Raw genomic sequence first — 72,089 nt, forward strand, 5'->3', positions numbered from 1 at the left:
ACCAGGGTTGCGCCAACACCTGTTGGAATATGGGTTGACTGATCCAGACACCCTCGCAGAGGAAGCAGAGCGCTGGGACAGTGCGAGAGGTTCTTTAGAGTCACTAGTGAGTGATTCCAACAATAGTGGGTCAGGTGTCTTCCAGCCCAGTGTGGTGGAGGAGGGTGAGAGTAGCCCAGCTAGGTCCCAGGTTAGTGAGGAGGGTGTAGGGGCTTACTGCCTGTCTCAGTGGAGCAGGAGTGAGTGTGTGACCGAGAGTCCCCAGACGCCCGAAGCCCTGTCACAGAGCCTGGATGGTTTCTTTAGGGAACACCAGGATGGGAACCTAGACTTGCCTGTTAGTTCACTTGAGGGAGATCTCCTAGTGTGTAGAGGACCTGGAGCATCTGTAAGCGGAGCTACTATGGTTCTAGAGTCTGCTAGTACCGCTCCAGTGGGGAGGGTACATGAGTCCAGCGAAAGGAGTGATTGGGGAATAGTATGTGAGTCCCCAGAAGTCCTGGAGTGCCAGGCATTGGTTCCACCAAAGGTTCTAGACCGGAGGTTGGAAGGCCAGGTTCAGGATCAGCCTGACCGGAAGGGTGGGACTATTGTAATCAGTGTCCTGACCAGTGCTTTTTCCAGAAGTACCGCCCCGGTTGGGAGGGAGCAGGACTCTGGAAGGGGGTGCAGGGGGTGGGAGAGCCCACCTCTGACCCCGGTGCAACCTGAGGGGTTAAACCCTAGGTTGGGAGGACGGTGTTTAGAGGGTACCCCTCGCAGGAGGAGGAGGAACCCTAGAAGAAGAGGTAGGGGGAGGAGAGCCTTCCCTGAGACTCCTGGTCCGCCTGAGGTTGTAGACCCAGTGGCAGTCTAGCCCTGTCTTGCAGACAGGAAGGGTGGAGAGTGGCTATTATGTGCCAGGGGTTACTACCCCCCACTTTGTGAGTAGGCAGGATCCAGTGGTACCTGGATGGCCTAGGGCCTGGTCCTGGCCGAGGGCAGCTGGAGAGTACAAGTGGGGTACCCCAGTTAGTCCCTACAGTAGTTTTAGAAGGAACCCTAGGGGTTCACCGTGGCGCAAAACAGGAGGGTGTCCCTGCAGTTGCGGGCCCGCGTCCGTGTTTTATCGCCCCAAGCAGGGAAGCCCATCACGGTGGTGATAGGTCTGCCCTGCGTTTTGGCTGGAAGGGGGTTGTGTTGGACTTGGGCCTTAGGGCAGGTTCACCCCTAACCTTTTTGCTTTTATTTTTGACCCTGTGTAGTGATTTTTGGGTCTCTGCGCACTTTTTCCCTGTGTCCCAGAGTAAAGTGCGTGCGTGTAGTATGGCTGGCCTGCCCTCCCATAGGAATGCATGGGGAATGTGTGTGTCCATGTTAGTTCCTGATGCGTTGGGAGTGCAGGCTCGAGTTTAGTATGTATGAACTCGTGAGAATGAATGCTGCGCAATGGTATGTGCGGCTTGTATGTGTCTAGAAGGGAAGTGCTACTTCTGGACATTGATGTATGTGTACAGTGAGGGTGCTGGAGCGTGATTGGCTGGAGCTGGCTGGCATGCCAGGCTCCAGGAAGTCTGGATGGGTCTGCCCGGTGGTGAGTGGGAGATCAGCATGAGTGATGTATGGGAGGAGTGCACCTGGGTGGGTCCTGGATGGGCTGGGTTTTTCCCCACACAATGCTGGCTCCGCCCCCCTGTGGTTTGTCTAATGACCCAAGCCTCCCCAGTGAATGAAAGGGGTGGTTGGGCCATCAAGGGTACTCCCAAGCCAGCTGCAACTGGTTTCCCCCCACCCTGCACCCTGAAACAAAGGATTTCACAGTATAAGAAGGGGCTGTGTCCTCTTACAATTTGTTCTGCTTTTGGATCCTTGCCAGAGGGGGCTGTTGCTGCTGCTGGGGCCAGGAGGACCGCCACTTGGCTTGTCTCCCTGCCTGGAGACCCAGTGTGCTGGCTCTGGCCCTGCTCTTGCCCCCCCTGCCTGCCTCCAGACCTTACTGGGGCTATACTTTTGCCAAAGCGCCTGGAAGCGCTTTCATTTGACTTATAGCGCTAGGAGCGCTTTATCTTCCTCCCTGGCACTGGGAGCGCTGGATTTTGCCTTGAGAGCGCTTTGGAGCGCTTTATTTTCCTGCCGGCGCTTAAGTGCGCTCTGAGTGCCTTGCTGGTGCTTCAGCCGGTGCCCACCCGGCGTTTGACCCCAGCGCTAGTTGCCGATTGGTTTTTGGCGCGGTTGCCCAAGCCGCTTATTGCCCTTTTCTTGGGCTGCGCCCTTTATTGAAGTTACGAGGGAGCCTACCCCTCGGATACTGAGACCCCGCCTGCCTGCCTGGAACGAGCCGCAACGCTGCCCGCGGCGACCCGGAAGTGATTGGTGGGCCGGCCAATCCCTGCGCGGCCCGACCGAGAGAACCGGAAGTCCTGCCCTGCAGCCGCAGAGCGAGAGAGAGCCGGGCAACGAGGAGAGAAGCGCCGCCGGCGAGGCCCCGAGTGTGGAGAGAGGAGCCCCGCAAGAAGACCGGCAGCGAGTGCTTCCCTGCCCCAGCAGACCCGGTGAGTGAGGGACCAGGTCTTGGTTCGTGTCTGAGCCCCGAGAGGCTCCAGGCATTCCCTATTTGGTTAAGAGCCGGTCGAGGCTCTGGGGGCATTACTTGAGCCTGAGTCCCCCGTGAGGGGCTCCAACGAAGCCCACAGTGGTTTGAAAGCCCCGAGAGGCTCCCGCCCCCCCCCTTATTGTTGGAGAGCCCTGAGAGAGGCTCTTGAGTGCCCCATTTGTTTTAGAGTCCTGCGAGAGGCTCACAGCGGGCACACTTAGTATTGAGAGCCAGAGAAGGCTCGAGGGGGCATTTGTTTATTGAGCCCTGAGAGGCTCTTGGCCCCCAGTTGTTCGTTGAGCCAGAGAAGGCTCACAGCGCCCACATTTGTTCTAGAGCCCCAGAGAGGCTCTTGGGTGCCAATCATTGTTCTTGAGCCCACGAGGCTCCAACGTTGCCCAGCTGTATTTACAACTGTCCAGCACTTAGTGGACAGTTGCTACGTTTAGGCTTTGTGTTCTTGGCTGCCTGCGCAGCCTTCCCTGACATTGAGACTCAGGGCATTCCAGCCCTTGCGAGGCCAGTTGGCCTGGGGGACAATTCTAGTGTTGTGCTTCATGCACCCTGCGCAATTTATGATTTACTTACTTATGTGAGTTCTGCGCAAATGTTCTACTTGCACCTCTGAATGTGTTTTATTACCTCATGTACCATGTTCTCTATGTTTTATCCCCTTTGCTAAAAGTGACCTGCTTAGAGGATTGGTTGATATTACCTTTGCTAAAAGTGACCTGCTTAGGTGATTCTTTATGTGTTATTCCCCTTTGCTAAAAGTGACCTGCTTAGAGGAATGTTTGTTGTTACCTTTGCTAAAAGTGACCTGCTTAGGTAATTGTTTGTTTTATCCCCTTTGCTAAAAGTGACCTGCTTAGAGGATTGTTTATGGTTTATTCCCCTTTGCTAAAAGTGACCTGCTTAGAGGAATGTTGATGTTTTATTGCCTTTGCTAAATGTGACTTGCTTAGGTGATTATTTTAGGTTTCCTTCCCTTTGCTAAATGTGACTTGCTTAGGTGATAGGTTTACCTTCCATAGGTCCTGATGACAAGGTCCTAGTTCCCTGCGTGATTTCCCTACAGTGTTTAGGGTGGCGTAGGAGGTATTTACCCTTTACCAGTAGTTACTGGTTGTATGCTACATTTACTATTTCTGTGTTACAGTCATTATATGTTTATGTGCTAAGTGTTATACCTACAAGTGCTATTTCTAAAAGTGCATTCCCCTGACAGTGGTCCAGGTGGCCCTGTCTTGTACATAATCCCTTGTAAATCTTGCCCGTGCCTGTTGGCACATTGTAAAGTGTGTGTCTTATCTAATGTGTTTTTATTATAATACAAAGGCTATTTTTATATAACCTTGTGTGGAGTTTCCTTTGTGGTGGGCCTAGGGTGTTGTCGCTGGGGTGCGCACGCAAACGCTTTACACATCGCCTCCGAGATTAGCCTTGCTGCTCGCGTCACGTTACCTAGAGGGTGAGCAGGGGTTATCTTGGTGTGTAACTCCCTTGCCCTGACTTAGAAATGGTGATCCCTGACTGACCTTGGCGTGAGCGTTGGCCGGCCGGGGGTCCCGTTTCTAACATTGGTGGCAAGCGGTGCGGATTGGACTTGCATTTGCGCTGTACCACAGTGGCGACAGGCCACACTACAAAACTCTGCAATTTTAGATAACCACATTTTGGGGATTATTGTTTTTTAGGGAAGTTCAGTTTTGCTTCCCCTGAAAGGTGTCATTTTGTAATTTCTGTCCAGTACATTTGTTCCCCGCCCTGCTTCCAGAGTTTGGTACCTGTGTCACTTATGGTCAGGTTGAGAAGTCAGGGGTGGTAGAAACTGCCTTACCGGTCCGAGGGGAGGGTGTGTGTGAATGAGTGGTGTGTTACACTGGACAGAGGAGTGCAAGTTCTCTGAGATAGGAATCTTGCTGAATTTTGTAATTGTGTACTCCTGTGTAAGCTCAGACCCCCAGGTTCCCTGTGTCAAACTCTTCTTGAGAACGTCCGCCAAAATGGAGCCTACTTTTGATTTCTGTGATCTGTTTAGATACAGTATGTTGGAGTTGGTCAGATTCTGTGAAGAGAGAGACATAGGGGTGGATGAGTCAGATACTCAGTCCGAACGGGGAGCAGCCTGATCCTATGGCAAAAGGGTCAATGGGATCTTGAGCGCAGTGAGAGAGAGAGGGCCCGGGCCGCACGCCATGAGGGTGGTGAGTCTGTGGAGAGCCCTGAAGGATGTGAGTTGTATGATGATGACAGTGGATGGATATCAGCAGATAGTGAGGACCCCATAGATAGGGAGTCCCTTGCTGGGTCCAGTGTCAGTACCAGTGCCCCATCCCTTGTCCTGTCCCCAGAGGAGTGGTTGGATAGGAGGGAAGAGCGGGAGCATCAGCTAGCAATGGAACAGCTCAGGTTGGAGCACGCCAAGCTAGAGGCTGAAAGGGCCTTGTTCAGGGAGAAGGTAACCCTAGAGGGTAGGTTATCCCCTGAGTGCAATTTTGATTTTCTGGATTCCCCAGGGAGGGTTGAGTCCAGTCGTGGCAGCTATTTAAGTGTTAGTGTAGACAGTCCCACTTCCAGTTTCCCGAGTGTGGTGCCTGTTTCCCCAGAAGAGGAGTTAAGGTTGAGATTCAGGAACCTTAGGAAACTGTCTCACCAGTCTTGGGAAGAGTTTGTGGATGAATGTCAAGGTGCACTGTCTGATTGGCTAGAGGTTCACATGGGAACTGAGTTTGCCAAGCTATTTGATCTGGTTCTAAGAGAGCAGGTGCTCAATAGTTGTTTACCAGGGTTGCGCCAACACCTGTTGGAATATGGGTTGACTGATCCAGACACCCTCGCAGAGGAAGCAGAGCGCTGGGACAGTGCGAGAGGTTCTTTAGAGTCACTAGTGAGTGATTCCAACAATAGTGGGTCAGGTGTCTTCCAGCCCAGTGTGGTGGAGGAGGGTGAGAGTAGCCCAGCTAGGTCCCAGGTTAGTGAGGAGGGTGTAGGGGCTTACTGCCTGTCTCAGTGGAGCAGGAGTGAGTGTGTGACCGAGAGTCCCCAGACGCCCGAAGCCCTGTCACAGAGCCTGGATGGTTTCTTTAGGGAACACCAGGATGGGAACCTAGACTTGCCTGTTAGTTCACTTGAGGGAGATCTCCTAGTGTGTAGAGGACCTGGAGCATCTGTAAGCGGAGCTACTATGGTTCTAGAGTCTGCTAGTACCGCTCCAGTGGGGAGGGTACAGGAGTCCAGCGAAAGGAGTGATTGGGGAATAGTATGTGAGTCCCCAGAAGTCCTGGAGTGCCAGGCATTGGTTCCACCAAAGGTTCTAGACCGGAGGTTGGAAGGCCAGGTTCAGGATCAGCCTGACCGGAAGGGTGGGACTATTGTAATCAGTGTCCTGACCAGTGCTTTTTCCAGAAGTACCGCCCCGGTTGGGAGGGAGCAGGACTCTGGAAGGGGGTGCAGGGGGTGGGAGAGCCCACCTCTGACCCCGGTGCAACCTGAGGGGTTAAACCCTAGGTTGGGAGGACGGTGTTTAGAGGGTACCCCTCGCAGGAGGAGGAGGAACCCTAGAAGAAGAGGTAGGGGGAGGAGAGCCTTCCCTGAGACTCCTGGTCCGCCTGAGGTTGTAGACCCAGTGGCAGTCTAGCCCTGTCTTGCAGACAGGAAGGGTGGAGAGTGGCTATTATGTGCCAGGGGTTACTACCCCCCACTTTGTGAGTAGGCAGGATCCAGTGGTACCTGGATGGCCTAGGGCCTGGTCCTGGCCGAGGGCAGCTGGAGAGTACAAGTGGGGTACCCCAGTTAGTCCCTACAGTAGTTTTAGAAGGAACCCTAGGGGTTCACCGTGGCGCAAAACAGGAGGGTGTCCCTGTAGTTGCGGGCCCGCGTCCGTGTTTTATCGCCCCAAGCAGGGAAGCCCATCACGGTGGTGATAGGTCTGCCCTGCGTTTTGGCTGGAAGGGGGTTGTGTTGGACTTGGGCCTTAGGGCAGGTTCACCCCTAACCTTTTTGCTTTTATTTTTGACCCTGTGTAGTGATTTTTGGGTCTCTGCGCACTTTTTCCCTGTGTCCCAGAGTAAAGTGCGTGCGTGTAGTATGGCTGGCCTGCCCTCCCATAGGAATGCATGGGGAATGTGTGTGTCCATGTTAGTTCCTGATGCGTTGGGAGTGCAGGCTCGAGTTTAGTATGTATGAACTCGTGAGAATGAATGCTGCGCAATGGTATGTGCGGCTTGTATGTGTCTAGAAGGGAAGTGCTACTTCTGGACATTGATGTATGTGTACAGTGAGGGTGCTGGAGCGTGATTGGCTGGAGCTGGCTGGCATGCCAGGCTCCAGGAAGTCTGGATGGGTCTGCCCGGTGGTGAGTGGGAGATCAGCATGAGTGATGTATGGGAGGAGTGCACCTGGGTGGGTCCTGGATGGGCTGGGTTTTTCCCCACACAATGCTGGCTCCGCCCCCCTGTGGTTTGTCTAATGACCCAAGCCTCCCCAGTGAATGAAAGGGGTGGTTGGGCCATCAAGGGTACTCCGAAGCCAGCTGCAACTGGTTACCCCCCACCCTGCACCCTGAAACAAAGGATTTCACAGTATAAGAAGGGGCTGTGTCCCCTTACAATTTGTTCTGCTTTTGGATCCTTGCCAGAGGGGGCTGTTGCTGCTGCTGGGGCCAGGAGGACCGCCACTTGGCTTGTCTCCCTGCCTGGAGACCCAGTGTGCTGGCTCTGGCCCTGCTCTTGCCCCCCCTGCCTGCCTCCAGACCTTACTGGGGCTATACTTTTGCCAAAGCGCCTGGAAGCGCTTTCATTTGACTTATAGCGCTAGGAGCGCTTTAGCTTCCTGCCTGGCACTGGGAGCGCTGGATTTTGCCTTGAGAGCGCTTTGGAGCGCTTTATTTTCCTCCCGGCGCTTAAGTGCGCTCTGAGTGCCTTGCTGGTGCTTCAGCCGGTGCCCACCCGGCGTTTGACCCCAGCGCTAGTTGCCGATTGGTTTTTGGCGCGGTTGCCCAAGCCGCTTATTGCCCTTTTCTTGGGCTGCGCCCTTTATTGAAGTTACGAGGGAGCCTACCCCTCGGATACTGAGACCCCGCCTGCCTGCCTGGAACGAGCCGCCACGCTGCCCGCGGCGACCCGGAAGTGATTGGTGGGCCGGCCAATCCCTGCGCGGCCCGACCGAGAGAACCGGAAGTCCTGCCCTGCAGCCGCAGAGCGAGAGAGAGCCGGGCAACGAGGAGAGAAGCGCTGCCGGCGAGGCCCCGAGTGTGGAGAGAGGAGCCCCGCAAGAAGACCGGCAGCGAGTGCTTCCCCGCCCCAGCAGACCCGGTGAGTGAGGGACCAGGTCTTGGTTCGTGTCTGAGCCCCGAGAGGCTCCAGGCATTCCCTATTTGGTTAAGAGCCGGTCAAGGCTCTGGGGGCATTACTTGAGCCCGAGTCCCCCGTGAGGGGCTCCAACGAAGCCCACAGTGGTTTGAAAGCCCCGAGAGGCTCCCGCCCCCCCCCCCCTTATTGTTGGAGAGCCCTGAGAGAGGCTCTTGAGTGCCCCATTTGTTTTAGAGTCCTGCGAGAGGCTCACAGCGGGCACACTTAGTATTGAGAGCCAGAGAAGGCTCGAGGGGGCATTTGTTTATTGAGCCCTGAGAGGCTCTTGGCCCCCAGTTGTTCGTTGAGCCAGAGAAGGCTCACAGCGCCCACATTTGTTCTAGAGCCCCAGAGAGGCTCTTGGGTGCCAATCATTGTTCTTGAGCCCACGAGGCTCCAACGTTGCCCAGCTGTATTTACAACTGTCCAGCACTTAGTGGACAGTTGCTACGTTTAGGCTTTGTGTTCTTGGCTGCCTGCGCAGCCTTCCCTGACATTGAGACTCAGGGCATTCCAGCCCTTGCGAGGCCAGTTGGCCTGGGGGACAATTCTAGTGTTGTGCTTCATGCACCCTGCGCAATTTATGATTTACTTACTTATGTGAGTTCTGCGCAAATGTTCTACTTGCACCTCTGAATGTGTTTTAATACCTCATGTACCATGTTCTCTATGTTTTATCCCCTTTGCTAAAAGTGACCTGCTTAGAGGATTGGTTGATATTACCTTTGCTAAAAGTGACCTGCTTAGGTGATTCTTTATGTGTTATTCCCCTTTGCTAAAAGTGACCTGCTTAGAGGAATGTTTGTTGTTACCTTTGCTAAAAGTGACCTGCTTAGGTAATTGTTTGTTTTATCCCCTTTGCTAAAAGTGACCTGCTTAGAGGATTGTTTATGGTTTATTCCCCTTTGCTAAAAGTGACCTGCTTAGAGGAATGTTGATGTTTTATTGCCTTTGCTAAATGTGACTTGCTTAGGTGATTATTTTAGGTTTCCTTCCCTTTGCTAAATGTGACTTGCTTAGGTGATAGGTTTTCCTTCCATAGGTCCTGATGACAAGGTCCTAGTTCCCTGCGTGATTTCCCTACAGTGTTTAGGGTGGCGTAGGAGGTATTTACCCTTTACCAGTAGTTACTGGTTGTATGCTACATTTACTATTTCTGTGTTACAGTCATTATATGTTTATGTGCTAAGTGTTATACCTACAAGTGCTATTTCTAAAAGTGCATTCCCCTGACAGTGGTCCAGGTGGCCCTGTCTTGTACATAATCCCTTGTAAATCTTGTTCGTGCCTGTTGGCACATTGTAAAGTGTGTGTCTTATCTAATGTGTTTTTATTATAATACAAAGGCTATTTTTATATAACCTTGTGTGGAGTTTCCTTTGTGGTGGGCCTAGGGTGTTGTCGCTGGGGTGCGCACGCAAACGCTTTACACATCGCCTCCGAGATTAGCCTTGCTGCTCGCGTCACGTTACCTAGAGGGTGAGCAGGGGTTATCTTGGTGTGTAACTCCCTTGCCCTGACTTAGAAATGGTGATCCCTGACTGACCTTGGCGTGAGCGTTGGCCGGGCGGGGGTCCCGTTTCTAACATTGGTGGCAAGCGGTGCGGATTGGACTTGCGTTTGCGCTGTACCACAGTGGCGATAGGCCACACTACAAAACTCTGCAATTTTAGATAACCACATTTTGGGGATTATTGTTTTTTAGGGAAGTTCAGTTTTGCTTCTCCTGAAAGGTGTCATTTTGTAATTTCTGTCCAGTACATTTGTTCCCCGCCCTGCTTCCAGAGTTTGGTACCTGTGTCACTTATGGTCAGGTTGAGAAGTCAGGGGTGGTAGAAACTGCCTTACCGGTCCGAGGGGAGGGTGTGTGTGAATGAGTGGTGTGTTACACTGGACAGAGGAGTGCAAGTTCTCTGAGATAGGAATCTTGCTGAATTTTGTAATTGTGTACTCCTGTGTAAGCTCAGACCCCCAGGTTCCCTGTGTCAAACTCTTCTTGAGAACGTCCGCCAAAATGGAGCCTACTTTTGATTTCTGTGATCTGTTTAGATACAGTATGTTGGAGTTGGTCAGATTCTGTGAAGAGAGAGACATAGGGGTGGATGAGTCAGATACTCAGTCCGAACGGGGAGCAGCCTGATCCTATGGCAAAAGGGTCAATGGGATCTTGAGCGCAGTGAGAGAGAGAGGGCCCGGGCCGCACGCCATGAGGGTGGTGAGTCTGTGGAGAGCCCTGAAGGATGTGAGTTGTATGATGATGACAGTGGATGGATATCAGCAGATATTGAGGACCCCATAGATAGGGAGTCCCTTGCTGGGTCCAGTGTCAGTACCAGTGCCCCATCCCTTGTCCTGTCCCCAGAGGAGTGGTTGGATAGGAAGGACGAGCGGGAGCATCAGCTAGCGATGGAACAGCTCAGGTTGGAGCACGCCAAGCTAGAGGCTGAAAGGGCCTTGTTCAGGGAGAAGGTAACCCTAGAGGGTAGGTTATCCCCTGAGTGCAATTTTGATTTTCTGGATTCCCCAGGGAGGGTTGAGTCCAGTCGTGGCAGCTATTTAAGTGTTAGTGTAGACAGTCCCACTTCCAGTTTCCCGAGTGTGGTGCCTGTTTCCCCAGAAGAGGAGTTAAGGTTGAGATTCAGGAACCTTAGGAAACTGTCTCACCAGTCTTGGGAAGAGTTTGTGGATGAATGTCAAGGTGCACTGTCTGATTGGCTAGAGGTTCACATGGGAACTGAGTTTGCCAAGCTATTTGATCTGGTTCTAAGAGAGCAGGTGCTCAATAGTTGTTTACCAGGGTTGCGCCAACACCTGTTGGAATATGGGTTGACTGATCCAGACACCCTCACAGAGGAAGCAGAGCGCTGGGACAGTGCGAGAGGTTCTTTAGAGTCACTAGTGAGTGATTCCAACAATAGTGGGTCAGGTGTCTTCCAGCCCAGTGTGGTGGAGGAGGGTGAGAGTAGCCCAGCTAGGTCCCAGGTTAGTGAGGAGGGTGTAGGGGCTGACTGCCTGTCTCAGTGGAGCAGGAGTGAGTGTGTGACCGAGAGTCCCCAGACGCCCGAAGCCCTGTCACAGAGCCTGGATGGTTTCTTTAGGGAACACCAGGATGGGAACCTAGACTTGCCTGTTAGTTCACTTGAGGGAGATCTCCTAGTGTGTAGAGGACCTGGAGCATCTGTAAGCGGAGCTTCTATGGTTCTAGAGTCTGGCAGTACCGCTCCAGTGGGGAGGGTACAGGAGTCCAGCGAAAGGAGTGATTGGGGAATAGTATGTGAGTCCCCAGAAGTCCTGGAGTGCCAGGCATTGGTTCCACCAAAGGTTCTAGACCGGAGGTTGGAAGGCCAGGTTCAGGATCAGCCTGACCTGAAGGGTGGGACTACTGTAATCAGTGTCCTGACCAGTGCTTTTTCCAGAAGTACCGCCCCGGTTGGGAGGGAGCAGGACTCTGGAAGGGGGTGCAGGGGGTGGGAGAGCCCACCTCTGACCCCGGTGCAACCTGAGGGGTTAAACCCTAGGTTGGGAGGACGGTGTTTAGAGGGTACCCCTCGCAGGAGGAGGAGGAACCCTAGAAGAAGAGGTAGGGGGAGGAGAGCCTTCCCTGAGACTCCTGGTCCGCCTGAGGTTGTAGACCCTAGGTTGGAGAACCAGTGGCAGTCTAGCCCTGTCTTGCAGACAGGAAGGGTGGAGAGTGGCTATTATGTGCCAGGGGTTACTACCCCCCACTTTGTGAGTAGGCAGGATCCAGTGGTACCTGGATGGCCTAGGGCCTGGTCCTGGCCGAAGGCAGCTGGAGAGTACCAGTGGGGTACCCCAGTTAGTCCCTACAGTAGTTTTAGAAGGAACCCTAGGGGTTCACCGTGGCGCAAAACAGGAGGGTGTCCCTGCAGTTGCGGGCCCGCGTCCGTGTTTTATCGCCCCAAGCAGGGAAGCCCATCACGGTGGTGATTGGTCTGCCCTGCGTTTTGGCTGGAAGGAGGTTGTGTTGGACTTGGGCCTTAGGGCAGTTTCACCCCTAATCTATTTGCTTTTATTTGTGACCCAGTGTTAGTGATTCTTGGGTCTTTGCGCACTTTTTCCCTGTGTCCCAGAGTAAAGTGCGTGCGTGTTGTATGGCTGGCCTGCCCTCCCATAGGAATGCATGGGGAATGTGTTTTTTTATTATAATACAAAGGCTATTTTTGATATAACCTTGTGTGGAGTTTCCTTTGTGGTGGGCCTAGGGTGTTGTCGCTGGGGTGCGCGCGCAAACGCTTTACACATCGCCTCCGAGATTAGCCTTGCTGCTCGCGTCACGTTACCTAGAGGGTGAGCAGGGGTTATCTTGGTGTGTAACTCCCTTGCCCTGACTTAGAAATGGTGATCCCTGACTGACCTTGGCGTGAGCGTTGGCCGGCCGGGGGTCCCGTTTCTAACACTCCCCTTAACTTATATGTTTTGTCTACCAGGAGATGGAGTCCTCGGTTCCTGAAGGGCAACCCTATGTTGTGCATGCCAAAAGCTGAGAACAGTGTGAGGTTGGCAGCCTGGTGGAGGTTTTACCCTAGTGCTTGGCGGATGTCAAAGCCCAGTGACCAACCCCTCCACTGCACACAGGCAAAATCAGTACGCAGCATGGCTGCCTACTGAAAATTGGAAGCAGGGCCTGGCTGCAACACAGGTTGTGCATGCGGTGGAGTTGACTGCCTCCGGGTGGCAGTCTGCCTGGAGTTGGACTCAGGGCCTTGCGGCCAACCCCATGCTGCAAGTGACAAAAGGCCATTTGCAGCTTGCACTTCAGCGTAGGTTGGCCACAGGACCTGGCTGCGGGCCAGGCCTTGTGGCCAACCTCCTGCTGTGCACGGGCAAAGGCTATGCACAGTGTGGGGTTGGCTGCCTGTGGGGAGTTTACTGAAGGGCCTGGCCCCTTGCCTGCCAAAGGCTCTGCCCATCAGGGAGTTAGCCTTACGTATGGCAGTAACATCTAAATGTGCATTAAAAAACTAGAAATTATCAGAAAAAAGTAACTTTATAGTTGAATGTGATACAAAATATCTGTTATTGTTATAACAAAAACATTAGAAATTCACTGAAGAAAAAAAAGATTAAAGTAACGTTAGAGTTAGGAGAATATGTTAGTGATAGAGCTAACTATTATCTGTGCCCCCACCATGCACTGCTGATGACCTCACACATTATATCACTCATGACATGCTCTTTGAAGTCATTTATGACATCACTGTTGACATCTCAAATTACATAATTGATGACATCACTGATGAAATAATCCCAGCTTCTTTTTTACACATTGCTTTATAGACTAGTATAGCATTAGAGGCCTGGAAATAGGTACAAAATAGCTCTGAATATGAAGCATCATTAATGCCATCACAGATAGAACTCTCTCAGTTGTTGCAAGCTTCTGTTATGTGCAGCATTGACCCTATGCCATACACCTCATTGGAAGCCTTGTTTTCATGAACAATCAACCACAAATATATGGGCAACCCTCATTACACTAGGTGTTCAATATGTATTCAAGTGTTCAGCAAAAGCATGGCTCCTCGTGTTACTCAACGTCTGTTCCAAAATTAATGCCCTACTATGGACAGTTTTTATTTGTATCAAAGCCCTCAAACTAACTGAACCTACATTGAAAAATGAGGTTGATGTGAGTAGAAAATTGGGTACTGTAAACAGTGTTTACTCCATGGAGAGAGTTTACTCTGTACCACACTGTTTGCTGACAGTGAAAGTCTCGTAAGAAATACACCATAGAGTATTAAAAAAGTGTCTATTTAGAACAGTGTACACTCTATGCAACACTTGTCAAAAAGACACCATTCACTTATAACCAAGATCTGATGGTACTAAAGATCATACTACCTGTAGCCTTTATACTATGGTGAAAACTTTACAAGATAGACCATCTTTTGAAAGTAAACAAGTACATATACAATGGTTAGTACCTGCTGCACACAGTCTTCTATGATATGTAAAAATTGTCATTCTACGACAATTCTCTCTAATAATTCTAGGCTGTTTACAATACTTAGGGGGTCATTTGGATAGCGGGCGGATCGCCACTGCTGGTATGGCGGTGGCGATCCACCAGATAAAAACCTCCGCCCGCTTAGGATTTCCCCCTGCCACATTACCATGGTGGGGGACCACGGCAGCCGGAAGGAGCGTCCGATGGTTTTGGGCGGAAAAGCTGCTAACATGGTGGCGGTGTCTGGGAGACACTGCCATCCATATTAGCATATATGCGGGTTGTGCCTCCGTTGCCGCCACGGAAAGGCAGACGGTTTTCGCCATTGGGGGACCGCAGCGGGCCTTCAGGGATTCTGGGGGGTGCACATGGGGGGTACCTATGGTACCCCCCTGCAGTTCCATGGATAACATGGCTGGCACCGTGCGGTGCCTGCCACGTTGTGAATGGAAGTTCACGACATGCCTTCTTGGCATTGCGGCAGGTGGTGCTGAAAGCACCGCCCGCCGCAAAAATGCAGGATGCGCCCACCAGTGTGACGGGCGCATCCTAATGTGAGCAACGGGACCCCTGCACCAATGGTGGGCGATCCCATTCCACAAAAGGTGCCGCCCGCCATCCTAATGACCCTCCTAGTAACTACTACGTAGAATCTTTACCCTGTTGGAAACTTTTTATGCAGCACCAAAAAACTTGTGTGGAATGTACTGGATGCAAGTCGTCAACTGTCATCTGCACACAGAATTACTCTTCAATACAAAGATGTATAACGTGTTCAATACCACTACACACCTTTGATAAATTAGAAGTACCTGTGATTTGTAAACATTTACACCCATTAGCTGAACACAGGCTGCATAAAATAAGATAGAAAAGAAATGTGGTACATATTGGTTAATGCATTCAAAACTCAAGAAAGTAGGTTTCAAAGGAAATTAACCTAACTAAATATACATTTCCCTAACTAGACTAATTATAATTAATCGTAGTTGTCCAAAGATACAAGAAGCATGAAGCATGTAGATTCCATCTAATCACAAGTCTGAATAACCTTCAAACTTCACACACAATAAGAACATGAATCTCGGGCATGTAGACATTATAAGGTATGGGAAAACTGGGCTATTGCCCAGGTACCCATATTTAAAGGGGTCTAATGAAAGAATGCCCCCTTTCCCTCAACTTTGTCTACTTCTTCTGCCCCTCTACACTGGGAAACATCCTTTACAACGTAACTGGTACAACGCGGTACCGTTACGACGCACCTTTAACAACGAAAGTGGTTACAATTACTTTCGCTGGAGCGCGCTCTAGGATAGGGGATAGTTTAATTTACTATCCAACACCTTCCCTACTATCCACGGGGACTGGTGTTGGAATAGTAAATTAAACTATTCACTATCAGCGCCCCCCAACACAAGTCGTTGTAACGACTTGCGTTGTTAAAACTGCGTCGTAAAGGTACGCATTGTACCGTCATACATCCCTCTAGAATGTCATCTTTAGGATGATTGGGGTCGCAGGCAAGGCATATTTCCGCTGTTTTATGGGATACAGTTAATACTTCTAGGCACTGTGCGGGCTTCATTTAGCATAAAATGGGTAATAAAACTAAATTCAATAGTATTTAAAACAAGGGCCCTCTAAAAATGTAATGACTGGGTCTCTTAAACTCCTTAATTTTACAATAAGTCATACAATCCAAAGGCTGAGTATAGCAAAGAAAAAAGGACCTGCTCAGAGGTGCAAACACAGGCTTCAAGATGTTTAGCATAGACAGTTCATGGACTGGATGGTGTATGTGACTTCACCTGCACTAGTGTGCATGCACCTTGGAAGCTGCAGTTTCTTCAAAACCCAATACACAAACTCAGGAGTTTATTAGTCAAGTCAAGTCAAGTCAAGAGATTTATATAGCGCGCTACATACCCATAGGGTCTCAAGGCGCTTGAGGACGGGTGGGGAATTACTTGTCGAATATCCAAGTTTTAAGTTGCTTTCTGAATGCTAGGTGGTTCTGAGTAAGGCGAAGGTGAGTGGGAAGTGAGTTCCAAGTTTTAGCTGCCAGGTAGGAGAAGGATCTACCTCCCATGGTGGTTTTGTTGATGCGAGGTATAGTGGCAAGGGCTTGGTTGGAGGATCGTAGCTGACGGGAGGGGGTGTAGAAGGACAGTCGTGTGTTGAGGCATTCGGGTCCAAGTTCATAAAGTGCTTTGTGTGCGTGGGTTAGGAGGCGGAAAGTAATCCTCTTGTTTACGGGAAGCCAGTGGAGGTTTTTCAGGTGACCAGAGATGTGTTCTTTACGCGGGATGTCTAGTATGAGCCTGGCTGAAGCGTTCTGGATGCGTTGGAGTTTTTTCTGGAGTTTTGCGGTGGTACCGGCGTAAAGGGTGTCTCCGTAGTCCAGGCGGCTCGTGACCAGTGCGTGGGTGACCGTTTTTCTAGTTTCGGTGGGGATCCAGCGAAATGTTTTTTTGAGCATGCGAAGAATGTTGAAGCAAGATGATGAAACGGCGTTGACTTGTCTGGTCATCGAGAGTGAGGAGTCCAGGATGACGCCCAGGTTTCGTGCGTGGTTCGTCGGGATGGGTGCTTTTCCAAGGGCCTCTGGCCACCAAGAGTCATCCCAGGCGGAGGGGGAGGTGCCTAAGATGAGGACTTCTGTTTTGTCTGAGTTCAGTTTCAGACGGCTGTGCTTCATCCACTCGGCTACTTCTTTCATTCCTTCGTGTAAGTTGGTTTTGGCGGTGTTAGGGTCTTTGGTGAGAGAGAGTGTCGTCAGCGTAGGAGATGATGTTGAGATTGTGTTGGCGAGCGATGGCCGCAAGGGGGCTCATGTATACGTTGAAGAGGGTGGGGCTGAGTGATGATCCTTGTGGCACGCCGCAGATGACTTCAGAGGCCTCTGACTTGAATGGTGGGAGGCGGACTCTCTGGGTTATTCCGGTGAGGAACGAGGTGATCCATTCCAGTGCTTTTCCTTGGATTCCGACGTTTCTGAGGCGCTGTAGAAGGGTGCTATGACAGACTGTGTCGAAGGCAGCGGAGAGGTCGAGGAGGATGAGGGCGACTGTGTCACCATTGTCCAGTAGAGTTCGAATGTCGTCTGTTGCTGCGATGAGTGCGGTCTCAGTGCTGTGTTTGGCTCGGAAGCCGGACTGTGAGGGGTCGAGGGATTTGTTGGTTTCGAGGAAGGTGGCGAGCTGGTTGTTGACAGCTTTCTCGATGACTTTGGCCGGGAATGGAAGAAGCGAGATGGGGCGGTAGTTTTTGAGTTCGGTGGGGTCAGCTGTGGGTTTTTTCAGAAGGGCGCTGAGTTCTGCGTGTTTCCAGCTTTCCGGGAAGGTGGCGGAGTTGAGAGAGCAGTTGATGACGTCTCGGAGGTGTGGTGCTATGATGGAGTCTGCTTTGTTGAAGATGTGGTGAGGGCATGGGTCTGTGGGGGATCCTGAGTGGATGGAGTTCATCAGGCGGATGGTGTCCTCAGTGGTGATTGAGTTCCAGTCGTTAAGGATGTTCAAGGGGGGTGAAGGTCCTGCAGAAGGTTGGGTGGGATGGTCTCCGGGTTGGTTGTCGAAGCTGTTGTGGATGTCGGCGATTTTGTTGTGGAAGAAGGAAGCTAGGGAGTCGCAGAGGGCTTGGGAGGGGGTGATGTCGTTGGAGTTGGCTGATGGGTTGGTAAATTCTTTGACGATGTTGAATAATTCCTTGCTGTTGTGGGCGTTGTTATCTAGTCGGTCTTTGAATGCGGCTTTCTTGGCAGACCGGATTAGTTGGTGGTGTATGCGGGTGGCGTTTTTGAAGGCGTCCCTGGTGCTGGAGTTAGGGTCTTTTTTCCAGGCCTTCTCGAGGGAGCGACAGAGTTTCTTCGATTTCTTAAGATCATCGTTGAACCAGGAGGCGTTTTTGCTGCCTAGTTTGATTTGACGTTTTTTCAACGGAGATAGGATGTCGGCGCTGTTGGATAGCCATTGGGTGAGGTTGATGGCTGCTTGGTCGGGGTTTAAGGAGTGGCCGGGGGGTTTAGAAGAAGCGATGAGGAGATCTGGTCGATGGAGATTTTTTTCCAGTTTCTTCGCAGGGTGGGTTGAGGATGGTTGTGGATTGTGGTCTTATTGTAGGTAAAGTGAACGCAGCTGTGGTCCGTCCAGTGAAGGGCTGTGGTGTGACTGAATGAGACATGTTTGCTGGAGGTGAAGATGGGGTCGAGTGTGTGACCTGCAATGTGGGTGGGGGTATTAACAAGTTGTTTGAGTCCGAGGTTGGCGAGATTGTCCAGAAGGGTGGTGGCGCTGTTGTCATTGCTCTTTTCCAGGTGAAAATTGAGGTCTCCCAATAGGATGTAGTCCTCGGAGGGGAGGGCGTGTGGGGTGATAAAGTCAGTGATGTCGTCACTGAATTGTGCACGGGGTCCTGGAGGCCGGTAGAGGAGGGTGCCTCCGAGTGTGGTCTTGGGGTCGGTGTGGATCTGGAAGTGGAGGTGTTCGGCGCTGGCACGGTTGACGTCTGAGCTGGTTGAGATGCGGATGGAGTTCTTATGGACGATAGCGATGCCTCCTCCTGTTTGCTCGATGCGGTCCTTACGGATGATCTTGTATCCTTCCGGGATGGCAATGGCGATGTCTGGGGCTGAAGAGGCATTCATCCATGTTTCTGTTAAAGGTTAAAGGTTAACAAGGTAAACACATGGCACTACAGTGTACCACTAATGCAGAATGATGTGAACACCCTGTAAAATGTAATGTGGGCCCATAAAATGCTTATATCTCACATATAGCCATATTTTTTAGACTGAATGGGGGCCCCTGTTGGGAGGACGCCCATCTGCATTACAAGGACTCGAGGGGCCCCAGTTACACTCCTGGTCTGCAGTGTCCACCTTTTCTGATGCACATGTAACTGCTTGGTGGCCTTGAATACTCATGGAGACACAAATTAACAACCTACAAGTATCAAAGTCCAAAACATAAACTGTCAAACCTAAACATTTGCAACATTTGCCATACATTGATAGGCATTTGTGCAATACTGAAAGATGTGATGATGTGCAGCAAGGGTTAGAAGGTGATGCACATCTCTGGTGCACATGGCAGTGTGATACAGTGGGGCTGGTGGTGGTATGCATTGGTGGGCACATGATGACATGCAGCAAGGGGCTTAAGGTGAAGTGTGGCACACGAGTAAACCATTGAGCAGTAATTATTTTGCAGTATGTTGAGAGTGATAGAAACTCAAGCAGTTGTCAGAATAAGAAGCGCTTATCATCCACTGGTCAAATTGCACGTGATGCCATCACCTTGAGCATTATGTTGACTTGGGACGTATGCATGGTGCATGATTTGAAGCATATCAAAGGATAGTATGAGCACTTTTACACCTTTGATACTCTTCCAAAATAGTGATCATATTTGTCATACAGCCAGATTCATCAAACTAAAATCGTCTCGCAAAGGGCCAGATTCTGAGAATCTGGCCCTTTGCGAGCGCTATTTTTGCATTTGGGATTCATCATCCCAAATGCAAAAATCGCAATTCTAGAAATCGCTAAATTGCGATTAATTGCATTTAAGGAATCTCAATTTGAGATTCCTTAAATGCAATTCATGAACCATTTTAAAATTGCGATTTCGCAATCTGGGGCCGCTATTTACCGCGACGTCTAACTACGTGGTAAATAGCAAAAAATTTGAAAGTTTCATGCCCTAACAGCACTTGTGTGCGCAACACATGTGCACACACCAATTTCAGGGGTGCAACAGGGTGTCCTTTGGACACCCCTGCACCCTTGAAATCGCAATCTCAATTAGCGAATCGCTATTTGCGATTAGCAAACTGAGATTGTCTTCTCATTCATTCCTATGGGCCTCTAGGCCCATAGGAATGAATGGGGAGATATTCCTTAATTGCGACTCGCAATTTGCGAGTCGCTATTAAGGAATTATTAGAAATCGCTATTTTTTAAGTGATTTCTTGAATAGCATTTTGCTATTCCTTAATAGCGATTCAGTATTTTTCGCTATTAAGGAATAGCAAAATGTGTTCTTGATGAATCTGGGGGTAAGTCATTAACCACTTAACGTTTGTACAGCAAACAGCAAGTTTCAATGTTGAAACATCTGCAAAGCAATTAAAATGAATGCCACTCACCACTTTGGTGCTGCTTGTGCTTCAGCATTAGACCATGTAGCTGAGAAAAGTCAGTCTCAAATCCTCTGCAGCAGGGAGGTGAGACATGATTTCAGCTTCCCCTTCACCAAGTTGGACCTGGATGGACCTCACCAGGATATCTAGAGTGTTCAGTTGGGACCGGGTCAGATGTTTTTCCACCACTTCATCACATTTAGGGCTTTGTGAGTGGTAATCCACAACCACAGTGCAGCACATGGCAATGTCTTTTCAGATAGCCGCTTATGCCTCTGGGATTATCTGCTCATCAGCTGAAACGTATGGCACAGGCACTTTTGAGGACTTCATCCCTCATTGTCTCGATCTCTGGCACCCCAACGTTTGAGTAGACTGCACAATCATCTTCGAGTCTGCAGATCAACACAAAGCAGTTGGAAGAATGTGGATTTTCTCACTTTCTTTTGGATTACATAGGAATTGCCATTTTTTTAACTTTTACATTGTTCTTTTCTGGTTGAACTTGCAGAATGTTACACCATATTAATGTCATTGTATGTTATTTTAAAAAAAGGCTTAAATCGTGATACAAAGATAACATATTGTAACACATGAGTTAGATAGATATGAATTTAATAATCAATAAAAAAAAGTCCTTGGTAGTTTACTGATAATTTTGGAAGTGAGAGGAAACACAGCTTTTACCATAACATAACGCATTGCAAACATATTACTATAAAATGGGGGGGTTGAGGAAAAACAACAAAACAATGTTATTTCATGTAGTAGTAGGTAGTTATGCACCTACGTTTATGCACTAGTTTAGGGCATGAATTGCGAAATGATTTACCGATTATTTATCTTTACGTTGAAATGTAACATGATGTGTACATTGATTGGCTCAGGCATCGGGCAGAAACTATTTATATGTGAAGTGTCAAAAACAAGGTCTACCTCTTTGTACTGAAACCAAGACATAGAACAGTAATCTGCTTAGTTTAAGGAGGACTCCTCTGACAATACATATGTTTAACCTGGTATAGGTATACTACAACATGCTGAAAATGGCCTCTTGGATGGATACTGTGGGTTGATGGACAAACCATACATATTATTATCGTATACCTGAGACTGCTCTTTTAGTGTAGCAGACACTTAAACATTGGGGACTCAGATAAAGTACTATCCAGACCCATTTGCCCTGCCACAAATAGGGAACAAAGATTGGGACATAGGAATGAGTTCAGGTGACAAAGAATGGTCTGACCACTGTGAAACTATGCAACACGCAGCAGAACAGAATACTCATGCACAGAAATGTCTAGATAGCAGAGTTGCATAGACCCAGTGTGATCTAGATAGCTGAAACAAGATTTCAGAAGAAATAAAGACTTCTATAAAAAGCTGTGTTTTTGCCAGTGTGCTCTCCCAAGCCTCCCTAAAAGTCAATAGAAGGAAGTCAAGAGAAGTGGAGAAAGGCCATCTGGAGAAGGAACAAATAGATAAGCATAAGTTACTATGATCTTATCATGAAGAGCTAGGTGTCAACAGAAATATTCAGTTGATAGAAATATGATTAAAAGGTTGTATTTCACCAATATTATGTGCACTATACACAAATGCATATAGTTTGTTAGTTCAGCCTCATGTCATAGTGATCACCAGCATTCAGATGAAGTGCAATCACTGAAATTCAAACACTTGGCATACAAATGTCTGAAGTGACTTTGAGTATTCCAAGCAACATGAACATTAATGGAGTACTGCTGTGGTGATAGTAATAAAGGTGAGTGATGTAACGTATGGCTAGAGGGCGGCACATGTGCAGTCAATCAGCCAATAGTTTTAAGCACATGGAAATTGCCTATGCCATAAAATGGTTGTGCTTTTATTAATCTGAAATTGACTAAAGGAGCAAAGTAGTTTCACCCTCATCCTGAATGTATGGATATTATTCTTTGATGATTTCCAAAAAGCATGAAATGTGCATTAGATCATTTTCACTATTTACTGAGTAAACACTAAATGTTTTTCAAACATGAATTTAAAATTACTTGAATATTTCATGATGAATGTATCCCCCTCCCATCCCTTCTCCTTAACAATAACAGTGAAAACAGTGAGCACCACAAGTACCAGAAAGGTAGAAAAACAGATAATCCAAATAAAGAGTAAGGCTCTGAGATAGAGGTTGCTAGATGGAGTAAAAACTGTCAGGGTGGTAGAGGACTTTAACTCGCCACCCTGCCTTTACTTCACCCACCAAATTAAGAGTCACCACTGGTCCTGCAGCAAATTCTTTGTATGAACTGCCACCACATTGGCCCATACAATCCATTCAAATGTTTGGTGTGCATCCGCCATTGGTGACGGATGCTTATACCAAACCTTCAAACGTTTTTTTTCTCCAAAAACAAATCCCAAAGCTGGTATTTGTGGTTGGAAAAGAAAAAACAACTAATGGCCTCAACACCTAGGGAGTACTCTTCCATGGGGTTGGGGTTATTTAAAAAAATATATTTTTACTGTACCTCACACCCAGGATGATCCTGGCAGTGACAGGCAGTAAAAAAAATGCCATCCCACTGCCCAATCCAAATAGAGTGTGATCAAAAGACTTAGATATGATGGCCCATACTTCATAGGGCCATTTGAGAAAGGTTTATAGCCATAGAGTAAATTGTATTCAATCAACATAAATCTGGTTAGTCCACCCGAGAGTTGACGGACAGGATACTCCGTCACCTTTTTGATGGAGTAACCTGTCTGCGAAAATATATATAAAAGCCCATTATCTAATTTGGACACTTGAAAACTATCCATAGTTGGTGAAACATTTTAATTCATCAGTAGTTTTATTTTCAGAATATGAAGCCCTTCCATTTATTATTACTGTCTAAGCCCTTGTTTGTATGTATGTATAAATATATGTGGTACTTATTTATGTACAAACCTAGCTAAAAGGTGGTGTAGTGCTATCTAGTGCCAGAGACACTTCATTATTTTTTTGTAAAATCGTTTTTATTGGCATTTCTTAAGTAATACAGAACATAGTTATCAATTGCCTCAGAGACAAACATCATACCAATTGTACATCGTGTCATTATTTAGAGCCGTGCCTCAATGCATGACCCCTATATCATTTTAGTAAGTGGCATCACTGATATGGAAAGGTGTATAGGTACAGAGCATGTGTTCATGGGATGTTTCCTATGACCTGTACGGGGAGCTAGACGTTAGCTCTCAATGCTAGCCCTGCACTTTACTTGTTGCAATGCTGAAGGTAACGATCCGAACTCTTCAAACTGGGGGAATATAACTGGGGTACACTGTGTCTAAGGTGATGTCGCGTGATAGGAACCGGCGGGCTAATGCATCCTGACTGAGCTACGGGTTGTGTTTGCGCAGGGAGGGGTGTGGGGGTACCGTGATGGGAGTGGTATATGTACTGTATGTCCTTGGCTTCTAGCCCCAACCCACCAGTGCCTATTCCGCAGAGGGACTCCAGTGGGCAACCTCGGAATGTGCGCTTACTGTGGGGGGGGGCGGGCACTCTGGGACAATCGTTCCGCCTACGTGTCCTCCTTCAAGGAATGTAGTAGGATAGCCCATAACATGGAGATAGGATGTTTGTGGATACCCTTAATTTCTTCAGAGTGAAGCACCTCCTCCTCTGCAGCGCCCCATTTGTTGACTGCCCCCAACCAAGCCGCTAACAGGAGTTTTTTAGGGAACTCTAGTGTACAGTCCCATTCTTTGTCATTGAGTGGCCTCTGAAACTCAGCTTCCCATTTCTCCAGGGGCGCGAGGGTGATTGGTTTTAGAGCTTGCACTGCTTTGTATATCCAGGTGACGACTGGGCCCATCTGCAGCAGTGTGTGTATCACCGGGTGCGTGGGAGGCTCAGTGTCTATTGTGTGCCACATTCTATGGCAGTCTTCCAGCAGTTGCCAGTGTAGGAGAAATTACCCCCTGGGAAGCCCCATATCAGCTGCCAATTCTGCAAACGTCTGCAATTGCCCATTCAAATATAGGGAGCCTACTTCTGTGACTGCATGCGTCGTCCATTCGTGGAGCGCCGGCTCAGTGCAGTGTGCCTGGCCTCTAGGGAACCCAACCAGCGGCAGGATGGGGGCCAGAGACATTACATAGGGTCAAATGCAAAGGCAACGTGAGATTGATGGGCTACCCAGTTTCTAAGAGCAAAAGAGAACTGTTGCTGCATCAGGGGTCCTCGTTGAGCCCAACTCTTTTCAATGTGTATGTCTCATCTCTGGCTCATGTCATTAGTGCTTTGGGGTTCGGGATCACTTCTTATGCGGATGACACGCACATTGTGGTGTCCCTTCTACCTGGCCAAGAATTGGGAATTGATACTGCTTTTCAATCTTGTATGGAAGCAGTTGGAGGATGGATGGCTGAAAATTGTCTAAAACTGAACTCGGATAAAACCGAAGTGATGTTGTTTGGGAACGACCCCAACTTCTGGACCCCCATACTGGTGGCCGGCCTCTCTGGGATTACTCGCCTCCCCCTCCAAAAGGTAAAGAATTTGGGAGTCCTATTGGATGAGAAATTGACTCTAGGAGCCCAGGTAAACGCAGTAGTTTCAAAAACAGTGCATGTTCTGAGAACAGTTAAGAAGGTAGTGCGTCTTCCTCCGTTGGGATGCCGAAAAACAGTGGTCACAGCTTTGGTTTTATCAAGGATGGACTATTGTAACAGTTTTTATTTAAATATTCAGCAAAAGTTTTTGTATTCACTTTAGCTACTCCAGAATGCTGCTGTAAGACTTCTTACAGGTATACACAAATTCTACCCGATCTCAAAAGAGATAAAAAAAACTGCACTGGCTGCCGGTGAAGAACCAGGTACAGTTTAAGTCCCTTTGTATAGTTTTAAAGTGTTGCAAGGGTGGGGACCTGACCATTTAAGATGCCAGTTTCAGTGGTATAGACCTTCAAGAACACTGAGATCATCAGAAGCTAAGCTAAACTGGTGGCAGTCCCACACATAAAAAACGCCCAGTGGGGCGGCAGAAGCTTCTCCCTATGCGCGGCCAAGGCTTGGAATGGTCTTCCATTCCACCTGAGAAATGCCAGCAATCTTCTTGCGTTTAGGAAGGGGTTGAAGACTTGGTTTTTTGATAAATAATTTCCTTTTCCTAAGGCCTGCTAAATGAGAAGTAACGAGCGCCAGGACACCTCGGGGTAATCGTGCACTTTAAAAATCTCAATAACATAACATAACATGATGTAGTATTCGTTAAAGAAGTGAGTGTTTACCTCTTTCATAAATTCGGGGCAGGTTGGAGCTGTCTTGATGGATATGGGGATGTTGTTCATGTAATACGGCTACTTCAGTTACAACATCAGTGACCATCCATAAGGTGAAGGACACTGTGCAAATCTTTGATCACCTGCATGTTAAATAAGGGAAATGATATAGGATCATGCAGAGTTACATAAAGGCAGTTTGTGATGTTTTCTTTTTAATGTATAAATGCTATTTTTTGCAGTCCAATTTATTTGCAACATTATTATTTTATGTTGGCAGCTGCCAACAGGCAAATGCTACATTACGGCTGCATATTCACAAGTCCTCAGGTACAAATGGTCACTTTATTTTAATGGTGACCACATTTTGGGCAACAATGATTATTTTAGTCCTAAACTTAATCTTAACTCATCAACTGAGCATGTTTACTCAAATATTTAACATTGATTTACATTGCAGAATACTGTCCAGTTTACATGATACATTTTTTGGGATGTCTTTCCAAACAACTGACCAGCAAAAGGCTTTCTAGATCCCATGGTATAAAGGACTCTGTCAACATGCCAACCCAAGGCAAATAGGCAGATGGACTGCAACCCCCCTGCATCATCTGAGCATTACTTTAGTCAGATGTGTTTTAGGTAACAATCAATCCTCTGAGAGATACCACAGGTATAGTTGCTGGAGCCCAAACTTTTTTCATCATAGAAAGAAAAACTAAAGAACTCTAGAAAACTAGATGCATTTTAAAATAAAACTCCTATTGCAGTGCATAGACTATGAATCATAACTATTATAAAAATCAACAAAATAATTGCAAAAATACTTATCAGAAGATTATATAAAATATAATATAAAATATTGAAACATGTCGTTGATATCATAAAGTTTTCTTTAATTTAATATCTCAAACCCACCCACCTTCCTCTTGGATAACTAAGCCAAACCTAATACACAATTTAGTTTAAACGATAATTCATAATTTTATACCTCTTCTGAACAACAGAAACAATGTTCCATAAAGTAACAGCATATGCTATTCTTGTCTGTGTCAGTTGTCAGACACATATGCTGACCAAGGGAAGGTTAGATGTGCCTCCCTGCAATCCTCACTGAAGGAAAGGGATTACAGCTCTCTTTGGCCCTGATGTCCAGTGTTTAGTATGAAGTTTTTCTCTACCTGATTATGTTCTGTTTCTCATTTTTATATTGTACCTGTTCTTTGTTGAATATTTTCAGAATAAACAATTAGCAAACAGGCCATTGCACCCATTCACTTACTTACATTCCTTGAAACTTTGCCTATTGTTTGAAAACAATAAATGAGAAGTGAAGTTATCAGCTTCTATGACACCTTGTTCATTATTTAAAAACAATCACTGGAAAAGGGAATTCGATCAATACCAAAAATTTAATATATTTAAGCAGACTTAGGGCCTTACAATGAACGTCATATTTAAAAGGCACAAAAGATATATATATTTCATCAAGACTGAGATATACAACATCATGGCATGTGGATGATCTATACTGCTTTAAAATGTATCAAACTAAAATTGTTTTAATATGATCTTATCCTATAAACAATGGAGCCAATTCACAAATGCATTTCGGAATACTCAAAGTCATACTCTTGTAGTCCATTTTTACGTACTCTTACATGCCTTTGTGAATTAACCCCATAAGGTCAAAACCTTTTTCAGTAAAAGTAAAGGTCACTGTCCGTTCTGTTAATACTGAATGTACACAAATAGTCCCTGTATGCCCCATTTTATTCCTATTTTAGATCTTGTGAGGCTAATTCATGAAGGCATGTACAAGTACGTGAAGAGTGCTACAGGACTACTCCTTTACATACTACAAAATGCCGGACAGAAAGGAGCAGATCCAGTCAAGGGCATTTCCCTGTATGCTGCCGTCATGGAGTCTGGTTGCAAGAATCCGGTAGGAGAAAGTGTCGAAGGCTGCAGAGGGGTCTAGTAGGATGAGGGCTGCAGTGTGGACATGGTTGAATAGCATGCAAATGTCATCGGTGGCAGCAAGGAGGGCAGTCTAGGTGCTGTGGTTGCTGCAAAATCCAGACTGGGAGAGGTCTAGGATGGCGTTCTCTTTGATGAAGGTGGTCAGTTGGGTGTTGATGAATCTCTTGGTGACTTTGGCTATAAAGGGAAGAAGCGAGATGGGCTGGTAGTTTTTCAGGCCCGTCGGGTCGGCTGAGGGTTTCTTGAGGAGGGCTTGACCTCTGCCTGCTTCCAGTCATCAGGGAAGATGCTGAAATCAAGGGAGGCATTGATGGTCCGGCCTAGTTCAGGTGCTATGGTGGCGGAGGCTCTGTGGTAGATGTGTGGTGGGCAGGGGTCCGTGGGGGATCCTATGTGGGTGTTCTACTTCAAATATTGGGTGACTAGTTTTGTGATACTTATTATCCTATTTATTTCTGTGATATAGATTTCACATTGATCCCACATATCTTAAACCATAGTATCTCTTTTAGAGGAAAAAGATAGAGAACAGGGTTTCAAAATGGTGTGGCCATGTTTTAAAATATGATATAAAGTACTCTCTACGATCCATGATTAGGATATTGCAAGCCACCTTGGAATTCTGTGACTTCACAAACAAGCTAACCTTTGGGCATGTTCCTCTTTATGGAAACATAACCCTTGAGTGACTTGCAATATCCTTATAATTATTTATTTATTTATTTTTGAATTTTATAGAGCGCACGGCTACCCCCGAGGGGGTGTCCCGGCGCTAACAACTAATGAGCCCTGAGAAGGAGGAGAGAATCAAGAAGAGAACAGCCAAGTCTTTAGTTTGCGGCGAAAGATGGATTCAGTGGGGACAAATCTTAGCTCCAAGGGGAGGTTGTTCCACAGTCTAGCTGCTGCTACTCCAAAAGCTCTACCGCCTACTCTAGAAAGGCGGAAGCGTGGGACAACCAAGAGACGTAAACTATTGGATCGTAAAGATCTCACAGAGTGTGATAGAACAAGACGTTTTTTCAGATAGCCTGGGCCAAGATTGTTCAAGGCTCGAAAAGCAAGAATCAGTATCTTAAAGTGGATCCGTTTAGTAATAGGGAGCCAATGCAGTTGTTTACGATAAGGTGCTACAGATTGTCGAAACGGAATATTGCCAATCAATCTGGCAGCGGCATTCTGCACGATTTGCAGACGTTCAATCTGGTATAGCGGGGCACCTGCGTAGAGACTGTTCGCATAGTCTAAATGAGACGTGATCAGAGACTGAACCACCGTTCTACGAGCATTCAATGGGAGATAAGGCAAAATCTTTTTGATCATACCCAATTTCGCAAAACAGGCAGATGTAGTCTTAGTAATGTGGGGAGCACAAGAGAGGGTATTGTCAAACAGGAAGCCCAGATTGCGAACTGTAATAGCTGGTATCGGGGGGGGGTCAAGGACCACTGGCCACCACAGGCTGGATGGAATAGGAGTTTTCTGATTAAAAAACATCACCTCCGTTTTATCAGTATTAAGCCTGAGGTGGTTGGTGGTCATCCAATTGCAGATGTTATTTAAACACTGACGAAAGTTGGCAAAAGAGGTGTCAGAGTGATCCCTAAAAGAAAACATCAGCTGGGTATCATCAGCATAGGAGATCACTCTGACTCCCCAGGATTCCACCACCTTGGCCAGAGGGGCAAGATACACATTAAATAATAAAGGGCTCAGGGCCGAGCCCTGGGGGACACCACAAAGAAGAGGTTTCTCAGTCGAAGTAAAAGGCTTCAGAAAGACCCTCTGAGAACGATCCTTCAAAAAGGACCTGATCCAGGTCAACACAGTGCCTCCTATGCCCAACTGGCACAGGCGGTCCAATAAGATTGTGTGGGAAACCGTATCAAAGGCGGCGGATAGGTCGAGGAGGACCAACATGGCCTCCTCGCCCCTATCCACACACTCTCTGACAGTTTCGGAGACTTCAAGGAGAGCTGTCTCCGTACTGAAGCCTGCTCTGAATCCCGACTGAGAATCATGGAGAAGCAGATTAGTCTCCAGAAAATCAGCCAATTGCAGTTGAACTGCTTTCTCCAAGATCTTAGCTGACTGGGGGAGAAGGGAAATGGGCCGATAGTTTGAGAAGAGGCTAGGATCTGAATTCGCCTTTTTAAGGATCGGGACCAGCAAGGCCTCCTTCCATATGGAGGGGAACTGGCCTGAACCCAGAGAACAATTCCAGATATCAAGGAGGGGCTTAATCAGTATAGGGGCAAGAATACCCATCATAGTAGCTGGAATCAGATCAAGAGGAGAGCCAGATTTGCACTGTGTAATTAATCTCTGAGAAGACTCAACAGTCATCTCCTCAAAAGATTCGAGGAGACGGATGTCCCCATCTGTCTCACTAGGGACTGGAGAGTTACCCTCCGCGGGGAAGGAGGACCTGATAGTCACGATCTTCTCCTGAAAGTATTCGGAGAGACCATTACACAGTACCTGGCTGGCCGGGATCTGAGAAGATAAAGCCGCAGGATGCGAAAAGTCCTTCACAATTTTAAAAAGGGATTTGGAGGAATTTCTAGATTTCTCGATTTGGAGGGCAAAAAAATCTCTCATAGTTGACCGTTTTAAGGAGAGAAACTTTCTCAGAGCGAGTTTATAAACAACTTTAGCCTCTGGATCATAGTTTTTACGCCATAGACGTTCAAGTTTTTTACAACGGCTCTTCTCCTCCCTAAGCGTCTGGGAGAACCAGGGTGATGAAGGACGAGATCTAGCAGACGTGATGGATTGGAGGGGCGCAATGGTATCTATGGCGCTCAGCAAGGTTGCATTGAATTCGGACACCCTTTCATCAACAGTGTTACAGGACGAGGGTGCCTGGCAATTAGGCAAAAGAGGACTCAGGGTGGCACAGGTTACTTTATGCCATTTTCTCCTGACCTCCTTATTGAGTACAGTAGGTAAGGGCGCCAAGATAAGGGGAAGATCAAACGGCACGAGATAGTGGTCCGACCAGGTAAGAGGGAGGGGTGGATGAAGCAGGATGTCCAGGTGCCCTGAAAAGACCAAATCCAAAGTATGGCCTGCTTTATGCGTAGGGCCCTGAACTAGTTGAGGGAGATTTAGACCCCTCAGGGCATCCAGAAACTGGTTGGCCGAAGAACACAAAGGATCATCCACGTGTAAATTGAAGTCGCCAAGTACAATAAAGTTCGAGTGTTTAAGGGACAGGTCAGCAATCAAATGTACAAGCGACATAAGAGAGCCAGACGAGGCAGTAGGTGGATTGTATACTAAAATCCCAGCTAAGATAACAGCCGCGGAATCTGCCAGAGTAAAGTGCATGGCTTCAATTTTACCAATATTACCAAGTTTGGTAGTCGTCAATTTAAAATGAGCCTTAGCAATAATAGCAATACCCCTGCCCATTTGGCCACCCTCACGATGACAACCTTTGAAGAGGTAATCAGGAGGCGTGGCCAAAAGAATATCGGGGTTCGAGGAATCCTTCAGCCACGTCTCAGTGAGAAACAGTACATCCCAAGCATCAGCAGTAAGGGATGACCAGATCTCACCAGCATGGCGTGGCAGGGAACGACAGTTAAGCAGCGCAGTTTTAAGCGTAGGGGCTAGAGTATGACGCTTACTTATATTACAGTTTTGGGTAAAACGTTTCCTTGCTGGTCGCAGATTAAAAGCACATAATGGGCATTGAAACGAGGAAGTCTCTAATTGGCTGGGGCAGCATAAAGGAATCAGGGAACATGCCCTAGGGCGCAGTTGTAGTAGCGCCACTTTGGACCAAATAATGTTAGAAGCCCCTATGAAACGGGCAGGGGGACCGGCACTAGGCACGGGCCAGGCGCGGACGGGCGCAGACGGGCTTGCCTTAGGCGCGCCTTCGGCGCGCCATCGGCGCGCCCGCTGCGCCCGTCCGCTGCGCGGACGGGAAGTCCCATTGTTTATATACATGAGGAGGGTGGGAGGCGGCCAGAACTGGACCGCTCCCCTGCCTGTCCCAAGATGGCGGCTGTCCCTCTCTGTGCCGGCGTCAGCGCCAATATCGGCTGATCCGGTGGGGAGAGACGTGCAGGGACCCTCCGGCGATGTAAATCTCGCCTTCAAGGTAAATGCACCAATGTGGTATAAAAATCGGAACACAATAAAATATAAACACTTTTTAAAATCAGCGACCCAACAAAGTGCAAAGCGCAAGTGTAGATAGAAGAGAAGTGCCCCCGGCTTTCCGCCTCAGGGGAAGAGCAAAATTAGTCTAGCTGACCGTTAGACAAGTGCGCCTTAAGTAAACAAGGGAGGGCGGGAGGCGGCCAGAACTGGACCGCTCCCCTGCCTGTCCCAAGATGGCGGCTGTCCCTCTCTGTGCCGGCGTCAGCGCCAATATCGGCTGATCCGGTGGGGAGAGACGTGCAGGGACCCTCCGGCGATGTAAATCTCGCCTTCAAGGTAAATGCACCAATGTGGTATAAAAATCGGAACACAATAAAATATAAACACTTTTTAAAATCAGCGACCCAACAAAGTGCAAAGCGCAAGTGTAGATAGAAGAGAAGTGCCCCCGGCTTTCCGCCTCAGGGGAAGAGCAAAATTAGTCTAGCTGACCGTTAGACAAGTGCGCCTTAAGTAAACAAGGGAGGGCGGGAGGCGGCCAGAACTGGACCGCTCCCCTGCCTGTCCCAAGATGGCGGCTGTCCCTCTCTGTGCCGGCGTCAGCGCCAATATCGGCTGATCCGGTGGGGAGAGACGTGCAGGGACCCTCCGGCGATGTAAATCTCGCCTTCAAGGTAAATGCACCAATGTGGTATAAAAATCGGAACACAATAAAATATAAACACTTTTTAAAATCAGCGACCCAACAAAGTGCAAAGCGCAAGTGTAGATAGAAGAGAAGTGCATAATGTATGTTTAGGGGTATTTAAGCACACATCCTCTACTGATTTAGAGCCAAGTTTTGAGTTTTGTGATCGGTATTTAAAGTCTGTATTCATTTATGATTACCTCCACTATCCTGATGGACTGCCCCCCCAAATTGAAAGATGACCACCGGCCCAGCAGTCAACTTTGTACATTGAAGGGAATCTCTGTCATGGTGGTTCCTTTCAGTGCAGTAAATGTTTGATTAACAGATGCTGCCGGTTTTGACAACTGTCCAACAAATGTTCAACTTTTTTTGATTCCCAAAAAAAGCTCCCAAAGCAGGATTTTACTTTTGAAAAGCAAAAAACTAATGACCTTTAAATCCTGGTAGGGGTTTGTGGACAGGGGATTCTGTTACGTTTACAACAGAGTGCCTTGTCCACCAAACTCTATATCAAGCCCTTAGTCTCATGTCAATTGATGCACTTTTAGTAAAGAAGTCTTTCTGCCTCTTGTTGTCTCTAGTTAGTTAATAATTCTTCCATAATAGAACATTTTTAATCTTCCTCTGTGTGACATTTTTCAACAGAGATATATGACTAGGGAGTATTTTTCACTTTGGTACTAACTCTGACAACATTTCTGTTATTCATATTGTAACTTCACGGATAGTATGTGGGTGTAGGTGATGTAATTTTATTAATGGGGATTTCCTGCCACTTTTTACCTTCATCTTCAGCACTTGTTCGGAGTTAAAAATGTTGTAGCAGTTACATTAGTAAGTGGAGAATGAACACACAAAATGATAGTTAAGTCTACATATTACAAAAAGATTAATACAGGGATGTTTCTCTGTAGATATTCACTACAGATATCTATGCAATTAATGAATGCTTACACAAGATCCTTCTTTGAACTCTGTGATCAGGTATGGTTTCCAAGGGCGATTAGGTATTTGGAAATGTTTGATGATTGTTTTTAGCATGCATTTCCACAAATCTTTTATGGCTGTTTAATTAAAATAAAAATTATTTGATTGATTGATTGATTGAAACCTTTTACCAGGCCCTAATCTTCCCTTTTAATACATATAAGTTACCCTAGGGAAGGCCCTAGCAGTCCTATGAGTAGGGTGCAATGAATTAAAAAAGTAGTACTCGTCATTTTAAGTTATACATGTCCTGTAGTGAATACCTCTTCAATTCCTTTTTCACTACTGCAAGGCCTATCTAGTCCATAAGACAATATTGGGGGTCACCTTATTACATTTAATAAAGTGTCATTTCCCAAATTGGAGCACATAACCAGTTCATGTTTAATGTCTCCAGTCTCCACAAGCCCATTGATTAGGCAGTTTGTGGTTGTGGCAGCTAATGGAAAGAATGTTTTCTCTTATAAATTTAATTATAAACAAATACCTGAGAGATGTAAAAAAGGAAGGAGGTGTTATCACTTCCATCTTGACATATGATAAGTGCTCAAAAGAAAGCAAGTCTTGAACATTTAGAACTGAAGACATGCTGAAACATATTTCTCATAAAGTAATCGAGTTAACAGCTATGTGGAGCTGTTTCACTAGTTTGGTATACTTTGAAATGTTTGTTTCTTAAAAATACTTTAAACATGCCTCTAGATATCGAACAACCACCAATCAGATCACCACTTCCTGAAAATATGGCAATCAAGTTCTGATATAGCTCCTAAATCATTATTCAGCCTGTAATGAGAGACAAGGGGGCCTATTCACAAACTGAATGTCGAAGTATGTTTAGCAGTACTACAGTACTACTACTTATGTACTATGATATGCTAATCACCAACTTACATGCAGAGATGTGCATCTTGGGAGATCTCCACCCCAATTACAGAGATCTTCGCACATGTAAGCCTACGTTTTAGCAGTGGCAGCTCCTCCACTAAGGCAGTGGGGCATCACCCCACTGCTCTGCAGGCAGTGTAAAAAGGAAAATTAAAATGATAATAACTAACGCTATTGTCATTTTAGTTTTAGTTTAGTTTTGTTTTCCTTCCTGCTCGGGTGCAGGGCTGGGTGGGGTGGGCTGGTCTGGTCTGGCCATTGCAGGGGGCAGGGGAGTAGTGTAAAGCACACAGTGTCATGACGGTTTGACCGGCCCATGTGCACTTTGCATCTTCTTCACCAGGCTGCATTACACAGCCTGATGAGGAACATGCAAAGCTTCCAAGCCCCTGTCTGAGCACCCTACCAAGGAATTCAGACCAATGGCAATGCTCCTTAAGGAAGCATTGTGATTGGACAGGGGATTCTGGGAGGCTGGGAGCTTTCTGTTGCAGCGCAGGGGAGACGGAACAGAGGCAGCGCACTCTGCGTCACCCAGGTAAGTCCATTTATTTTTATCTTTTTTATTCCCCCTCTGCTCCTCCACCCGCCCCACCACCCACTCTTAGTAGTGGCCACTTGTGCATTATAGTAGTGTAAAAGTTGATTTTGATTTAAATAAAATGTTTGCTTAACATCATGAATAACCTGCACTAAAACAAATACATTTCAATTGACAGAACTGTATTTTCTAGCTCTTGACTAACGAGGCCTGAATTAGGCCTAACTTCCATCTTGGATTTTTTCAGTGTAGCCATTATGAGTGTTTTCATTTCTTTGTTCACTGCACATAACCAAAATAGGCATTACATTTTTTAATGCTCTGTATTGGCAAGCTGTTCTCATAAAACCAATACGGAAGCCTTTGCAACATTTAAGGGTCTTCTTGCCAAATCACACTGTGAATACATTCATTCATGAAACTTCCATTGTTTTGTAACCAGATTTGTAATGCCAAATCTGACAACATTAGGACAGAAATGGCACATTATTATTCAGTGCAGGGATGTACTGGAATGGGGACTGTAGATGAAGTTGTATAATACTGTATTGTGATTCGTTTGGCTTTTCTTGCCCAAAACTGACTGCAATTTCCATTGACTTCTATTGTGAATTATCATAAAATAAGTTGATACATCTGGAGTGAATTAGTCTTCGGACTTTACAGAGTGAAGCCTTGTCCGTATATCTTATACTTTGGACTTAGAAGATTTTTGCCTTGCTCCATTTGATTGGCCTCATACTAATTTCCTATATTGATTATTATGCATATTAACTAATTATAATTTTTGACTTCCATACTGCATGTTGCATTCTAACCTAAAGCTTTATGGTGTACATTCTACTTTTGACACTTGAGGATTTATTTTCTTAAAATGCTTGAGGTTTAACACTGTTCCCTATCCTGCACAGGTGCTTTATCTTGATTATCTGATAAGATAGCGTCAACAGCAGTAAATGTTGAAGGGCCGGGGGAGTGGCTGGAAAATGGGGAATACTTACTACTAAATGGTATGGACTTAAGGGGGACTAAGGAGGGGTTTATGGGGGGATAAAGAAGGTTTTAGTGATGAGTAGACATCCACCCACAAAAGAGTAAGCATTGCTATTCACACACTGCACTTCTAAGTCTACTACAGTCAAAAAGGTTCCAAAACAGTTATAAATGCACTCCAGCTCAGACCTGGAGTTAGTCCAGTACCACCGATGGCCAACCATTGCAACTGCAACATCCATCCATATAAAATAATGGTAGCAGAGACTTAAAATAACACCCCTTAGAACATAATGTTAACATAAAATACCTTTTTTTTTACTTTTAAAAACATGTACAAAAATGTTATTAAATGTTAAAATATATATACAATTCAAAAATAAATATTATTTAATATAATTTTAATACACTTTTTAAAATGTAAAAATAAATGTAACTTAAATTGTTGTAAAAAAATAATTATAATAATTTTTTTAAATAACGTAGTAATTTTTAATAAATTAGAAATAAAATGAAACATTTGACATTACTAAGAGAATGTGTGAACTTACTGCAGGAACTAATTGATGTCATATTTCATTAAACAAAATGGGGTGGGTCATTTTACACTGCATCTTCAGAAACAGTGGGCAGTGAATTGTCTGGATTATTGATTTGGTTGAAGAAAGGCAGGAGATATTGTGATTGGAAAGTATTTAAAAAAAGAGTAAACGAAGTATAAATAGAAAATCAAGTGTAAGAAACAAAAGATTTGAACATTACACAAACTAAATCCATAATTGTTTTTAATGTATTGTAGATTAAGGACCTTATTGTGAGTTTGGCGGTCCAAGCACCATAGGACTATGTCCACCCTGCCAGCAGCCCACGGCACTGGTGGTCCAAAGACCACCATATTACGAGTTGACCACAAGGCCGGCAGTGTGGAAATGGGAATCTTTCAGTGGTGGTGAGTATTGTTCGCAAATATATCAATGACTGTGTGTGCAATTTGACTGCAGATGTGTCAAATGAACACATATGCATAATATATGCGGAAAAATGCCTGGTACCCATTACCAGGTTCTGCCAATTTTAGGCAGTCCTGGCAATAGGTATATGGTTCAAAAAGGACTCACCTGAAGATAGTTGCAAACAGGGTTGTAATTCTTGGAGTGAATATCCTGCTGTGAATGGCGGACCTGGAGAAAGGGATCCACGTTGGAATCTGCCTGGAAGAAGAAGAGTGGGGTGAGTACACACTCCAAAGCCTTCGTCACCGACACCTTCAAGCAGACGGTTGGGCCGCCGCAGTTTGCTCGTGGATCAGGCAACTCAGTCAGTCAGTCAGTCAAAAGTACTTTATTTCGCTAGTTATGAAAAAACAGCACAAAACGTATTCTATCATCATTTAAAATCACAAGATACATTAAAACAATGCTTAAGAATTCCAATCAAATCTATTAAAATGATTTAAAAATACTTTGGAGAAACCGAGCCAAACAATAACAAATATACGGGTAAGACAACTGTTTTAGAAGATACAGAGCTGGTCAACACTGCCTCAGCCCAAGTTTACTAAAAATAGGGCAAACAAATCTCTTCCTCTCCTCTCTATATAATGTGCAAAAAAATAGCAAATGAGGTAACATTGACTAGATGAGGAGTCACAAGGGCAAGAGGACAGAGCATTCAATGAGTGGGTGTTATAAGGGTAACAAGCCATCAATGAGATATAATTCATGCGAAATCTTATCAACAAAAATCTGTGATAATGATTGGTAACAAACGATAAATAGTTAAGACCAGGTGAGTTGGTTTTGGGGTTGAGGTGATATTGTCTTACCTTAGGTTTAAGTTGATTGGTTTACCATCTCTTCTCATCATGCTTTTCAATTAAATGTTTTTCAACTTTGACCTAGAGATGTAGAGACAGGTCGTTAGATCGTAAAGTAACTTGGGAAACCCAATAGTATATGAGCTTTTCTTGACAAACTGCAACCATTTTATTCTACTGTACCCATCTAGTTTTAAGCAGTCTAATCAAATGTCTTGCGTCAGCTTTAGGGTCTCCCTCCTCCATATCGAGTGCCAGAGAAGAATGGGAGCAGCACAAATGTGGTCAGAAATAAAGGGGACATCTAATTCTGTGTGGCAATTAATAGCAGGACAAGATTGGGGTACGCCTAATAGGCGATTCCAAAATGTGTTCTCTATTGGAATATACAAACAGGAATGACTCCACACACTGCTGCACCATAGGTTGCCCTGGAGGTTGTTTTATCTTCATAAATCTTCTTAATAGTTTCTATCAGCTCGATTCCCAATTTCTTAATTAAACTAAAGATGCCCTCTATGCTGCTTTCAATCATAAGGGCTTGGTTTTCCAGCATATTGCTGCATGAGTTTTTGGAGTAAAACAATACACCCAAATAGGTGGACAATTCGACTACTTCTAATTTCCTCCCTTCAGCATGCCACCTCATTTGCATTTTCCATCTTGCTCCCGCCACAAACATACAATATTTAGTTTCATCAACTTTCAGATCTGAATTGCTCATTAAACTTACGTAGATATCTATTAACCTCTGCAGTGCATTCCCGGTTCGGTCCAGCAGGACCGCATCATCTGCGTAGAAGAGTATGGGAACTGGAACTGAATTGATAATAGGGACATCGCCCCTTGTCTCTTCCAGTGCTGCCTCTACACCATTTGTGTAGAGAGAGAGAATAGGAAGGGGCAAGTACACAACCCTGCCTTCCCCCACAAGCTATAGAAAAGGAGCGAGAGCGCTTCCCCTCTCTGCCCATATGTACGCAAGCCTCAGCTGAGGAATACATTTCGTGAATGAAATTAATTGTTGTTCTGTCAATCCCCATTTTGGTCACTAAGAGCCAGAGCTCCGAATGGGCCACGCTATCAAAAGTGGCTGCCAGGTCCATAAAGACCATAATAAGCTGACCCTTTATAGCCACTGTATATTTCCTTATCAACAAATTTAAATTGAGGCACTGATCCACTGTCCCCTTTGTCTTTCTAAACCCATATTGCATTTGAATTAATATATTGTTCTCTTCCGTCCATGACTCTAGCCTATTTAGCAAGAGTTGGCCCATTAGTTTTGCTGTGCTGTCTAACAGCAAAATTGGGCGATAGTTTTTCGCTATCGCTTTGTCCCACTTTTTAACGATCAGTAACAATAGACTTTTTCCATGAATTGAGTGGATAAGTTTTGGACATGTCATTAAGAGCGTTAGTAAGTAACAGGGCCCAGAGATCCTGGTTGTTTAGAAAGAAATCAATGGGAACTCTGTCAGGGCCTGCTGCCCTCAAAGTACTGCATTGATTCAGTGCCACTTTCAATTCATCTAAAGTAAACTAAAAAATGCGAACCATCCAGTGAAAAATTCAGTACTTGTATAGAGCACGAATCACCCCCAAAGGGGTATCTCTTCACTGGGGGCCATTGGGAACATTAAGCAAGCTATTGCCCAGAGTTGCATGGTGCTGGGCAGACCCCTGCCGTTCCAGGGATCGAACCATGATCCCCAGCATCCAGCGTCAGTCGCCCGGGCCGCGGCGCCACACCTCTTCCACTGACGATGACACTGAGATTCCTCTAATGAGGCTACCCTTTCTTTGCCAGACCCCCCGAGAAATGGCTTACTCAGTCATCTTCCATCACATGCTGGACTGTGGATGGATCAGACTCGTCTCTAAGGGGCCTTAGGTAGAGTAAATAGCTGCTTTTGTTAATTTTCCCATGCCTCTACTTTTAGCTCCCTTCATCTGTTCTCTCTTTCTGTTTTATAAGTACGGCATAGAGATTTTACCAGTAAGGTATCCCTTGGATTTGCACGCAGGGCAGTATAAAGATATTTAAGAACATTAGTGCAACAGTCGTTATACCAGTGCACTGTGCTGCTAACCGTACTGATAGAAGAGCATAACAAGGTGTCATTTATTTTGGTTAGTATCCGCTCAAAAGTTATTGCTAGTTCCTCTGGGTGTGAGAGTGGATCTAAACAGGTTGTAATTTCCTGTGCCATGGTAGTAACTATTCTGATTTTAAGATTTGGTATATCCACTTTCTCCCACTTTAGGATAATAACATTTGGGAACTAGTTCACCTGAAATAAAGACTCTCCTACCACAGGGGATGTGGCAGCTAATTGCTTCATGATCGCTAAAGGGATAAACTCTTAGTTGAAAAAATCTGAGATCTTACGTGTTCAGAGGCCAAGATAAAATGTATTGTTGTCTTGAAAGATCATGCAAAAAAAGTATGGTCTAAGAGGCCTGTATTGACATCTGCTGAGTTTATTATCTCCAGACTATGAATCGATAATAGCCTATTTAAAGAGGTGCCATAATCATTATGGATGAAGTGGCAAATGGGGTCTCCTTAATCATCGTGATAGCACATATGGGAAGGTGTGACCTATTGCACGGGTGAATGTTAAAGTCCACCATCCATAAAATATCTAACGGGCTAGAATTGCTTTCCTTTAGTATGTCTATATCTTTCTCAATTGAGTCTATTACCTCAGCCATGCTCCCCGCGAAGTTGTTATTGTATAGGTTAATTAGGAGCTAATCCCTTCCTTGCCTGCCTTCACATAAAAGAATGTGATAATATAGTGACGTATTTATAAACTTTTTTGCTTTGATCCCACTATTACAGACTACTAGGCCTCACTCAAGCCCCCCTCTTGCTCGGCCTATAGGTGATGCTACTGCTGGCATCTGATACGTTGTGAACCCATCTATGCTGATCAGTTTAAACTCCCAAGTTTCTTGTAGACACACAATGTTAAAATTTAAGATGATTTGTTTCCACTCGGGATCCTGTGATTTCAGTCTAAAACTTGCTATATTCCACGGGATAAAAGTCAGGCTCTGCTGTTCCGGCACTAGGGTAGATGTTAACTTGTGTGGGAGGACGGGTTTGCGGGGCCTGTGCTACAGTTTGACTTGTGAGTCAATAGCACACCTCTAGGTCACCTAGGAGCTCATATCTATTTTTCAATGGCGCTGGTGACCAATTATCAAAATGCCGATTATGGGGCAATATGGGCAGGGGCCTTGCATGTCGATTATTAGTGTGCCTTAGGCAGTGCAAAAATCTGTGATTCAAGGCAGGGTGCGGTTGGTAATACTTGCAGCAGGTGCTCTATCAGCCTTTGGTTGTTGAGATTTATCACAACACTGTCCCCCCTATAGATTTGATACCAGTATCCACCCATTTCCCCCGTTTCGCCCTTATAATATGGTTATACCACCTAAGGTCTCCCCTGCTAAATTTAGAGCGCCAATGGAAGGCCTTGTCCATCAGCTGTGATGTTGTCTCGTACTGATGCCTTCAAAGTTTGGGCGTATTGCCTAAAATATCAACATACGGGCATGCGTCTGAAGGTAAGTCCAGGTATTCATTGTGTTACATAGATTGTGCTCCCTCCATCAGTCTTGAGTCCTCCACACACTTGGGGCCATTTCTGTCTCTACAATTGCCCCGTTGCTCCTCATAGGCCAGGACCATCCTGTCCTGTCCCTGTCTCCCTCCTCTTGCTAATGTAGTTGATTGGGGAATATCACACTTTAAAGCGCCATCTTGTTGGATGTTCCGCAAAGGCTTATCTATCTGAGGTCATTCTTGTTCTCAGGGAGGCAGTGAATGCGTAGTAGGAGACCTGTATCTTCTTTGACCCCCTGTATAGCACTTGGCAGATTACTAAGGCGAGTTGGGCCAGGGCTTGGCCATGGTCTAATGTCCATTGAGGTAGCCTTTGATTGCCTCTCAGTAAGGAATGGAGAGCATCTTCTATATTGCTTTGCCTATCTGTAATTGACAGTAATACAGTACGCAGAATAAGGTCAATTTTTGCATTAGCATTTGCACCAGGGCATCCTCCAGAGGGGGTGAGGATATGCTTGCATTGTAGATGTGGTTACAGTGTCCCTACTCGTTGGTTCATCACCGTCACAGTTTTTTTGCGCTGGTACTTGTGCCGCCTACCTTGACCCTACCCCTCTTGTGTTTGCCAGGAGGTCCATTTGGCGGGCTACATTGCGTTCCAGTCAGGTTAATGTCCTTTAAAGTCTCCCCCATAGCTACCACCATTAGGGAAGAAATACTAGGTAAAGTGGTCCCAGGTGTTGAAGATCCTTCACCCTCCCTTGCATCTTCTCGACTGATATTAATGAGGGGGAGTCTTACCTCTTCCAACAAGATGCATTATTCATTGATCTCAATTTCCTTTGACTGGACATCTGCTGCTCTAATCAAGAAAAAGTCCAGGGTGGTTCTGATCTCCCCTCTCGGTTCTGCAGACCTTGTTTTCCTCTTGCCCATGGCCCATGCTTGGGTCTCTCCCTCAAAATCCAAATGAAAGCGGGGTGGCCCAGCCCAGCCTCTTCCAGGCAAGGACGGGTGTGGACGGGCCTGCCCTTGACCCGGGCACGTCCCTGCATACGTCCTGTGCCGTGGGGCTCCGACACGCTTTTAACAGCAGGGGGAGTCGGGTGTTGTTGTCCTCCCCCAGTGGCAAACGAGGCTGACAAGGCTTCTCCCCGGGTTCCAGGGGAGCGGAGTAAGGCTGTTCACAAGCGGCTAGTGGGAGCTGCACCACCATGTGTATTATGAATCATAATACGCATGGTGGTGCAGCTCCCCCATACTGCCTCATGGCGGCTGCTTTTCCCCGACTGCAAACCCATCGGTCGGTGGTCTGCTGGAAGTCTTGTTGGTCCAGTGATGGTCATCGCAAAACTGATCCGCCCAACTCGTATTACAGCATTGGGCCGCCGAGCTCCCCATGCTTGGTCCACCACCACTGATACAGCAGTACACGGGACAGCCAAACTCGTAATAAGTCCCTAAGTGTTATAGAGAGTAGTGGAGTGTCATAAAGTGGAGTAGTTCATCTTAGAGTGGAGTGGCGTATGTACAGCGGAGTGGAGTGTCATGTTACAGAGTGTTGGAGAATGGACCACAGGGCTGCAGAATGTAGGGACATAGTGTGGAGTACAGTGTTGTAGAGTTTAATGCAGTAGGGTGTAGCGGTGTGTCGTATACAGTGGAATGGAGTGCTGTAGAGTGTAGTGGCATGTTTCAGCATGGATTATTGTGGAGTTTTGTAGAGTGGAGTGGCATGTCATAGAGTGGAGTGGCCTGCCTTTAAAAGTGGAGTGGAATGTCACACAGTGGAGTAGAGTAGTGTGGCACATTGTAGAGTGCCATGGAGTGGAGTAGAGTGGCGTAGGCTGGAGAGGCATACAGTGGAGGAGAGTATTGTAGAGTGTAGTGGCATAAAGTCGATTATCGTGCTAAGAGATTAATGGAGTGGCGTGTCATAGAGTGGCGTGCTGTACAATGTCAAAGAGTAGACTGCAGTAGAGTGTTGCAGAGTGAAGTGGAGTAGGGTGGATAAGCGCAGAGGGGCATTAAATGGAGGGGCATCGAGTAGAGCAGAGGAAGTTGTCCTAGAGTGGAGTGATAATAATTTCCTGAAAAGTGTTGTGATTATTGAATCCATTGCCCGAATTTAGAGTTATTGCTTTTACAAGTAACCAATGACTGTGTAATATTGTGGGAAAGGGATTATAACCTTAGGCCCTGTTCCATTGCTGATGATCAAGTATGTTGGCTAGAAGACACTTTTACTTCTAACTTTACACACTTTGAACATAACCCATGTGGGGACAAATTAATCACATTGATTAGGTCTCATAACCTTATAATGAAGATGGACTTGACCGTGAAAACTGCTCCCTATCAACCAACATTTACATGGACGGGTAGAAAATCGACAATTGATATCATCCTAATATCCAAATCATGGCCAAATAAACCCTTTAATTTTCAGATCACTAGCCCACTAAGTGATCAATCAATCAGGTTTCTTGTATAGCATGACTTCTCATCTGTGAGGTTCTCAAGTTTCTGAGAGGGGTGGGGAGGATCTGCGGTTCAGTCGCAGAGCCCTGTCTTGAGGTCCTGTCTGATTTGCAGCAGCGATGGTGATTGCTTGAGGTGCTGAGGCAGGGAGTTCCAGGTTTTCACAGCAAAGTAGGAGAAGGATCTTTCTCCAGCTGTGGCCTTGCAGATAGATGAGATGATGGCCAGGGCCAGTTGGGCAGAGCGAAGTTGCCTGGTGAAGTGTAGAAGGAGAGGGGGTGGTTAAGAATCTTAATATGTTGCCATTGAATCTTGTCACAGGATACATGAGGACTTCTGTAGCTAGGATGGAGTATACCCTTAGATCAGAGGTCTTCAAACCTTTGGATGCCGAGACCCCCCTGTCAACATTTTCAAGCGTAAGGACCCCCTCCTGACAAAAATTTCTAAACCTCTAGGTTATGAGGAAGGTGAGGACTAAATTATGTGACAGGCTTGACTAAATTGTGTGAGTAGAAAATTTCAATAATGTTCTGTGATGCTGCGTATTTTGGGGTAGCATTGTTTTATTATTTAGTATTTTTTTTAACACAGTAATACTGAGGAAAGATTTCACCCCATCAGTACCAGTTTATAACCAAAATACAGCAATTAACATCAGAAAGATGTCTAGTCAACCTCTGTGAAGGGCCTCCCAATCCACAGGAATTCGCGCTGCCACATTAGAAGCTCACTTGGCCATGGCCGGGAGCAGCAAGGGTGCATTCAAACCGTGGCGGTCTTGTACAGAATTAAGCAGTTTACCCATGCCCCTTTTCTCTCACCCCCTTCCTGCCATCCCTCTCTTCTCTCCTCTCCCAATCCCTCTCTCACATTGCAGGCAGATGGTTATTAGCCCCAGGACACTTTTTGGTAACAGTAGCGCACTACAAATGTAAATAATAGGCAGAAGCAGGGGATCCACTAGACCCGAACTTCGGAGGGGGGGGGGGGAGTTAACACTCCCAGCCAGGGCTTGTCCAAGCACTGGTCGTGCACGGTGCAACAGTCTTTCCACCTTCTCCATGAATTCCCTCACTAACACTCACCAACAATACACCTCATCTCTCTATAGCACCTGTCTGACAAACATTTCATTTTTTTATAGCGCTACTCATAGTTTACTCACACTCAGTGCTGTGATGTGCATGGTACATCTTCTTTGTACCAGGCACTTTAACCTTCTGCACTGTGTGGGTGACAAGAGTGCCCATGTGACTGCACGGAGAGCAATGCAACAGTGTGAGAGTAGGGTAAGAGGAGTGACTGCAGGGTGAGTGAGGTGACCATATGAATTTGGGTTCGGCTGTAAGTGCAGAGTGGGACGAATTAGTGTATGGTTAGTGATGGCCTTGTATGAGTGAGCTACAGATTGAGCGTAAGGGGGGGACAGGTGAGTGAAGTGTCACATGAGTGCAGGGTGAGAAGTGTGCTCGTGTGACTGCAGGGTGAGGTACAGAGTGAACAATGCAAGCGAATATTTAGTGCAGAGTGGTCACTGTGAGAGCAGGGTGAGTGGGTGAATGTTGTGAGTGCATGGTGATCAGTGTGAGTGCATTGTGATCACTGTGTGTACATTGTGATCACTGTGAGTACATTATGATCACTGTGAGTGCAGGGTGAGTGGGTGAATGTTGTGAGTGCATGGTGATCAGTGTGAGTGCGTTGTGATCAGTGTGAGTGCATTGTGATCAGTGTGAGTGCATGGTGATCAGTGTGAGTGCATTGTGATTGCTGTGAGTGCATGGTGATCAGTGTGAGTGCATGGTGATCGCTATGAGTGCATGGTGATCAGTGTGAGTGCATTGTGATTGCTGGGAGTGCAGGGTGAACGTGAAAGTGAAGGCGAGAATGAGAAGTGAGTAGTCTGAAAGCAGGGTGCATTCCCAGAAACTTGAAGCGTAGGGTTTCAGATATAAGTTAAACTATTGCTATAATGACATTAATCCGGGTTCGAGGGTGGAGGAAATAAATAATGTGCTGATCCTGCAGCAAACTTCCAGTCTAATGATTAGGGTTACTAGCTCATTATTTTTGATGGCTCAGAAATAAGCAGTCACCTACAGCTGTATTTTTTTCACTTATCTGTGGATACTTAGAACAGCAAATATAAATAGAAAGCACTTTTAATTGTGTTCTAGGGATGCCTCAATGATCCGTGACTAATAATTAAAGAGAATAAAGACAGAAAAGTCACATAACTAATGAATACATACTTTTTTATTTATAACTCAATTTAGTGTCAAGAGCAGGTCTCTGCAGGATCTTTAAACAACACATAGCAGGCATGTTTCTTTTGGCAACCCAACTTTATATTCTTTTCATTAAATGCATTCTCACACTACAGCAGTAAGTGTAAAAATACAAATGTAAGGAATAGGCAGAGTGGGGTCCCAGGGGGTACTGGAACCATAAAAAAAACTAAGCTTTGGTAATCAGTTAACAAAGGCATGTAAATATGCTAATGGTCTTTAAAGACCTGTGAAAAACGGAGATAAGATTCCCATTCTGCCCAGCCGAGGCCCCAGGAGCGCGAGCTGCACTGCAGCAGCCCAAGCTGAGAGACAGGATGGGGGAGGAGGGTGGATGAAGCCCTGGAGGCCAGGGCAGAAGTGACACCGTGAAGGCGCGACCCCCTTTGCATCGCTCCACGGCCCCCCTGGGGGTCGCGCCCCACAGTTTGAAGGCCCCTGCCTTAGATGTACAAGAAATAGGGACTCACAAAGAAAATGGTGTAATTCTAATTCTGCGACTTTATTTAGCTAAACTAGTGGGTAGTTGTAGGGAGCTATGTTCCCTTTGGGGTGCATGCCTGCGCGCACTCACCTTTGCTTTTAAAAGCACCTGCTAAAGTTAATAGGACATTTAGAAGTTTCATTGGGCATCAAAGTGCATTTTACATGATACTGGCCTCTCAGTTTTCAAGCAGCCCACAATAGTGTAATGGCTGTGGCGAGGGGTATAAGTGGGATTGGTCAAGTAAAAACAGTAATGGGTTCATCCCCCCCATATTCATGCCTTTAATGTTGAAAAATAAATTCTAAAAGTAATAGAGGTCTGCAATGCGGTCCCTGTTACATTTCACGTTTTTACTTCATGTTGTATGGTATATCCAATCCTGCTCCCTAGGAGCATTTAATTTTCCCAGATGTGCTCCGGTAATTTATTTTTTCATCCAGATCATGAATTGTATACTGCGGCATCATGCAAGTGAGTTGCCTCCAAGTGTTTGGGTAAGTTCAGGGTGTGAATGGAGTTTATAACGGGGCAAGACTGAGTACTCCAGAATTGCACCTGAATGCAGTGTGAGTTTCTCCTAATGCCTCTCACTGGGCCATAGCAGTGTTCAAAAACCCTGATCATGCAATATTTGCCTCTCTGTAGAACACAGAGTGAAGGTCTCAGTTGTGTCATTTGGAACAAAGGAGATGTAAATCTGTTAATATATTAACAGTGAAGTATTAGAGGTGTGGGGGTCAACAAATTAGCAGGGCTGTCCGAGGCAAGGGTCTGACTTGGCTCTAAGAGCATGTGTATAAGCCAAGTCCCAATAATGTGTGGCGTGTAAATTATGCAACAAATATCATGCAAAAATATGAAATGATTCAAAAAAACATATTTCTTTAACATACAGAAAAATTTCACTTTTGTACATAAAAATATGTCACTGCGTTAGAAAGCATTTAGTAAAATTGACATTTTTTTAAACATGGATTTATAAAGATTTATGCCTTCTGCAGTGACAACAATGCTATTAGTGAAGTAAGAGGTGATTCAGTTGTCATGTGCACCCTACCTATGGCCTATATTCTTATATAGCCAGAAAAACATTATAGTTAGGTCTATGAAATCAAACACAAGAAATGTTTTTTACAGCATACATCCGCAGCTTACATATTTCAGCATGCTCTCAAAAGCAATAATGAAGAAAAAAGAGACATAATTTAAACATTTGTCACACACAATCTGGTCAAACAGGAAAGCCACTATTGATCCCAGGTTTTTTTTTTCACATTGTGCACTTCTGGCACGAGATAGTTATCTCCTACTTTACATCATGTGTTAATGTTTGTCTTCAATTTTTGGCACATGAGCTTAGAGTGTGGGTGGCAGGCAGAAGCCACATGCAAGCTCAGCTTGTTTTGGTCTTGAGGTTCCAAGATGACCTCAAGGTGAGCCAGAGTCAGGCGTCTGGCTCAAGCCTCCACTTGCTCGCCCACCTCTACGAAGTGTTGACAGTGCCAAATGAAAAGAAAATGCATTGTGATGGAGAGAGTGAAAACATAGTCCTTTTAGGGGACAGAGGAAATGGATAATGGGAGAGAATATGTCCTGGAAGGGTGTGCCTTGCTTGACACTCTAGAGGAACCAATGGTCCATAGAGACGGACAGGTAATGATATATGTTAAATGGCACCCTCCCTCCTACACACCTGATGCATTGCCTCGAGGATGATCTAAAGTGGTTTTGTAATTCTGGAGACGTGGAGGACTGTTGATGCTATCCTTTGACACCCATGAAACTGCTGTTTCCTCTGTATTGTGGTGTTCCAAACGTAAGTCAGCCGTCTTGCCAAAAACATGAGCATCATCAAAGGGAATGTTTATAAGTATCAACTGGACATCACCAAACAGCCAGTTCAGTGCATCCAGACATAGTGTGTATGGCAATAAAGAAACCTAGGGACCTCAACAGCCATTCCACAGTATGTGGGTCAAAGCAGTTGAAGAGAACCAAACCTCTTCTGTGTCCTCACCATCATGCAGCACTTCTGCAAAATAGTCCAAAGGGTGATTAGGGAGGTTCAGGAACAACATTTGTGCAATTTCCTAAAGATCATGAATGTAAAAGGCCAGGAGGCAAGTCTCATTCTTGGAGCAAAAGGGCAAGGCTCCCCGAAATGAACAACTTCTTCCCCATTGCCTCAATCCTCCTAGGTTCCCATCCAGCGAGAAAAGAGTCAAGATTCTATTGGAAAAAGTGGAAGCCTATACCACAAGACTCTCTTGGAGTGAGCCAGGGAAGGTGGGGGTGAAAGATTATGACGCTGTTTGGCTTGATGATTCACTATCTGAGTAGAAACTTGTTTACTCCATTTGAACAAAATGAGATATATGAAGGCCATTTTGAAAGGGAACAAGGGATTCACAGCAGAGGAGGCTAGCTGCAGAATCTCTCTGTGGTTTGCTTTGTTTTCATCTACAAGCAAAGACATTCCATAATCCTCACAATCTTGGCCTGCACAGCCATGAAGGAGGCAACCTCCTCACTTGGAGGTGCTAATGGACTCTCCAGATATACCTCAGTTAAAGTGTCCAGGCCACTTGCTTTCTGCACAGCCAAACTGTCCCCATCACCTGTGCTAGTAAGGTGAAAAAGATTACCAGTTTCATTACTATCATCGTGGTTGATAATATTGGCCATCTGAATGTGGCCTGAGTAAGAGCCACAAATCCACTTAAACCTGCCATAGTACCAATCATAAGGTAAAACACTGCAAGGAACTCTTTCTCCGTCAACTATTGGGTATAGGACTAGGATCATATAAAAATGCCTTTCACCTTTCAGAAATGTGTCACATTTTGTAACAGATCAGTGATGGTTGAAACCCTGGCAGGGGGAGCAACTACTGTGTCGGGAAATGGCTGAGCAGGGTTGACAACAGCCAGGGTTGAAGTCTTTGGAAGAAACCTAGTCCTTGTCACGGGCCCCAAGGGCTCTTCTGACTGTCAAGTGCACCAGAGAAAGCTGGAGGATAAAACAGCCAGCATAGTCTGTGTGAAAACAACATACTGTGCGGTGTCAGTCCCAGAAGAAGGAAACTCTAGATAGAAAGCCAGAGGCTTTGGGGCCCGAGCCAGTTGCATCTCTATAAAAATCAGATACCTGTATGATATTGATTCCCAAGAATCAGGAAATGACCTGGAGCTGTGATGCACCCAGCGGTCATCCTAAGTGTGCGCCATGAAGAGCTCCACCTTCCACTCCTACGTGGCCTTGGTGTGCATAAAGTTGCACTTCTCACACAACCCATAGTAATGTTTGGGCTTCAGGCAGAGGTGTGTATATATATATATATATATCCGAAACCACCTCCAGTGTAAACTGAAAGAAGGAGCCACAAGCGAGGACTGGAGAGAGAGGTTCTTTATTTGCTAGCAGGTGAGGCATGATGCATTTCGGCGTGAGCCTTCCTCAGACGCCCCTGCTTCACTGAATGTTCATGCGCCCAGCTGATTGAAGTCTCTGCAGCCCTCCCTAATTGACAGGAGCACACCTCCCCCAACCATGTGATCGTTGGTTGTAGTGTAAAGTGACAAACACTACCACTCTCAGCATGCTTCATATCTGGGTGAAAATACGGGGGGAAAACCAAAGTGGAAATCTTGCGTTTTGAGGCGTCTGCAGCGCTCGGCGTACTTGAAACAGTTTATGAATGCATGGGAACCCCTCAAGTTCCCGCTGTACCGTTTCAACCTGCAGGGTACAGGTCCGCCAGGTCGTGGGTAAGTGACAGTGCACCAAACACCATCCATGAAGTCACAGACTGCATATTGCGCAGCGTCCCATGTTTTCCTGCTTGCCTGTAGGTGAGCTGCCCTTGTGTCAATAACTTGGCGAGAAAAAAACTGCTTGCGCAGGTCCACGCTAACAGTCTTACTTATGACAAAAGTATGGCTCACCTGAAGTCATCTTGATTGGAATAAAGTGTTAACACTTAAAACATTTAATTTGCAAAGGAACAAAATGAGGGGGTTCATTTTGCCATAGAAATTATGATTAGTGCTGAAGAAAGAAAAATTAGGGCACATTTTGAGTGACTTCTCAAATCCTCTTATATTTCATAAAAAAAATTCTGATATGCAGTCTCCCAAGATGGCCACCAGAGACAAAAGAGCCCAAATGTAGCCCAAATATCAGCCAGATGTAGCCCTACTATTGCCCAATGACAGAATGTCCCAGAGTGTTCTAAAGAACAACTAGAACGCTAACAGTCTTACTTATGACAAAAGTATGGCACACCTGAAGTCATCTTGATTGGAATAAAGTGGTAACACTTAATACATTTAATTTGAAAAGGAACAAAATGAGGGGTTTCATTTTGCCATTTGAAATTATATATATATATATATATATATATATATATATATATATATATATATATATATATATATATATATATATATATATATATATATATATATATAACTGCTCCCAGATTTCTCAATGTTCGTAAAGAACCAGAAAAAGCACTCTCAGGGGGGGTAATGATACCAACAAAACTTTTATTGGTTACCCAAGCACGGACAAGACGCGTTTCGGCACTTAGCCTTTGTCAATAGCGAGGTACGAACGCGCCGCCATTACTTGTAACAGAGAGACTTTTTGAACCTTGTTTCGAACCTTTGACTGATAATGTATGTATAATTTTCTCTATCTTATGAAATATTATGCTTTTATGGAACTGTAAATTGGGATATATATATTGTATTCTTCACATGGCTTGACATGTTACGAGGTGTGCCCATCTGTGGGCTTGATTGAAGCATATAGAGATTCAGCCCATCCAGGGCTTTATGAAATGCTGTTTATATTGTAAATATGCAATTTTGTAGTTGGATAATTTTATTTTTACTATTTTCCAACAAATAACCTCTTGGATATAAGATTTGAAATGTAAATACTTTCTTGTCTTTTGTAGATTAGACATTCTAAGATGGCGATATATTTGCTGCTTAGTTTTGTCCTTTCTTTATTTTCTTGTCATGCACATGATGACCAAATACAATATGATTTAAAAGTAATGGCGGCGCGTTCGTACCTCGCAATTGACAAAAGCTAAGTGCCGAAACGCGTCTTGTCCGTGCTTGGGTAACCAATAAAAGTTTTGTTGGTATCATTACCCCCCCTGAGAGTGCTTTATCTGGTTCTTTACGAACATTGAGAAATCTGGGAGCAGTTATATTTCGGCAGGTCCACCCCCGCTCTGGAAAGCACCCGCTCGAGTGTGCAGCAGGCTGGTGATGTTTGGAGCAAATATGTGTTCAAGGGGCGGAGGTCCCGAAACGCGTCATGGCGGCGTGTTCTCTGCACAAAGGATGGAATAAACTTTAATTTTTGCAAACTATCCTTGTGGGTCCGGTTTCGTTGTTGTTCTGAGGGTGATTCTTCGGGACTTGGCGGAGTTCGTGGCATATATATATATATATATATATATATATATATATTCACTGAAAAAACCATAGGTTATAGACCATATATAGTTAGGAATTAGCATTTAAAAAACCTTATTTTACTCACACAAAACCATTGAAATTCCATATATAGTTAGTTGCAGTAACTATATATCGCGCACCCGCAATCCACTGCTGATCATGTCACATATTACATCATTCATGACATGGTCAGTGACATCACTGATGACATCATCTAGTGTCTGTGTGTTTTTGTAAAGTTTAAATATGTTTTACATATTGAAGAATGAGTGGATGTATGGAAGACTGAGTGTGTGTGTGGCTGGCTGGGAGGTGTGTGACTGTGCATATCAATGTGTACTTGTATCAGTGATTGTATAAGAGAGTAAGTATGTGTTAGTTTATGTGTGAAAAGTATGGTGTTCTGTGTTTAACTGTATAGATGAGGAAATCGAAGTGTGATTGATTCTTCACAGGACTGACTAGGTGTATGAGTGCATATGATAGTGTTGTAATAATGAGTGACTGTATTTATGAGTGATTGTATGGGTGAATGAGTGAATGTGTGTGTAGACGTAGGAATCAGTGAGTGCGTATGTAGTAACTGGTATTGGTGTGTCATGATGTCATCACTGATGTCATTTGAGATGTCATCAGTGATGTCATCAGTGATGTCATTTGAGATGTCATCAGTGATGTCATCAGTGATGTCACTGACCATGTCATGAATGATGTAATATGTGACATGATCAGCAGTGGATTGCGGGTGCGCGATATATAGTTACTGCAACTAACTATATATGGAATTTCAATGGTTTTGTGTGAGTAAAATAAGGTTTTTTAAATGCTAATTCCTAACTATATATGGTCTATAACCTATGGTTTTTTCAGTGAATTTTCAAGGTTTTGTAAATGCTAATTCCTAACTATATATGGTCTATAACCTATGGTTTTTTCAGTGAATTTCATAGGTTTTTTAATAGCAAATCTTTATAAAAATAATACATTTTAAATCTAATTTTATATTTTATAATTTTTTTATTTTTTTTTAATATTATTTTTAGTGCGCTCCCGGGGCGCGGACAGGTGAACGCACGGGTAAGCGCAATCTGGCGGCGCGCCCCGAGGCGCGTACTAATGCGCGTCCCGGAAGCGCTATTGTCGAGAACGAAAACAACATCGTGACGTATCGCGTAGCCGCCACGCCTTGCGTCATAAGACACGTATCGCGTAGCCGCGAGATGCGTCTTATGACGCACCGCGTAAGCGCACCCGGAAGCGCATACGATCGCGCAACGTAAGCGCCCCGATGCGCTTACGATACACGCCCGGGACGCGCCCCGGGCGCGTAGCGTAAGCGCGTCAAACCATGTGACTTTAAAATAACACTTTTCATTGGTTCAGAACTTTTTTTTTTCCAAATTGTGTGAAACCCACCCATTTCTCTCACTATTGCTTTGTACTTGGAGAGAGCAAGAGCTGTTGTGTCTACTCTATCTCCTACTTTTCTGATCTCCAGCAATGGCTGCAAGAGAGTCATCCAGCAGTGATTCAGAGGGATTTTTGGATGAGGACCCTCCTCAGCAAAAGAAAAAAACCCATTTCATTTGGAAATTTTACGACATCCCAGAAGGACAGAAAAAAGTGAACGCTCCCAAAGTAACATGCAAAATATGTGGGAGTAGTTTATCCAGAGGCAATCCTCTGAAAAAATATAGTTTTGGCAATGCCAATTTGATCCGGCATGTCAAAAGAAGACACCCTAACAACTTTGCCAGGGAGAGTGTCAGAGAGCTGGCACGGAATGTACCAACAGATGGCGGCAGCACCTCCACTGGTGGAGCAACACCTTCGGGACCACCCCGTGGAAGAATGATCCCTAACATTCAGCCGGTGTTTGCGGGCATCAAATTTTTGTGCGCAGAGTGTGACGAACTGCTCTGCTATGGGGAGCAGAGTGTTGAACTGATTGCTCTAAAGAAACAGCAACACCGCTGCTCTTCCAGTCCCTAAATTTTCAATTTTTTTTGCTCCTGTTGAGCAGTTTTGCAATCCTTGTTTTTGTTTTTCCCTTGAAAAAAATACAAAAAAAATATAAAATTGTTTTAAAAAGTCTAAAAAAATATAAAACAAAAAAAACAAAAAAAAAATATATATAAAACAACAAAATGAAAAAAAAAGTTCTTTTCAGAACTACCTCCAATTTTTAAAAAGAAGCTTTATTTTTTTTAAAGTCTGTCATTTTTAATCTCCATGGTACGCTCCCCCGTACGCTCCCCGGTGCGCGTACCGGGCGCTCACCCCCGCGAAAATCGATTTTTTTTTTATTTATTTTTTTCACCCGCGGGAGCCTTTTATGGCCCCCACATGAAACCTAGGGGGTCAGGGGGTGTGTACCCTGCCCCCTCTTGCTCATTTCCCCCTTTGATTTTTGCCACCTCTTGTGTCTCAATCCTACCGAGACACAAGATGGCGGCCGCTGCGGACTGTTTCGAATGTTTATAGACACCCGAGAACCAATCAGCTTGCCGTGCGCAAGTCGCGTGGCGCGCCTGGAGCGCTCTCCCGTACGCGTATCCGGGAGCGCTCCAGGCGCGGATCTAGATATATATCTTTTTTTGAACGTTAATTTCTCAAAATCCACTGGAGCACATACATTGAGACCTACAAAAGGCACATCGGGCTACCAGTCCCTACAAATTTGCCAAGTTTCGTGCAAATCCATTCAGCCGTTCGGGCTAAAAATGAGGCTAACCGCCCTATGGAAAACTCAATGTTAAAAACACGTTTTGGGACCCCCCTTTTTTCTCGGCCCCCCCTGGACCAACTCCCCCCAAATTTCCAGTGGCTGCTCAGAAACAAAATGTTCCATTTTGCTGAAAATTTCAGCCAATTCCGTCCACAAACGCCAAAGTTATTAGACATAGAATTTTCAAAAATCCCATAGGGAAAAAATCCTAACTATATATACCTACTGGCGACCGCCAGTAGGTAATATATATATATATATATATATATATATATATATATATATAATATATATATATATATTACCTACTGGCGGTCGCCAGTAGGTATATATAGTTAGGATTTTTTTCCTATGGGATTTTTCAAAATTCTATGTTGAATAACTTTGGCGTTGATGGACGGAATTGGCTGAAATGTTCCTGAAAATGGCACATTTACTCTCCGGTCCTTCCCTGAAAGTTTGGGGGGGATTCGTCAAGCGGGGGCTGAGAAAAAAGGGGGGTCCCAAAACGTGTTTTCCCCATGCAATTTTCCATAGGGCGGTAGGACTCACTTTTAGCCCGAACGGCTGAATGGATTTCCACCAAACTTGGCAAAATTGTAGGGACTGTTAGCCCGATGGGCCTTTGCTAGGTCTCAAGATATGCGGTCCAGTGGATTTTGAGAAATTAAGGTAAAAAAATATATATATCTATAGCAGCTTACCCGTGAGCTTACCGGTGCGCTTACGGTACACGCACGTACGTGTACGGTAAGCGTACCTCAAGTGCACGAGCTGCATGCTGATTGGCTGCCAATGTCTGTCAACACTCCAAAACAGAAACTGTTGACAGCCATCTTGTGCCTCGGTAGACTGAGGCACAGGAAAGCAGAAAAACAAAAGTGTAGAACTCAAAAAGGGGGCAGGGTAGAAGCACCCTGACCCCCTAGACCTGCTCAGGGGGTCCCACAAGGACCCCGATGGCAAAAAGATTTTTCTCTTTTTTTTTTTTAAAGTCGCGAGGTACGCGTACAGTACGCGCACGGTACGTGTACCCCGATTTTTACAAAAAAAATAAAATAATTTTTTTTTTGCCTTTAGGGTCTTTGTGGGACCCCCTGAGCAGGCCTAGGGGGTCAGGGTGATTCTACTCTGGCCCCTTTGCGAGTTTCACACCTTTGTTTCACGTCTTTCTTGTGCCTTGGTTCTAACAAGGCACAAGATGGCTGCCAACACTTCCTGGTTTTGAGTGTTGACAGACAGTGGCAGCCAATCAGCATGCCTTCCCGAGAAAGCTGCATGGTCATTGGCTGTCAACACTTCTAACCAGGAGGTGTTGGCATCTATCTTGTGCTAGTGTTGACAGACGGTGACAGCCAATCAGCATGCCTTCCCGAGAAAGCTGCATGCTCATTGGCTGTCAACACTTCTAACCAGGAAGTGTTGGCATCCATCTTGGGTCTTAGTAGACTGAGGCACAAGAAAGCAGAAAAAAAAACGTGTAGAACACAAAAAGGGAGCAGGGTAGAAACACCCTGACCCCTTAGGGCTGCTCAGGTGGTCCCACTAGGATATTAATATATTTAAACGTTATCCGCTAATGGAATTAGCATTTAACAAACATTTGAAATTCAAAGAAAAAAAACATAGGTTTCAAGCCTTATATAGTTAGGATTTAGCATTTAAAAAACCTTTGAAATTTACTGAAAAAAACATAGGTTTCAGGCCTAATATATTTAGGAATTAGTATTTAAAAAACCTTGCGAATTCACTAAAAAAACATAGGTTTCAGGCCTTATATAGTTAGGAATTAGCATTTAAAAAACCTTTGAAATTCACTGAAAAAACCATAGGTTTCAGGCCTTATATAGTTAGGAATTAGCATTCAAAAAACCTTTGAAATTCACAGAAAAAGCCATAGGTTTGAGACCATATATAGTTAGGTATTTGCATTTACAAAACCTTGAAAATTCAATGAAAAAACCATAGGTTTGAGACCATATATAGTTAGGTGAATATTTTAATCATACAAAACCAATGAAATTCCATATATAGTTAGTTGCACTAACTATATATTTCGCGCACCCGCAATTCACTGCTGATGATGTCACATATTACATCATTCATGACATGGTCAGTGACATCACTGATGACATCACTGATGACATCTCAAATGACATCACTGATGACATCACTGATCACATCTCATTTGACATCATTGATCACATCACTGATGACATCATTCATGTGCTAATACGATGAACCTCTTTAGACTCTAATATAACCTTAGATACACTCAGTGTATACAGACACTCACACACTGTCACTCATCCATGGAGTTACTCACACACCTAGTCAGTCATGCAAAGAATCAATCTCACCTCCATTTCCTCAACTATACAGTTATACACACCTTACTTATTCAAACATATACTAACACATATTTACTCTCTTATACAATCCCTGATACAAGTTCACAATGATCCATACAGCCACTCACACATTCACTGGCTCTCATGCACAGTTATTTATATATGCCAACTCTCACATGTACTGTGTTTTACATATGTACTTACTATGACATGTAGCATTGAGATATCCATTCACTCATCAATACACTCATGCACACAGTCAACCGCCCATGTAGCTGTTTCCACATGCACTCTTGAACTCATACACCTAGTGAATCAACTGCTCACACATCTATGCACAGAGTCACACACCTCCCAGCCACCCCCACACAAACTCAATCTCCCATACAAATACTTGGGCAACCAATCAATAACACATATAGCCTCTCGTATAGCTAATGATCAACACATGCAGCAGTTTACACCACAACAGACATACTGATGCACACATTCAGACAGTTTAGTCACTAACCCATGCATTTAGTACGACACATTTATTCACTCACTCATACAGTCAGTCACGCACCTACTAAATCCTTCATCCAGACACTTATACATCCACTCATTCTTCAATATGTAAAACATATTTAAACTTTACAGAAACACACAGTCACTGGATGATGTCATCAGTGATGTCATCAGTGATGTCACTGACCATGTCATGAATGATGTAATATGTGACATCATCAGCAGTGGATTGCGGGTGTGCGAAATATATAGTTAGTGCAACTAACTATATATGGAATTTCATTGGTTTTGTATGATTAAAATATTCACCTAACTATATATGGTCTCAAACCTATGGTTTTTTCATTGAATTTTCAAGGTTTTGTAAATGCAAATACCTAACTATATATGGTCTCAAACCTATGTTTTTTTCTGTGAATATATATATATATATATATATATATATATATATATATATATATTACCTACTGGCGGTCGCCAGTAGGTATATATAGTTAGGATTTTTTCTCTATGGGTTTTTTGAAAATTCTATGTCTAATAACTTTGGCGTTTGTGGACGGAATTGGCTGAAATTTTCAGGAAAATGGCACATTTTGTTTCTGAGCAGCCCCTGAAAATTGGGGGGGGGTTCGTCCAGGGGGGGTTGAGAAAAAAGGGGGGTCCCAAAACGTGTTTTTAACATTGAGTTTTCCATAGGGTGGTTGGCCTCACTTTTAGCCCGAACGGCTGAATGGATTTGCACGAAACTTGGCAAAATTGTAGGGACTGGTAGCCCGATGTGCCTTTTGTAGGTCTCAATATATGTGCTCCAGTGGATTTTGAGAAATTAACGTTTAAAAAAAGATATATATCTGTAACAGCGGACCGGGCAGCGCTCCAGTTCGCGTACTTTTCGCGCAACGGAGCTTTGTGAAGCGAAGCTGATTGGTTCTCCGGCGTCTGTCAACATTCCAAACAGTCCGTAGCGGCCGCCATCTTGTCTCTCGGTAGGATCGAGAGACAAGAGGAGGCGAAAGGGAAGCAGCAAATGACGATAAGGGGGCATAGTAGATCCTCCCTGACCTCTTAGGTTTGATGTACCATTTTGCCAAGTTTGGTGTAATTCCGTTCAGCCATTCAGGCTGTAGACGTATCTAAATGTCAATAATCGAACGGCTGAATGGATTTGCACGAAACTTGGCAAAATATTAGGGACTGGTAGCCCGATGTGCCTTTGCTAGGTCTCAATATATGTGCTCCAGTCGATTTTGAGAAATTAACGTTCAAAAAAAGATATATATCTGTAACAGCGCTCCGCTTCGCGTAGTTTTCGCGTTACGGAGCTTTGCGAAGCTGATTGGTTCTCCGGCGTCTGTCAACATTCCAAACAGTCCGTAGCGGCCGCCATCTTGTCTCTCGGTAGGATCGAGAGACAAGAGGAGGCCAAAGCGAAGGGGGAAATGACCATAAGGGGGCATAGTAGAGCCTTCCTGACCTCTTAGGTTTGATGTACCATTTTGCCAAGTTTGGTGTAATTCCGTTCAGCCATTCAGGCTGTAGACGTATGTAAATGTCCTATGGAAAATTGCATGGGGAAAACACATTTGAAAGTGTTGAAATTTAGAACCAATTAAAATGTTACTTTGGTTTTGTATTTGTGTGATGAAAGTTAATTGGTTATGTATATATGTCAAATGAGAGGAAACCACAGCCATTTTGTGATACTACTGTCTGAGGTACATTTGTGAGGAATTTTTGGTGGTGAATTTCTGGTGTTTGATTTACACAGTACTAACACTTCTCCTACTTTTAAAAAGGTGAGTTGTTAATTTGTAAGGGGAACTATGTTGTACACTTGAAGATAATTTGAAAAATGTTTTCTGTTATTTATTTGCAGTCCTTCTGTTATACTAAATACTTGATAAAGTTAGCTTTATATTATGTATTACTAAAAACGATAAATGAAAGTGATTATTTTTTTCTGCAATTTACAGCAAGCAATTTCAAAATAAAATGGCTCACAATGAAGAGACCGTGGCAATTTCTTTTGAATTGTCCACTACATTGATTGAAATTGAGAGCACCAATAATGAAATATTGTCACAAGGAGGAGATGACTTGTATGATTCCATTAGATTGATTGAAATGGACAGCACCAATAATGAAATATTGTCACAAGGAGGAGTTGACTTGAATGATTCCACTACATTGATTGAAATTGAGAGCACCAATAATGAAATATTGTCACAAGGAGGAGATGACTTGTATGATTCCATTAGATTGATTGAAATGGACAGCACCAATAATGAAATATTGTCACAAGGAGGAGATGACTTGAATGATTCCACTACATTGATTGAAATTGAGAGCACCAATAATGAAATATTGTCACGAGGAGATGACTTGAATGATTCCACTACATTGATTGAAATTGACAGCACCAATAATGAAATATTGTCACAAGGAGGAGATGACTTGAATGATTCCACTACATTGATTGAAATTGACAGCACCAATAATGAAATATTGTCACAAGGAGGAGATGACTTGAATGATTTTTTTGATCAATCTGTTGATGGCGAATTTATCGAATGTTTGGAGACCATAGAGTTACAAGAATCATCATTGCAGACTTTTCATGAGGAAATTGCTGATGAGGACATGTTACTAGTTCTTTCAAATTTAGAAAATTCTGAAGAATAAATTTATATTTAGAAATCAAAAATTGTTTGAGACATTCATTTTTATTTTTAATTTATGAGGTTGTAGCGAAGTGATTGTAGTATAAAATGAGACTTATAGTATAGAGTGCAACATTTTTATGTTACATGGTAAGTTTACTCATATTTACTTCCCTTCTGCCACTATATTATCTCCAATGTGTATTTGACATCTCTTCTTCATCTCCGGCCTCCTTTCTCTCACTGTGTGTCTCCGATGCATCTTATCGCTGCTATTTTGTGTAATTACAGAAGAGAGTAAAATAAAATAGTTCGGAACGTGAAAAGGGGGCAAAGTAGAGTACCCCTCACCCCCTAGGCCTTTTCAGGCGGTCCCAAAAGGATCAGTTTCTGCTTTCCTGAGAGATTATGGTATGAGTTCCATATACCACAATAATTTGCATTACAACATGCAAGATATCTATCTCCTATTACCAACTTTTGGAGATATTCGCGCTAAGCGCGAATATCTCCAAAAAGTAACACCTGCCCTGAGCAGTTCTTAGCCATGTTATCCAATGGGAGGTGGATAACATGGCTAAGAGCATTAGCTCGGTAATGCATGAATATCGCTGACTTTTTAGCGATATTCATGCATTGCGGCCGTTTATTATCGCATTTGCGATAAACCTTGATAATAGCAAGGTTTATCTTCGATAATTTCTGACGATGCTTAGCGGTAAAAAATTCGTTGGTAAGCATCGTTAGCGATAAATATCGCTTAACTTTGGTAATATGCACCAACGTCTGTTAACGTTCGATTCGAAGGAAATGAGGAAGTGTTGAAAAACATTGTTTGCGCCATCTTGCCTTTTTTGAAATGCCACACTTTTGTCGTGCACGGCAGCCATTTTAGATGCCTTGACCAGACCCACTCTCTGCACGCTGTCGATTCGTAGCATGGCTCCCCACCCTCGCAAGCATCTTCCCCAGGCACTGGTCACCCCCGCTCTCTGTCTTATGCATGGGCAATAAACCTCCCCCCATCTGCGCTGCTCTTCCCTGAGAATCACACTCTGTGCCCGCCCGACACCTCCCTTTCGCCCTATTCACTACCGCACCCTCTGACACTCCTCTTCCTTTGTGTCCGATTGTCCAGGCTATCAGCTAGCCCTGCAGATGTAGTTTATGGCTCCAGCTGTAAAGAATCACCCCTCTTCAAAGGAGTTATAGTAGATCAAGGCCCACACCCGATGAGATCCGTCACACCACAAGTGTTCCTACTATCTGAAAACCATCCTGTATTGTGATTGGGGAGGGGACCGAGCCTGAAGCGGAAGATTCCAGGAATGACTCTTTGTACATCAAAGTTTTTACAATTATGTGTCACATTAAAAATATATAGCACTCCAACAAAGTAGTAGGAATATAAAACTTTAATAACATATAAATATATACAACAAAACAAAAACAGTAAAAACATTTAAACAACGAAGAGACCGTGGCAATTTCTTTTGAATTCCTGATGAGGACATGTTACTAGTTCTTTCAAATTATGAAAATTCAGAAGATGTTGCCTGGGGGTGGGTCGTCAGTAGCAGTCTGTTGTGCGAATAGTTCCAAGGCAGCAGAACGCGCTGAAATCTAGATGGCACGAAAGTGATGTCTAGTAAGTTGCCGCCCAGCAAATAACGGCGTGGGGCGGCGCGGGGGTGAGTGAGTCCAGTAGGCACCCCAGCTATTCTTACCGGCATTGCAGAATTACTGCTGGGGACAATGCCTGTGCTGTAGCAGGGTCACAGCAGAAACAAAAAGGATTCTGTTGAAGATGTTGTTGGTTTTCAATTTGAAAACAGTTCTGGTGTCAACTGCTATGCTAATGTAGTGGTTAATGTTTTGTTTTCTCTAGAAAATGTAAAAGAGGGGGAGGCAGTCCAAAGTTCCGTTAAAAGGGCAAAGGAAAGGATCGGTGGTTTGAACTATCAGTCAAAAAGGGGAGGGGGTGCAACAATTTTTCCTACCGGGTCACACTGTGCTTTCACCGGAACTGAGGTCTGCAGGATTCTAGTAATTCAAAGTGAGGCTGGCGCCAGCATGGGAGCGCCGACGTCCCGCGGATACAGTTTCGTCACTCCACGGGCGATCATGGCAGTCATTCCCCATCGGGGGTCGGAGACTCCCGCGGCTCCTCTAGAATCTTCAAGGTCGTGGAGGACTACGGTGGTGGAGTCAACCAGTGACCGGGCCATTTCTTTATGCTGGGCCCGCTCTTGCCAGGTCGACCGCCATTTTGAGAGTTCGGTAGCTACTGGCGATCGCGGGGTCAAATGAGCGGACGGGCTCCACCCTGCCGGGCGAGACGTTGCAGCATGGCCACAGTGGAAGAACCCTTTTCCGGGCGCCTGGAGCGCTGAGGGTGCAGCTGGGAAGCCTCCACCTGGGGAGGCGGGAGAGTCCTGTTCGCACCGTCTCTCCCTTCCAGTGCACCCCACGGCGTCTCGCTTGAGATTTGTTATGGCCGGACCAGGCGATGAGGACGAGGGGGGGGGGTCGGAGGCATGTGCAAGACATCCCCCCCCAGTGTTGTCGCAGCCATTATTCAAGAAAGAAGAAGTGTCCCGTCCGTCTTCGGGCCGGGCTTCCGGTGGATGTCGGCCGGACGCCCCTGGCTCTGGCCCCATGAACGGGTTCCTTGGTTTATCGGCTGCAGCCGGATCCCGTCGGCCTCGGCCCCCCGACCGTTGGTGGCCGGACCGGAAGAGCATGTGGCGGGACTACCTGAAACTGTCAAGGGCCACCGCGGCCGGACTGGGAGAGAGAGGGGCGGGTCGAGGAGATATCCCCCCCCCCTGCAACTCTTCAGCTTTGTAAAGGCAATCCCCTGGCCGGGTCCCGCTGGCCTCGGCCTCTCCTCCGGCTACACCCTACGTTAGGATCTCCTGGCCGAGGCGTGGCAGCAGGACCCGCCTTATATGGGCTGCTCCCGGCTGGGCGTAGCCGCAACCCTGCCCCACCTTGGAAGTTTCCAGAGTGGGGGCGGATGTTCTACTGACTTGCATTTTCCCTAGTCTATCGATTTTTTTGGCGTGGCAGGCGGTGGGACAGCGAGGGGTGATTTGGTTTCTCTTACTGTTTTTCTGGTCTCTCACCACTGGCATATTTTAACGTTTTCTTGTTTCTGGGACATTAATAGGTTTTATCATTACGTTATGTTATCGTTTCTTTGTTCGTTGTTTAATAAAAGTTCATGTTCATCAGTGGCCTACTGATTTTCGTTTTCCTATTCTTTTCTTTCCAGGTTGTTTCATGCTAAAGTTTCTGTTAACAGGATACAGTGATCACTTCGTTATTATTGCATATGTCCTTTTCACTAGGGGTGCTCTCTGGTCGGGCCAGATGACGTATCTCTAGTAAATGGTCCGGGTGAAACAGGTGCATCAATCAGTGGGGAGTAGATAGGCATGACAGATTACAACGGGGGAGAAAGGTCCGCATTACGTACCCTTTCACTATTTGCAAAGATTTTCCTACGTATATTTGCAAACAGGGAATACCTCCAAAAAGAACCAATTCCCAAACAGTCAATGTTTGGGGAAACAATCAATCAATGAGGAACGAAATAGGCACGACGTGTTAAAGGTTTGCGTTACCTACCCTTCACTATCTGCAAAGGGAGAGAGAATATTCCTATTCTTCCTCGTTTGCAGGCAGAGAAGATTCTTAAGAGAACCAACTTCGAACAATTCAATGCTCGATTCAAACAATCAACAAGGGGTACTGTGAACACAAATGAACGCCGCTTATGTACATACACATTGGTATTATCAACAGGTTGTTCCTAATGTTTCTATTTTAGGGAGGTCAAAAAGAGATCCCATTAGTGGCCTACTGATTTTGCTCGATTCCTTTTGTTTTTTTACACGATTTTTCGCTATCTGCAAAGACTAAACAGAGTATTGCGACTCTGTGCTTGTTTGTAAATAGAGAATGAACCAAAGAGAACAATCAATCAAATGGAGAGAGAAGCAGGCACGACGGATTACAACGGGGGCAAAGGCCTGCGTTAACTACCCTTCACTATCTGCAAAGAGAGAGTACTCCTAATAGAAATGAGGGGTGGGGGGCAGCATTCAAAGCAGATCAGTGTGCATAAACACGAAAATGTTTTTACTTACCACGTACTTGACATTCGACAGCTTATGATATTTGCTATTAAAAAACCATTGAAATTCACTGAAAAAACCATAGGTTATAGACCATATATAGTTAGGAATTAGCATTTAAAAAACCTTATTTTACTCACACAAAACCATTGAAATTCCATATATAGTTAGTTGCACTAACTATATATCGCGCACCCGCAATCCACTGCTGATCATGTCACATATTACATCATTCATGACATGGTCAGTGACATCACTGATGACATCAATGATGACATCTCAAATGACATCACTGATGACATCACTGATGACATCTCATTTGACATCATTCTTGTGCTAATACGATAAACCTCTTCAGACTCTAATATAACCTTAGATACACTCAGTGTATACAGACACTCACACACTGCCACTCATCCATGGAGTTACTCACACACCCAGTCAGTCATGCAAAGAAACAATCTCACCTCCATTTCTTCAACTATACAGTTAAACACACCTTACTTATTGAAACATATACTAACACATATTTACTCTCTTATACAATCCCTGATACAAGTTCACAATGATCGATACAACCACTCACTCATTCAGTGGCTCTCATGCACGGTTATTTATATATGCCAACTCTCACATGTACTGTGTTTTACATATGTACTTACTATGACATGTAGCATTGAGATATCCATTCACTCATCAATACACTCATGCACACAGTCAACTGCCCATGTAGCTGTTTCCACATGCACTCTTGAACTCATACACCTAGTGAATAAACTGCTCACACATCTATGCATAGAGTCACACACCTTCCAGCCACCCCCACACAAACTCAATCTCCCATAGAAATACTTGGGCAACCAATTAATAACACATATAGCCTCTCGTATAGCTCATGATCAACACATGCAGCAGTTTACATCACAACAGACATAATGATGCACAAATTAAGACAGTTTAGTCACTAACCCATGCATTCAGTGAGACACATTTAATCACTCACTCATACAGTCAGTCACGCACCTACTAAATCCTTCATCCAGACACTTATACATCCACTCATTCTTCAATATGTAAGACATATTTTAACTTTACAGAAACATACAGTCACTGGATGTTGTCATCAGTGATGTCATCAGTGATGTCATTTGAGATGTCATCAGTGATGTCATCAGTGATGTCACTGACCATGTCATGAATGATGTAATATGTGACATGATCAGCAGTGGATTGCGGGTGCGCGATATATAGTTAGTGCAACTAACTATATATGGAATTTCAATGGTTTTGTGTGAGTAAAATAAGGTTTTTTAAATGCTAATTCCTAACTATATATGGTCTATAACCTATGTTTTTTTCAGTGAATATATATATATATATATATATATATATATATATATATATATATATATATATATAAAAATCGTTTGTTCCTCTCTCATGAAGAAGATCACTCGGGACACTGCGGGGCTTCAAAAACAGGTACTTTATTCAGGATTACGTCAGCAGACCGGTTTCGGCTTGTGCCTTCATCAAGTGCTGTAGTCCTTAAACTGTGAATGCACCTCACTCTTTTAATATGTTCTGGCTCCTCCCTCCTAGTGGCGGCGGGGCCCACCTGCGCCGGATTGTTTTGCTCGCATCGGTATTGGGGACTACCAGTCCCAAAATGCAGCGTGCTGGCAATCAGTACGTAGGCTGGTGAGGCTTCACTTTAAAACAAGCTTGTTGCTGTATTGAGTCCCATACTCTCTGCCACAGCCTCTGGGCTATTGCAACCTTGCAGCGCAGACAACTTGCGGCGTCTCTCCGCTCCCTCTGCGCTCGATGGTCCCAGTTGTCCAAAATGCCTCGGAGGTTACTGTGGCGGGCCGTGGTATTACTCCGACCCCTCGGCAACATCAGTTCTTTTCCAATATACCCACGGCCACTTGTAGAAAGGGTCCTTTGTGCGCGTTACTGGAACCGCGCTGTATATAAAATCGTTTGTTCCTCTCTCATGCAGAAGATCACTCGGGACACTGCGGGGCTTCAAAAACAGGTACTTTATTCAGGATTACGTCAGCAGACCGGTTTCGGCTTTTGCCTTCATCAAGTGCTGTAGTCCTTAAACTGTGAATGCACCTCACTCTTTTAATATGTTCTGGCTCCTCCCCCCTACATACATACATACATACATACATACATACATATATATATATGTATATATATGTTGCTGTCCTACACTATTCAAAGTACATTTACTTAATGGTACAACTATTTGAGTTCTGTCATTTCTGTACATGTTTAATGCAGGTGCTGGTGGAGTAAATGTAATGGAGGACTGGTAATACATCTGGCGTAAATATGATTATTACAAGCAACTAAGAGTGAGCCAAAATGAACCTTTTACATTTCATTTGAAGTGGTAGAACCAACTGACTTTGGTTGCTCATGTGCTGCAATTGCTTGCATAGTGAGTTTTTACATGTCTTTGTCGCACACAGCCTTGGCTGCTGTGTACAGAGAACCTTTATTGTTGCACACAGAGGAAATACATTTTAGGGAACATTGTTAGGGAGCAGTTTGATTTTTGTCTCACGGATTATACGGACCGAGGGCTAGTTCTGGAAGCCTTCCAAAAGATCTGTATTATGGTATTATGGTTAATAAACATCTGGCGACATCTAATAGGTAGCGCCCTTTGAAACCAACTAAATGGTTTGATAGAGCTTGTTCACTTGCCCACTGCACCCTCCCGTGTGCCCTAAAGAGCTCACCAAGGGACCCGTTAGAGAAAAGGAACCGTACAGCCCTTTATGATGAAGTTACAAGGCTATTAGAGAGGAAGCGTGGGATCACCTGGTTAGTGCCTCAACCAATAATAATGTAGCATAATTTTGGAAAGTTGTCAATGCGCCCTAGTTTACACAGAACTCTAGTGAGGGCATTGTGGTTAACATTCTTAAACAAATGTGGGTGGAGGATTACACCAAAGTATATGACAATAAATAAGCTAGCAAAACAAGATATAGAAAATTATTGTTGTGAAAGTGACTAAAAATAACCACCAGAAAAACCTTGCAACGAGAAACTGCATGGATAAATGGTGTGAATTCTTTGTTGAAGATATACATGTAGAAAAGCAGGAAGCAGAGCTTGCACTTATTTGCGTAGAATGACAAAGCTGCTCAAAATAGAACCCTGGAATGACTGCTGTGCTTGTACTGGATTGTCAAGACCTCAAGACCAAGTAGTTTAAATTGCATTGCTTCTGAATGCAAGAATCTCGGTTTAACTGTATTGTATTTCACTAAGTTTTGATTAATCAAAGAAACTATTATGTGAAGTCTTTGCTGTAAATTGTCACAAAAAGTGATCACTAAACTTTAACAAAATGTGTTTATTATTGTGATAAAACATAAAGGTTTAGCTGAATGAACAGATAAGATGTGTCAGGGGTAAAATATAACAGTAAAAGAAGGCAGCGCTCAATGAACAATCCTAGGGCACACCATGGGATAACAGTTTGAATTCTGATTTATGTAGGGTGAGATTAACTGCCTGAGCACAATCTTTGAAGTAGGGAGCAATAAAATGAAGGGCGTTATCACGAATCTTCTCCCCCTGAAGATGAACAAGTAAAACGTCTTGCAGACCATGAAAAGGCTGCAGAAAGATCGAATAAAACCACAGCAGCAGATCTGCAGTGGGCAACCAGTTGTCTCAAATTATATCAAGTGGAAACGAGTACAGATTATGTACTATGTAGCAGGTGGATACCAGACTGAACTGACGTTAGAATGTTACTGAACTTGCGAAGGGATGAGAGTTGGTAGATAACCTCTTTCTCTAGAATCTTGATTGGTAAAGGAAGTAAAGAAATTGGCATTAAATTACTCAAACCCTGACAGTCTGCAGATGATTTCTTAAGCAGAGGGACACCAAGCATTGCTTCCAACAAAGCAGATTAAAACTATTAATGATAGATCTATTACAGACATTGTTGATCACAGGCCAGATAGCTTCAAGCTTATGATGGAGAAAGTTGGTTGGACAAGGATCATGAGGGGAGTATGACAGAATCAGGACTGTGAGTTGAGAAGACTTAAAAGAAAAAAAGACGAAAATAAAGTGATAGGTTCACATACTCTAAAAGTAAATCTGCTAATGTTGTCTTTTTCCGTTTTTAAGAGCTTTACTTAATAATTTCATCATTTTGTGACCTTACATGGTTTGGCATTATCTCTTCACCTCTGTATTTTTGTTGAACACCCTAACATCAGAATAACGGCCCATACACCTCTTTAAGGATAGCTTACACTGTGGCTAGTCTACTAAAATTATAAACCACGGAACCTCAGGATGCCTAACTCAATTGATTTGTGTGACTAGCTCAAACTGGTAAATCAAAGGTTTCTATGGGAGTTTCAGTTCAAAGATGAGCTATGCCCTAAGCAAACTTGTGATGACGCAGTGCCACCATCATTAATCTGCTCTTAATGAAATGTTACCTGTGGAATGCACAGGCATTATTTATATATGTGCATAAATTATTTACACTAAGATTTAGTCAAACAGTCGATTTATATGTTTTGATTAACTTTAGTTAGAATATGTACATCTTACCTTTGACATGAATGAGCCTAGATGCCCCACTCTATATATTAGTCAACATAGCATTTCTGCTTGCTGTGCATAACTCTCTTTTCCATTTCAGGCACCAGAGTCACAGCATTCTCATTTTACATTGGTTTCTGTTAGCTTACAGTGTGAAGGTCAAATGTGTTACAATTAATTTATTGGACAGTGATTCTCAGAACCTGCACAAGATTGGAGGCAGAAGAGGTTAATACTTCTTTGTGAAATATTGTGGAGGTCGCAATGATGGAAGAAGCTGGTGTTGCATTACTGTGAGAAGAAGGCAGTTGTGCTGTGGCACTGCGTTCTCTGCAATGTTGAACCTGTGGGGGTTCAATGATCGAGGTAACAGGAAAAGTGTTGTGGGAGGTGCTGGGTGTTGGCAGTCGTTACTGCTTAAAGGAATAATGAATGAATGAATGAATAATTTATTGCGTGGTTACTCAAAACCATTGCATTAACAACAAGATACAAAAGATAAAAAATGTAAACAAGAAACGATGTAGTTAAAATCTGAGAGGCTAAAGTCCATAGTCTTTCAGTCCAACATAGTTTTTTTTGTTTTAAGCTTAGCCAATGGCTGTGTTGAGCTAATATAGGTACAAGGTGTTATGTGCCTCGTCGCAGATTCTTATCTGATCGCTTAACAGGGAGTAGACATCAGCTTCATGCGGGTCTGTTGGACGAATTTACCAAACATGGCCATCTGATTGTCTATGTTCAGTGTGTACAGTTGGTGGACTGCCTCCTTTGCAGTTCGTGTGCCCAGTTGTAGCAATATGGGCCTAAGATAATGTCTGCGATCAAAGCGCAGGGCCGGACAGCAAAGTAGGAGGTGAGCCAAGGACTCACGTTTATATTTGCAGAGCTGGCACTCCATGATTGCCGTTCTTGTTGGCTCAGTGATGTATAATTCTTTGAGAGGTAGAGGGTGTAGTCTGAACGCTAAATTCCTGTATAAAGCTTGTCGACCCACTGCCTGCGTGAGGTGAAGTTTGGGGTTGTGCTCTATGTGTGGGGGGCTTTGGGACTCGTGGAAGCCTCTTTTTGCGAGCGATTGATTCCAAGTCCAGGGTACGAGAGCAAAGACAAACTTGCTTTTTTATTGTACTTTTGATGGCAGGGTGTTTGATTGTCTCAGGGTCCCAATTCTCTAGTGCTTAAAGGAATAAAAGACCTTACATTCAGCGGCTTCTACATCTTAATTTCAGAGGCCTTTACCTGGTAGAGAGAACACTGGTTTTGATTGGTTCTTACTCTGTGGGAACCTGTAGAATGTATCACCAGAATGGAATTTTATGTTTTTTATCTGTGTGAAGCTTAGCTAGCTTAGTTAATTTGAATATTTACCCCGTCCACCTTTGCAGTCGGACATCCTTTTCCTTCTCTTGAGACCCATTGCTATATTTGCTGACACCTGCTGCCTCTGAAATTTCAACCCACTCATATAACCTTAGCTTAGCATTAGGGAGTCTCCCTTTATAGGCAATCAATGTTATCTTACTTTGGAAATGCTGTATTTAATAATGTGTACTTGCATTTGCTGAATCGAATTTCCTGGACCAAATTTATATATGCTGTATTCAGGTGATTACTGATTTATGCTTAATTAATTTGATTTAAGATTGTAACTTTAATAATGTGTCAATAAAACTTTATGGTCGTCAAAATGACTCCTCTCTTTTGTTACTGTATGGCATAATCTGTTTCACTGTCATTGATATTTTGCGGAATATATGATTTTTGCCTCAGTTCGACATGAAGGGTCCTTATCAACAGACATAGCAGAGATCCAAGTTTGCACCACATTTATGTGGCGCCAACATCATCCTTATTTTTAAATGTCATCACTTATTTTGAACTTCAGTGGTATCCCAGACAAATCCTTTGCGAACCAGCTCTGGTTTGTGATCTTAACATATAATTAGGACAACACATTTGCTGGGAAGAGTAAACACAGTATTTGGCACCGCATGGTGTGTTGTTGTGTCACTGCCATTGAAAAACCACAGGTCAGGCTTGCTCATGTATTATTTTAATACATTTACTAACGAAGGAGCGAGAAGACTTTACACGAAAGAGACAAGAACAGGAACATAAAAATGTCTGCAGCATCCAGCACAGTCCAACTCGATTTACAGTATGCAGACGCATATAATGATACAAAATCTCGGTCTTACTTCAGATAGTAGTATTGTTCCCCAGGGCAGGCTAAGATTTTGTATACTAAAATGAAGGAATGGATATCAGACAAATATGTCCCATGGCAAATAATATGAATCAGAAAAGTACATTTTAGTGAATTGCAATCATCAGCATATTCTGTAACATGTAAAAACATAACTCGGAGGGAAAGAAATCAAAATGACAGTAATGTTCAAGCACCAGAAAGCAGTTCTGAATGGGTGTAGTGAACTAAACTTCAGACTGGTTTTTTTTCTTAACACACAAGGCAAGGTTTCAACAGTTGTGGTAGGCACGGCGCCCACAGTAGGTGTGTGTGTTTTATATCTTAAGTCCTCGTGAGACGGTGATACAGGAAGAGGTTAACCCTGAAACCCCCTGATTGATTGACCAACGGTCATAGAAATTAGCAACAATCCTGGGCACAGGTATACAGTATCAACACAATTTTGCATATATCAAGTGAAACTTTAGTCCAAGAGTCATAAGGTTTTTTTTCTTTCTTTCTTTTTTATTCCAGAACTGTTGCCAAGCCAACACGTGTTTCGTCTGGGGAAGTACCCACAACTTCTTCAGGGCCTCTGGCAAGCGAATATGGCTTTTAATCTCTCTGCCGGTTGTACCTCCTTCCGGGCTGGCGTAGTTTAAGTAGGAAGTCAAAGAACGACAAAGTCCGAGGTGGGGGACTTTGAGAGGCGCCGGATGTGGAGGCTTCACTCTAGGCCGGTCCAGGGAAGAGAATCTTCTTTGCTATCTAGAATTCTCAGATTGATTTGGTCCGCGCTCCGGGACCGTAGGGTGGAGCCCGGTGTGGAGGCATCACTGCTGCAGCGAGTATGCTGCGCGAGCAAAATGTCCGAGAAGTCAGGAAAACTGATTTTTTTTTCATCCTCAGGGAGTAATGTGAATAGCAATATATAAGGTGCCTCACACGTAAAACCAGGTCTGATCATAATGGATGTACAGCATTTGACTGCACCCTTAGGATTGGGGATTTAGCACTATTGCAACCTATTACATCCACGCTGTAGTGTGCTAACATTATCATCGGTATAGGTAGACAGTCGGAATATGACTACTTTATGGACGGTTTTCTGCCTATGAACTTACTGGTGTAAGAAACAGCTCAACTTCTTCTAGGGGCTCTCTGTCTTTGGCTAGCCCTCCCCTTGGACTGCAGAAATAACACGCCACCTTTATATGATCCCTGCCCTAATATTAATGAAGGGCTTTTTTTGTAATTGTCTGGAACATCTGGGAATGCAAGGAAATG

The sequence above is a fragment of the Lissotriton helveticus genome, chromosome 8, assembly GCF_964261635.1.
Source record: "Lissotriton helveticus chromosome 8, aLisHel1.1, whole genome shotgun sequence".
Classification (NCBI taxonomy): domain Eukaryota; kingdom Metazoa; phylum Chordata; class Amphibia; order Caudata; family Salamandridae; genus Lissotriton; species Lissotriton helveticus.